The sequence below is a fragment of the Nyctereutes procyonoides genome, unplaced genomic scaffold (genome assembly GCF_905146905.1).
Source record: "Nyctereutes procyonoides isolate TBG_1078 unplaced genomic scaffold, NYPRO_anot_genome, whole genome shotgun sequence".
In the NCBI taxonomy this organism is placed as follows: Eukaryota; Metazoa; Chordata; class Mammalia; order Carnivora; family Canidae; genus Nyctereutes; species Nyctereutes procyonoides.
Window position 1 is genome coordinate 38,208,774 of NW_026575043.1, and position 72,089 is coordinate 38,280,862.

The 72,089-nt window shown below is 46.1% G+C and overlaps 3 pseudogenes and 1 gene segment (V, D, J or C); all 4 read right to left on the reverse strand.

Annotated features, from left to right (window-relative positions):
• Positions 1–18,095: 18,095 nt before the first annotated feature.
• LOC129508282 (probable non-functional immunoglobulin lambda variable 5-48) lies at positions 18,096–19,136 on the reverse strand (annotated as a pseudogene).
• A 5,991-nt stretch (positions 19,137–25,127) lies between these two features.
• Positions 25,128–35,499, reverse strand: LOC129508283 (immunoglobulin lambda variable 1-40-like). The segment is given in 4 exon segments: positions 25,128–25,327; positions 29,490–29,560; positions 34,959–35,322; positions 35,409–35,499. Coding segments are annotated over 4 exon segments (693 nt in total).
• Positions 35,500–39,900: 4,401 nt separating this feature from the next.
• On the reverse strand, positions 39,901–40,411 carry LOC129507686 (60S ribosomal protein L12-like; annotated as a pseudogene).
• A 14,022-nt stretch (positions 40,412–54,433) lies between these two features.
• Positions 54,434–55,950, reverse strand: LOC129508284 (immunoglobulin lambda variable 1-40-like; annotated as a pseudogene).
• Between the last annotated feature and the right edge of the window lie 16,139 nt (positions 55,951–72,089).

Here is a 72,089-nt window from a genome sequence, read left to right on the forward strand (position 1 = left end):
TGGCAGTAAAAGTGAGGCCCACACTATACCAGGGGACATGCAGGTGGGCAGAGAGCCACACAGATCTCCTGGGTCACACATCCTGTACTACTGGTTTCTGTTCATTTCAATCCAGCAAATGAGGAGACCACCCTACTTCCCCAAACAAAGAGATTTTCTGCACTGGGAGACCAATATCTCCAAAGGGAGATATTTTCATTCACAAGAAACTTGCATGAGTCCAGATATTAAAACCTTAAACCTGGATTTAATAGGATGTGCAGGGGGGACCCCGGGTTGCACAGTGGTTTAGTGCTTGCCTTTGGAACAGAGCATGATCCCGGGGTCCTGGATCAAGACCCACATCTGACTCCCTGCATGGAGCCTGCTTCTCCCTCTGCCCTGGTCTCGCCTCTGTGTGTGTGTGTGTGTGTGTGTGTGTGTCAAATAAATAAATAAATAAATAAATAAATAAATAAATAAATAAAATCTTAAAAAAATAGGATATGCAAAGTTAGAAACTATATAATCTGAGCAATTGTTGGTCCCAAGAAGGGACAGGGGAGTGATGAAGAGAACTGTGGTGGATCTTTTGTTCAGAGTATTCTTCGCAATGAGAATCTGGAACACAAGAAAAATAATGCCATATCTTAAAATGTGCAGGAGAACATTAGTCTATGGATTCCTCCAAGATTCCCCATCAGTGAGGGCATAATGGTGAAGTAGGTAAAAATCAGCAGATCCCATGTGCAAATACATGCAATAGAGGAATACATTCTTTGAAGGAAAATATAACTTTATTTTCATATTAAAGAGACTGGGGGTGGGCATCTGTGGGGTGCAGGTTGCTGAGCATGAACTCCTGCTTTGGCTCAGGTCCTATTCCGAGGATAGTAAGTAGGAGGCCTACATAGAATTAGCACTGAGCTCAGAGTCTCCTAGAATCTCTCTCCCTCTCCATCTACCTCCCATCCCGAGTACTCTCTCTCTCTCTCTCTCTAAAATAAAGAAACCTCAAAAAAAAATGAATACTGACTAGAGGTGTTGGGTACCAAAAAATGGAGCCAGGGTCTGAGAGTAGAGAGGAGAATGTGAGAGGTTGCATGCAATTCTATTTTCCAGTCACTCCTCTACCTAGAGATGGACTCTGGAGATAAGAAATACAGGTTTTCTCTGGAAACCTGAGATGAAGACAGCTCAGACCTGAAGAGCCAGAGGTAGAGACTGAAGCCTGAGGGACATGGTAGCAGAGGGGAGAAGCGGAGGGAGGGGATGGGGATGTGGTCAGGGAGAGTCTGCAGGATCTAGTCCAAGTTCATGTGGAGATGGTTCAGAGACAGGAGACTGTGACTATGACCAGGGTTGTGGTCAATATACCTGCTATGGATGTATCACTTGTTATACAAGGTCACACTTTAAGGAACAAGACAATAGGAGGCGGGCTGAAGAGTAGGATCCCCAAGTCACCTGTCTCTACCAACTTACCTAGATAACCTTCAAATTATCCTGAAAACCTACAAATTCGGCCTGAGATTTAAAGAGAAAAGAGCTGGAATACTACAGTGAGAAGAGTTGCCACTTCTATCAGGGTAGGAAGACACGGGTGAGGGGGGAACAAAAGGCATCAGAACCAGAGGAGCCCTGAGGAGCCGGACTGAGACCGGGGCGAGTGCCCCCAGGTCAGGAGAGCCCCGCCCGGAGGAGCAGGAGCTGCACCAACCTTCCCGGATGGACAGGCACTTGCAGGGAGTTGGAGCAGGATCCCAGGAGGGCGGGGATACCTTCAGGCTCCCGGAGGCACTGACAGAGCCCCTGCCCCAGGGGAGAGCCCCACACCCCGCGGCCGAGTTCCCTAGAGGGCTGCAGCGAGCCCCGTGGCCCAGGAGCAGCTCAGAGGGGCTCGGGAAGAGGCTCCTCGGAGGGGGCTGTGCGACCGGGAGCACGATTCTAGCAGCGCAGGCCCGAGAGCCCAGGGCGCTGGGGACACAGCACAGGATCTGGCCTCCCTCCGGGACAGGTAGAGGCTAGGAGGGCCCAGGACAGTGAGGACACCTGCCTCCGGGGGCCCCGAGCTGAGCAGGTCAGCGGCCCTGCCCCCGGAGCATCCAGGCCCCTGCACACTGGGAGCTGTGGTAGTTACTACGGGAGCTGACTCCAGGGCTGGGGAGCTGGCCGCCGCCACTGCAGTTGTTCCTCCTGGGGCCTCACAGGGTAAACAGCCCCACTAAGCCTCACAGTGGCCTCATCGGATAAACAGCTTAAACATCTTTCACTGAGCCCTGCACCAGGCAGGGGGATGAGCAGCTCGCCAAAGGGCACACACCTGAGAATCAGCACAGCAGGCCCCTCCCAAAGAAGACCAGCTAGATCGACAGGGGAAAAGGAAGATATTGACCAAGCAGCACTGGAAAGTTCCAGGGGAAATCGAGGGATTTACAGTATACAGAATCAGAGGATACTCCCCCTTGTTTTTTTTTTTTTTTGTTTTGTTTTCTGTTTGCTTCCCTCCCCTCTTTTTTCTTTTCTTTTCTTTTCTTTTCTTTTCTTTTCTTTTCTTTTCTTTTTCTTTTCTTTTCTTTCTTTTCTTCTTTTCTCTTCTTCTTCTTCTTCTTCTTCTTCCTTTCTTTTTTCTTTTTATTTTCTTCTTTCTCTTCTCTCTTTTTCTCCTTTTCCCAATACAACTTGTTTTTGGCCACTCTGCACTGAGCAAAATAACTAGAAGGAAAACTCACTCAAAAGAAAGAATCGGAAACAGTCCTCTCTCCCACAGAGTTACAAAATTTGGATTATAATTCAATGTCAGAAAGCCAATTTAGAAGCACAACTATAAAGCTACTGGTGGCTCTAGAAAAAAGCATAAAGGACTCAAGAGACTTCATGATGGCAGAATTTTGATCTAATCAAGCTGAAATTAAAAATCAATTAAATGAGATGCAATCCGAACTAGAGGTCTTAACGATGAGGGATAACCAGGTAGAAGAACGAGTGAGTGACATAGAAGACAAGTTGATGGCAAAGAGGGAAATTGAGGAAAAAAAGAGAAAAACAATTAAAAGATCATGAGGACAGGTTAAGGGGAAAAAAAAAATCACAGCATCAGAAGGAAACATCTACGTTTAACTGGGGTTCCCGAGGGTGCCAAAAGGGCCAGAGGGCCAGAATATGTATTTGAAAAAATCATAGCTGAAAAGTTTCCTAATCTGAGAAGGGAAACAGGCATTTAGAACCAGGACATAGATCCCCCTGTAAAATCAATAAAAACCGCTCAACACCTTGACATTTTATAGTAAAGCTTGCAAATTCCAAAGATAAAGAGAAGATCCTTAAAGCAGCAAGAGACAAGAAATCTCTAACTTTTATGGGGGGAAATATTAGATTAACAGCAGACCTCTCCACAGAGACCTGGCAGGTGAGAAAGGGCTGGCAGGATATATTCAGGGTCCTAAATGAGAAGAACATGCAGCCAAGAATTCTTTATCCAGCAAGGCTCTCATTCAGAATCGGAGAGATAAAGACCTTCCGAGATAGGCAGAAACTTAAAGAATATGAGACCACGAAGCCAGCTCTGCAAGAAATTTTAAGGGGGACCCTGTAAAAGGAAGAGGAAGTCCAATGGAACAATCCACAAAAACAGGGACTGAATAGGTATCATGACACTAAACTCATATCTTTCAATAGTAACTCTGAATGTGAATGGGCTTATTGACCCCTTAAAAGGTGCAGGGTGTCAGACTGGATAAAAAATCAGGACCTATTTGCTGTCTACAAGACACCCATTTTAGACCTAAAGACACCTACAGCCTGAAAATAAAAGGTTGGAGAACCATGTACTATTCTAATGGTCCTCAACAAAAAGCAGGGGTAGTCATCCTTATATCAGATAAACTAAAGTTTATCCCAAAGACTGTAGCGAGAGATGGAGAGGGACACTATATCATACTTAAAGGATCTATCCAATAAGAGAACTTAACAAACATCAATATATATGCCCCGAATGTGGGAGCTGCCAAGTGTATCAATCAATTAATAACCAAAGTTAACACATACTTAGATAATAATACACTTATACTTGGTGATTGAATGTAGCGCTTTCTACAATTGACAGGTCTTCTAAGCACAACATCTCCAAAGAAACAAGAGCTTTAATAAGTTCTTTATAGATCTTGGATACTAGCCCTTTATCTGATACGTCATTTGCAAATATCTTTTCCCATTCTGTAGGTTGTCTTTTAGTCTTGTTGACTGTATCCTTTGCTATGAAAAACCTTCTTATCTTGATGAAGTCCCAATAGTTCATTTTTGCTTTTGTTTCTCTTGCCTTCATGAGAACTTATTCAACTCAACAGCAAAGAAACAAACAATCCAATCATGAAATGGGCAAAAGACATGAACAGAAATCTCACAGAGGAAGACTTAGACATGGCCAACATGCACATGAGAAAATGCTCCGCATCACTTGCCATCAGGGAAATACAAATCACAACCACCATGAGATACCACCTCACACCCATGAGAATGGGGAAATTAACAAGGCAGGAAACCACAAATGTTGGAGAGGATGGGGAGAAAGGGGAGCCCTCCTGCACTGTTGGTAGGAATGGGAACTGGTACAGCCACTCTGTAAAACTGTCTGGAGGTTCCTCAATGAGTTAAAAATAGATATGCCCTATGACCCAGCAATTGCACTGCTGAGGATTTACCCGAAAGATACAGATGCAGTGAAATGGCAGGATACCTGTACCCCCATGTTTATAGCAGCAATGTCCACAATAGCCAAACTGTGGAAGGAGCCTCGGTGTCCATCGAAAGATGAATGGATAAAGAAGATGTGGTCTATGTATATGTGGAATATTCCTCACCCATTAGAAATGACATATACACCCCATTTGCTTCGACGTGGATGGAACTGGAGGGTATCATGCTGAGTGAAATAAATCAATCGCAGAAGGACAAACATTATATGGTCTCATTCAATTGGGGAATATAAAAAATGGTGAAAGGGAATCAAAGAGAAAGGTGAGAAAATTGTGGGAATTATCAGAGAGGGAGACAGAACGTGAGAGACTCCTAACTCTGGGAAATGAACAAGGGGTGGTGGAAAGGGATGTGGGCAGGGTTTGAGGTGACTGGGTGATGGGCACTGAGGGAGGTACTTGATTGGATGAACACTGAGTGTTATGCTATATATTGGCAAATTGAACTCTAATAAAAAGAAATTTTAAAAAAGGAGGTGTTTTCATTTACCTTTTTCATTTAAACAAGTCTGGAAAATCAATCATTCTCTTTCTAGTAAGATACAAAGCATATGTAGCCTGATTCTGAGCCTGTGTTGGTCAGAGGCAGGAACAGGGGAGTTCTGGAATAAGACATGGAGTGTAGATGTTATCACATGTCCCCAGGAAATAGAAGTTCTCTGTGTGATATTTGGTTGTATGCTGCTCTACAGCAAGGATGACCAATCTCTTCTCAGGCAGCAGCCCAAGGTGGTTGAGGACGTTTTTGTCAACACACCTGGATCTGGAAAATCAGGCTTGAACCCCTAGCTGGTATCTTCATGCTGTTCTGGGTCACAATGTAGGATCTCTGCCTGAGCGCTGCTGTAACATTGCCATAGTAGCCCCTGTGTTTCTACTGCTCTTGTGCAAGAGAAGTTGACCTTGGATCTGGGGTCATCAAGAGGCTCCCTAGGGGAGGGACACATGTATACATGGGAGAATTCTTACTCTTGATGTCCACAGCCCCTACAGCCCTGGTCTATGGAAAAGCACCAATGGGGACCAAGGGAAGAGGGAGACAGAGTCAGTACCTGTGGTCTCAGGACACCCATTCATAGGGGTCCACATTAACCTGGTGGCAGCTGTAGCAGAGAATCATTCATGCACCCACATCACCTAACTTCACTAATGCATGCTGAGCATTTTCCCAGTAACAGTGCAACATCGCCCAAATCTCATAGCCTATAAAAGGGTTCATAGCCAAAGACCCCAAATTCTCACTTTGACTGAACCCTTCTCCTCAACTGCACAATGGAAGCCTAAGTTGCTGAGGACAGGATCCCATCCAGCTCTGCTAATGGAATTGTCCAGGGCCTGTGTCCTCACACAACATGCCACATTCTAGTGCACAGGCCTAAGACACAGTGAACATTGGCCACTCCTGAGCACTGGAGCCTGGGAGGGAAGCAGAGACTCTGGTTTTATGACATTTGGAAACCCAGGTAACATGACTGTTACCTCAGTGAAGTGTTTTGTTTTGTTTTTGTTTTGTTATTTCTGTGGACATAGAGATACTGAAGAGATAATTGAGAATAAACCCATTATGAACCAGGTGGCACTAGGAAGTACATGGTATGTGTGTGTGTATATATATATATATATATATACATACACACACAACTTTTTTTTACAAATTTTAAATTTTCATGGAAGAAGAATCTGAACAGATGAAGGATTTTGTCCCATGTCTCGATCTGCCTGTGTCGCTGTAAGAAACATTATTGTTTCTGATTAGACAGTGAAGGTCAGTCTAGTCATCAGGCTGCAGCCCAGAGACGAGGGTGCCCTCCAATGACTGGGGCATCCTTGGATCAGGAGAAGTGTCTGGGGACCCCGAAGCCCTAGTGAGTATCTGAGTCTGAGTAGTAGTAGAGGAGATACCAGGGAGGGTTCCATGGCTTCTGCTGGAACCAGTGTATGTAGTAGCTGCCAACACTGGAGCCACTGCTTTGGGTGCAGGTGAGTCTGACTGTTGTTCCAGGAGATGCAGAGAGGGAGGGTGCTGGTTCAGCACAGGCTGGGACAGGGACCTGCAACATGGTCACTCTTCCCCCAGCACTGGGCACACCTGCGTCCTCTTCCATTGGTCTCCTCCAGTGTCTCCCTGAGAGATTACAATCTCTGATCACAATCTCTGATTACAATCTCTGATCAAGCAACATTGCTCTAAGGAACCTGACCTGATTAGAATACAGTAGAGATCTGAAAGTGGAACTGAAGGAAGAGATGGGACATGGTCAAATCTACCAGTTCAAGGAAAACCAGGTGCTTGTCTGAGATCAGGCAACAGGAGTCACCCCCTGAGATAGACTCCATTCAGCTCCAGGAGGGGTGAATGCACCAGGCCTGAGAGGACAGGGAGATTTCTGTCTCACTTCCTTATGGGCCTGCAGCACTGTGTGAGCACTAGGGCTGCCATACCAAATATTACAGTAGTAGTCAGCCTCATCCTCAGGCTGCAGCCCAGAGATGAGCAGGAGCCCTGCATTGGCCGAGGTGTCTTTGGATCCAGAGAAGCGGCTGGGGACCCCGGAGCCCTGGTGCTTATCTGAGTCTGAGTAGTAGTACAGGAGATACCGGGGAGGGCTCCCTGGCTTCTGCTGGTACCAGCATATGTTATAGCCACCAACACTGAAGCCACTGCTCAGGGTGCAGGTGAGTCTGGCTGTTGTTCCCAGGGATGCAGAGAGGGAGGGCGGCTGGGTCAGCACAGGCTGGGACAGGGAACCTGCAACAAAGTAGCACATTTGGGCTGGGGTATTTGGCAGCTGCTTATGTAATGAGATCAGTGTGGCTGAAACAGCCCTGGCAGCTTTTTTGCTCCTCCAAATCCTGTCCCTACCTGTGCATTGAGAGAGGATCACAAGGAGCAAAGGTGTCCAGTCCATGGTCTCCACAGTCCCACAGTCCCAGAAGTCCAAGGGCTGAGGCTGGGCTGGGCCAGACCTTCCTTATCTCCACTCCTGCCCCAGGGGGAGGAGACTGTCATGTAAATTTGCCCATAACTTTATCTGGCTTTGTTCTCTCTGAGCTGTGACAAAGAACCTGAACAAGGTCTGTGGAAAGAATGAAAGTAAAGGGGCAAAGATACTCTGAGTTTGCTCCGTGGGGAAGGTTGGGGAGGAACCAGATGCTGGGATAAACCACAGGTGTGTGCACAGGGGACTCTGTTGTACCACTGGGGACACAGGGGCTGAGACCTGTGTCCTGAGTCAGGGACCAGCTTCCTCTGGCCTGACAGGTGTCAGCAGGGACTGCCTGGCTGTGAGACTCCCCAGGAGACTCCCCCAAGGGACTCCAGGAGAGCAATGTTGCCCCTGCTGGTCACACATCCATCTACAGGCACCTGGGACTCTGTCTCTCCTTGTCACTGTCCTTCCAAAAAGAGGGAGGAAAAAGCCTGTATGGCAAGCAGTGTGGTCAGGTTCAATTTCCTGATATTTGTTGACTCTAAATGATAAATGAAGGCTTTGGATTTCACAGGAAACTTGAATACAAAATAAATAATACTATATGTTTGCTTTTTGCATGTAGCATTATAATGGGTTGTGCTTACCCTTGTCCAGTTTCTTATCAGCTATGATGTGAGGAGCTCTGGCAAGTCGGCCTCCATCAAGGCCACTGGGCAGCTTGTACTGTGCTTTTCAGAGTTATTTCCCTGGATTGTGTGTCTCCCATCTGGATTCAGCCCCAGAATTTGACATAGTTTCAGCACAATCTTGGAGAACAAACCCAGGTTCCTAATTGAGACTCTAACCCCATAAATGGAATCAGCCACATCTCTGCTGCTTCTCTGTCCTCACAGTGGCTGTTTGCTGGTGCTCGTGTGATTCAGGACATTCCCACAGACAGTAAGCACCTGACAATTAGCATCATAACCCCAACTTCTCCCTCTAGAGAATCATCTCAACTGTCACATCATCCCAGAAACGTCCTGACATGATAAAAGACATGGCTGTGTCCTTTCTCTGTCATTTGCAAGTTGTAATTCCTGATGTGCTGCCTTCATTAAGATTATCAGCAGGGAAGGTATTGAACCACCCAGAAGGCTATTTCTGGAGCATGTTTTTGGAAGAACTACTTCAAATATAGCGGAAAATCTGACCAAATTCTCTGGCTCCTTAAATCTGAAACAGGAAGTATAGACACCCCGAAGGACTGTCCCATTCTTCTTGATGCCCATAACTGAGGAGCAAGGTCAAGGGTATCTTCAGTAGACACAACCCCTGTGTCATCCTCACCTGTGTCCCTCTGTCCTGAGTAAATGACCATGTTGGGGAGAAATCCTCTCCTTCTGAGGAAGCTGGCAGGGCCAGGCTGCACAGGACAGGATGTCAACATTGTGACAATCTGCTTGGTGAGCTGAAGCTTGCATTTGGTTCTCAGAGTAACCCCATCAGTGATGGCTCCGGAGAACCCCAGTACCATGACGATCCCCTGGAATGCGCACCATGTGATGGCAGGTGGCTTCAGCCATGATTATCTTGGCCCCCAAGACACATGGCATGTCCACAATCAATAGGACAATCAAAGAGAGCTTTCACCCAAGTCCCACAGCATTGCTGTGGTATGTGATCTCAGTGGTGGTTCTAACCACACAAAATGCCCACCAAATGAGGGACGGTGATTCCTCAGCCCGGCATGGTCAATATGTCTGTTTTGCCTAAAATAATCCATTCTTAGGAGAATCCATGTTCTCCACTGCAAACCAGTATATAAGTGTATATATATATATATATATATATATATATATATATATATATATTTATAATATATATATTTAAATGGTGGTTTGTTTTTTCTCTACTAAATGTCATTTATTTCTGAATATTGTCTTTATAACCTGAAGCCCAGATTGAAGCACTTACATGAGAAGCATCTGTTACCAATTCCTAGAGCTTGGTCCTCTGACATCTCCACTGAGTAATTTTTATCTCTGAGCATCTACCTTTGAAAACATGAACATGGTGAGAATAGTTTATCAATTCAAAAATTTAGCAAAAGGAAAAGATACAACACTGTCAAATCATCTGTTTCCAGGAAAATTAAGGGTCTTTTGAGATCTTACAATAGAAGTCAGCCCTGAGTAACATCAAAAGTGATGTCCCTAGGCCGAAAGAGTGGAAAAAGAGATTTTGTCTCAACTCTCCATGGGTCCAGAACACTCCAAAAGCTTTAGCACTATCTTGGCATATCTAACAGCAATAGTCACCTTGTATGTGTCCTCCTGTTGGAGGTCAGTGATACCTCAACACTTGAATTAACCAAAGCATCTTTTGATCCAGAAAATGACAGGTGATTGAGGATCCCTGGTGTGTATATGACTCTAGTTTGAATTTCAGAAGAAACCAGGGAGGGCTACCTGGCTTCTGCTGGTGACAGTATCTATCTATCATCTATCTATCTATCTATCTATCTATCTATCTATCTATCTATCTATCTACCTATCTTTTATTTATTTATATGTTTGTTTATATTTATTTATTTATTTATTTATTTAGCAGAGAGAGAGAGAACGAGACAGAGACACAGGCAGAGGGAGAAGCAGGCTCCATGCAGGGAACCCGACATGAGACTCAATCCGGGGTCTCCCGGATCAGGCACTGGGCCCAAGTCTGCACAAAACCTCTGAGCCACACAGGCTGCCCTCTATCTTTCTATCTATCTCTCCTAACAATGATGCCACTTCTCTTTTTAAATTTTCTTATTGGATTTAAACTTGTCAACGTATAGTATAACACCCAGTGCTCATCTCTTCAATGGCCCCCTCAGTGTCCCTCACCCAGTCACCCCAACAACCCGTCCACCTCCCCTTCCACTACTCCTTGTTTGTTTCACAGAGTCTCTCCTGTTCTGTCATCCTCCCTGATATTTCCCACTCATTTTCTCTCCTTTTCCCTATAATTCCTTTCACTATCTCTTATATTCCTGAATAAATGAATCCATATAATGTTGGTCATTCTTCGACTGACTTACTTTACTCAGCCTAATACCTTCCAGTTCCACCCACGTCAAAGCAAATGGCGGGTAATTGTCGTTTCTAATGGCTGAGGAATATTCCATTGTATACATAGACCACATCTTCTTTATCCATTCATCTTTCGATGGACACCGAGGCTCCTTCCACAGTTTGGCTATTGTGGACATTTGTGGTAGAAACATCAGGGTGCTGGTGTTCTGCCATTTCACTGCATCTGTATCTTTGGGGTAAATCCTCAGTAGTGTAATTGCTGGGTCGTAGGGTAGTTATATTTTTAACTTTTTGAGAAACCTCCACACAGTTTTCCAGAGAAATCATTGCATTTTCAACTTGTATTTCTGCACTTATTATGGATATTTTCCATATTTACCTATATTGTTGTTTAGGGCTATTACTGCCCTAGTGCTACCATAACAAAGCAGCACCAACTAGATGTCCTAACAGCAGAAATGTATCATCTTCCCGTCCTAGAAGCTGGAAGTTCAAAACTTACAGGGCAGGGCCATGTTCCTTCTGAAACCAGTAGGGGAGTTCTTTCTTCTCTTTTCCATGTCTACTAGAGGTTTGAAGGTTTTCCCTAGCTTACCCCTAAAATTTAACCTCTGCCTTCTTTTTCCCATGGAGACCTCCTTGTCTCCATAGGGCTGACCTGTTAGAATGACACCAGTCATATTGAGTTAGGAGGCCAGCCCACCCCAGTATGACCTCAGCATATCTAATTCCATCTGTAACCATCCTATTTTCACATAAAGTCATATTCTTGGTTCCTGTGGGTTAGAACCTCAACAGACCTTCTTTCGGTGTGACATGATTTCACCTAGAATGTTAGAGAAGGAGAATCTTTTCCAAAATGTTTATATTTGTTAATGATCCAAAAAACTATGTGATATCCTCCAAAGATGTGATTGATAGTTCATTACACAAATATGGGTACCTAACTCCATTTGATTCTGGATCCTCAGCCCAGGTAGTAGTTTCCCTCCCAGGAGGACATCTGGGGTTGGTAAGGCCTCTGACTTTGCCTCCCGGGAGGAAGCAGCTGCTGTCGCCTCTCACTCAGGCACTGAGCAGGGGTGCAGAATCCAGTCAGGTGGAACCATTTCAGTTGGTTTCAGGCCTTGCCAGCTCTGAGCAGGTGCACAGCTCCCCCTGGTGACAGCCTCAGGAGACTATTCATGGTGGTAGGAATTCTGCAGAAGGGATGTAGCCCATTTGTGCTTTCAATAAACAAACAATAAGCGTGACCTATTCTTGAGTTTGTGCAGAGACTTTTCTGTATCCATTTCATATATTGTATTTTTTAGTTCTATACTTTTCATTCAGATTGGTTTTGATGACTTCTCTTTCAATTCTGCATTTCTATCTTTTCCATTCGTCCCAGGAGTGTTTGTAGCCGCCCATCAGATGGATTTTATGATTGCTGCCTAGAAATATCTATCCTATGATTTCAACAACTGAGTAGCCCTTGTGTAGAGGCAGTGGATCTTCTTCCTCATTCAGGATTAGATTTTCCTCGTTCTCAACTTGATATCAGATCATTTCTATTGGATCCTGGAGATTGGGAGTATTATATCATGAGATCCTGGGTCCCCAGTTTTCTTTTTTTTAATAATAAATTTACTTTTTATTGGTGTTCAATTTGCCAACATACAGAATAACACCCAAGTGCTCATCCCGTCAAGTGCCCCCCCTCAGTGCCCATCACCCATTTTTCTTCCTTTGTTTTTTTTAAAGATTTATTTATTTGTTTATTTATTTATTTATTTATTTATTTATTTATTTATTTATTTATTTATGATAGACATAGAGAGAGAGAGAGAGGCAGAGACACAGGAGGAGGGAGAAGCAGGCTCCATGCCGGAGCCCGATTCGGGACTCGATCCCGGGACTCCAGGATCGCGCCCTGGGCCAAAGGCAGGCGCTAAACCGCTGAGCCACCCAGGGATCCCCCATTTTTCTTCCTTTGAATCCTATCTTTGAATCTTCCCATTGGGGGGCAGTAGGAGGCTAGGCAGTGTGTATATCAGCTTCCCAGTGGCCACAGAGAATGTGGAGCATTCACTTCCACTTCTCTGTGCTGCTGATTCCCTCTTTAGGGAAATGGGGCAATGAGCATCACCTTCTACATCCCATTAGGTGAGGGAGTGGGACAAGGTCCCTGCTGACCCCAAAGAGGGATGCAAAGGCCTGAATGGAGAAGCCCTGCTACATAGAATGGATGTTCAGTTTCCCACTGGGCTTCCTGGCCTTGTTGACACTAGGGGTCAATGACTTGAATAGCTCCCTCCCCCTCAGTCCCTTATTCCGTGTGTTAATGCCAGGCCGGTGTCCAGGCTCAGCTGCTCTCTGGCACCACTGACACCAGCACTGAGTATGGGAACGCAGACCAGTTTTCTCTGGTATAACACCATTCAGTCTCCTGGCTGAAGGATGATGTTGAAGTGAACTCTCCCAGGGACTGCCATAATTATAGGTGGGAAGAACTGGAGTGCTAACTAGTCCAACTGGCCTCACTTTGACCAGACTTCTTGATGCTCCCATGAGATTGAGGCTCAGCTCCCCACTGAACCACTAACACAACCCTCAGTGAATAGTGGGGCACTGTTTGCTTCTGCAAGAAGGAGATAAACACCAAGTCTTTGCTCAACACTGCTGAGAGCCCTGCAAAAATTCACAGTTGGGGAATTCATTAGTGTGTGAGGGTAGGTGATGGGCAAGTTTGTCAAAATATTTCCTCTGCTCATGCCAACTTATCTCCAGATTCTCTGACCTCGATCATTGACATTTTTGAATTTGGGGGGAGTTTTTTTCCCCATTCTGGAAGTTGGAGGTTTCTATAGCATCCTGTTTTACATTAAGGGACATAATGGTAAAAAGAATCCAGAAAACTGACTGCTGTGTTTTCTTCAATGGTTGTGGTTTGTAGGAAGTCATCCTTCTTTTTATACCTTCTGGAGTCTGCTTCTACTTGTTTTTTGTCTGGTGTGCGGGACATTTCAGTTGTCAGAGAGAGGACCAGGATGAATGGAAGCACGTCCTGTTGGACAGAACTGGGGATAATCATGGTGCCTACTCTGAATGGTTTTCTCTAATAATAATAAGATGTTGGAGATCCTACTTAGCTGCTGCTGTGGAGGTCATTTATCCAGACCCATAAGCTATTTACATGAAAGACAGGTCATGTGATTACTGTTTTTATACTTTTCTTTACAAAATAATAAAAAATACTGAATGACAAAGGAGTGGTTTTGAAAAATTGTGGAGTCAGGGCTGGGACTCATCAGAGCACAAATGTTAAATTTGGGGTTTGCAAACACAAAGAAGGGAACAGGATATGTTTTTATCCTTTTATTTTCACGTGTTTGTGTGTTGAAACTTCTATTCTGTAATAATTTTACGTTTACAGGAAAAAACATAAATCCAGTACAGTGAATGCTCACATCCCTTTCACTCAGATCATTCATACCTTGCATAACCACAGTAGTACTATTTTAAAAAGAACTGGACTGCAGTCCATTGATATTAATGAGATTGCAGAGTTTAGGCAGGTTTCACGGGGTTTTGCCATTGTCATTCTTTTATTCTGGGATGCAGGTCAAGTAGCCACGTTGCATGACATACATCCTGCGGTGTGTGAGTTTTCCAGTCTTCCTTTGTTCTTCTTTGCTTTGGGTATGTTGAATATTCGTGGTATTATGTCTCAGAATTTAAGTTATCAGATGTTTCTCATGATCATACTAAGGTTGTGGATTTTGTAGATACATAACACAGAGTTGAACTGGTCTATTACAATGCTTTGTAGGAGAATATGTATAATACTAACACGATTTATGACTGGTGTAAATCTGGAACATATGGAGGAGAGGGTATATATTTTGGGGCTATTATGAATGGTTCATTTTCTTTTCATACTTCAGCTAGTGTCAGTGTACTGGATTTTTTAAATATTTTATTTATTTATTCATGAGAAAGAGAGAGAGAGAGGCAGAGACACAGGCAGAGGAAGAAGCAGACTTCATGCAGGGAGCCCAACTGAGGACTTGATTCCAGGACTCTAGGATCACGCCCTGCACCGAAGACAGGTGCTATACTGCTGAGCCACCCAAGCGTCCCAGTGTACTGGACTTTGGCCATTCTGATAGGGGTGTGGTGGTAGCTTGTTGATGTTTGTATTTGCTTTTCCCAAATGATATATTGTATGGAACAGAAGATCATGTTTACTTACCATCTGCACATCTCCTGTGAAATGTCTGGGAACGACTTTGATCCAATTTTTGTTCAGGTGGTTTGCTTCCTTTTACTTAGTTTGATGAATTTATTTTCTAGTCCTCCCTCCTTTCCTTCCTTCCTTTCTCACTCCCTCCCCCTTTCTCACTTCTGGAGCTGCTCCCATCCATGTAAGCTCTCCTCCAGAGTCAAATGCCCCTGCTTCTAGTCCCGTTCCTTCCTCACATCAAAGGGAGTCTCAAATAGATTAGGAATACTTCTATCTGGGGATCGCTGGGTGGCTTAGTGGTTTAGCACCTGCCTCCAGCCTGGGGCATGATCCTGAGTCCCGGCATCAAGTCCCACATCGGGCTCCCTGCACAGAACCTGCTTCTCCCTCTGCCTGTGTCTCTGCCTCTCTCCCTCTCTGTGTCTCTCATGAATAAATAAATAAAATCTTTAAAAAAGAATACTTCTTTCTAATATGCTCAAGAATTTTCATCTCATTCATTTGGGTAATATAAAAAATACTGAAAGGGAATAAAGGGGAAAGAGAACAATTGAATGGGAAATATCAGAAAGGGAGACAGAATATGAGAGACTCCTAACTCTGGGAAACGAACTAGGGGTGGTAGAAAAGGAGGTGGGCAGGGGATGTGGGTGACAGGGTGACGGGCACTGAGGGGGGCACTTGATGGGATGAGCACTAGGTGTTATTCCATATGTTGGCAAATTGAACTCCAATAAAAAAAAGTAGGAGCCTAAACAAAACAACAACAACAACAACAAAACAATGTGATTCTAAATTTTTCCATGCCATACTGTTCATGTTGTGTTGTGTGACAAGGACAAGAAATGAAATTTGGCCACACACTATATAACATTTCAGAAATTTTTTCTAGCATATTTGTTAGAACCTCTCATGATTCCTTTTGGCTTGGATCTTGTGTTAATGAAGAAGTGTGATTCCTGATTTTATATATATATATGTATATATATTCATATATACTATGCATGATAATATATAGACACAGATGCATTTACTCTATCTCTCAAATATATATAATGTATATTATATATTTATATATATATATACACACATACATACACAGATATAAATGTTTGGTCGAACATGATTCTCAGAGTTTCTGTGAATATATATTTCAAATTAGATTAAGAATTAAATCAGTAGATTTGATTAAAGCAATGTGGGTGAGCTCATCCAATACGTGGAAGGCCTTGAAGGCAAAAGACTGACCTTCCCCAGAAAGAAGGACTTCTGGGATCACATGCCTTCAGAACCAAACTACAAATTCTACCCTTTCCCCCTCAGTGTCTGTAGCCTGCCAGTCCACACTGAAGATCTTAGACTTCTTTGTTCATGGCTAATAATTCCTTAAAATAAGTCTCCCAGATGGGTTGATCAGTAGGTTACATATATATCTACGTACACATACACATGCACATTTACATACACATATTATATACACATGTGTGGTACATACATACATATATCCTATTGATTCTGTTTCTTAGGAGATCCCTACCTCATCCACAGCACTACATCCAAATCTCAGTCTTATTCTTTGCTATTTCTGTACCTTTGCAAGGCTCCTTTCAATAGAAAGATCATGATCAGTGGTGGGGAAAGGGAAATCTGTGCTGTGGGTCCTACAAAGACCTGGTGAAGTCACCTCCATGTGGAAGCAATGTCTAAGAACAAAAGAGTTTGCAGCAGTCTCAAGTGCCTGCGACACATAACCCCACAAGTCCAAGCTACCAGCACCCTATGTGCTGCGGGGCTTATTCCCACTCTTTCTAGGACAGACCAAGGCAACTATGGAAGTTATCCTTGATTTTGTGAAAAAGGTCTTGGCATTTTCCATTCAGGATGTTCAGATGCAGGGTCTGAATCTGAGCCTTCTCAATGCAGTCAGGAACCAGGAATCCCACAGTGTCCGATTCTCTTTAGACCTTCTGAGGACTAGTTCTCACTAAGCAGGTTGCCCATCAAGTAGCTGTTCCTTGGGGCCCAGGGCTCATCAGAAGCCCATCCCCCAGGTGCAAGCCCCAGAGAGCAGCAAAGGCTCATTGCCCTGTGACACTGGCCCAGGCCTGCTGCAGCCACATTGTACCCATTCGCCAACGGAGCTGTTTGTCCTGCCCCTGTTCTGAGCCGCGGCCCTGACTGACGGTGCCCTCCCTGCCTGGCCTTGGTCCCCCAAACAAAATATGTGTTCCCAGAGTTTGTAGGTACTTCACTCACCTCCTCTTCCTCAGATAGGTCAGCCCATGTGCCACTAGAGAAGGGTCATCCGCGGTCCATGGTTACCTCTGTGTCCCTTCCCATGTTTTCTGTTCCTTTGCTTACACTTCCTAACTCATGACTCACTGCAGGTGGATTTTCCCTTGTGGGGAATCTTTCAGTCACTTTGGGAGGAGTCATTATCTTAGTGACATTCTGCGTTTTTTTTAATAATAAATTTATTTTTTATTGGTGTACAATTTGCCAACATACAGAATAACACCCAGTGTTCATCCCATCAAGTGCCCCCCTCAGTGCCCGTCAGTCATTCATCCCCACCCCCCACCATCCTCCCCTTCCACCACCCCTAGTTCGTTTCCCAGAGTTAGGAGTCTTTATGTTCTGTCTCCCTTTCTGACATTTCCCACACATTTCTTCTGCCTTCCCTTATATTCCCTTTCACCATTATTCATATTCCCCAAATGAATGAGAACATACACTGTTTGTCCTTCTCCGATTGACTTACTTCACTCAGCATAATACCCTCCAGTTCCATCCATGTTGAAGCAAATGGTGGGTATCTGTCGTTTCTAATGCCTGAGGAATATTCCATCGTATACGTAAACCACATCTTCTTTATCCATTCATCTTTCGATGGACACTGAGGCTGTGTGTTTTGAAGAACAAACTAGGAATGACTATTCACTTCATAATTAAAGAAAACTTTTCTTGCAGTATTATGTAATTTCAGTATGAATAACATTCATTTTTCTCAGATTTTCTATATGCTTCATATTGATGATATAAATGTTATTGTTTTATTTTTTAATGGAATGTTCATTCCTAGTCTGTAGAATACAATTCATTTATTCATGGTGGCTTCTGTTTCACTAAATCCAAGATGAAGCCCTCAGCCCAGGAGCTCGTTGAGGTCACTCCTCTCCCCTGTGCCAGGGACACAGTGCAGCCCCCTCGAATAGCTTCCTCCAGTGTCCCCCTGAGAGATTTCTTTTTTTTTTTGAGATTTTATTTTTTTATTCATGGGGGACAGAGAGAGAGGCAGAGACATAGGCAAAGGGAAAAGCAGGCTCCCTGCAGGGAAACGGACATGGGACTCCATCCCAGGATCCCAGGACATGCCCCAAACCTAGGGCAGATGCTCAACCACTGAGCCACCAAGGCATCCCTCTCTGAGAGATTTCAATCTCTTTTAAAGCAATGTTGATCTTAGGAAACTGACCTGATTAGAATACAGTAGCGATCTGAAAGTGGAACTGAAGAAAGAGATGGCACATTGTCAAATCTACTCGTTCAAGCAAAACCAGGTGCTTGACTATTGGAAAACAGGAGTCACCCCCTGAGATAGAATCCATCCAGGCTGAGCAGGGGGACTGCACCAGCCCTGAGAGCATAGGGAGGTTTCTGTCTCACTTCCTTATGGGTCTGCAGCGCTGTGTGAGCACTAGAGCTGCTATGCCAAATATTACAGTAGTAGTCAGCCTCGTCCTCAGGCTGCAGCCCAGAGATGAGCAGTAGCCTGCATTGGCCGAGGTGTCTTTGGATCCAGAGAAGCGGCTGAGGACCCCGGGGCCCAACTGTGTACTTGAGTTTGAGTAGTAGTGCCGGAGGTACCGTGGAGGGCTCCCTGGCTTCTGCTGGTATCAGTATATTCTATAGCCACCAACATTGAAGCCACTGCTCAGGGTGCAGGTGAGTCTGGCTGTTGATCCCAGGGATGCAGAGAGGGAGGGCGGCTGGGTCAGCACAGGCTGGGACAGGGAACCTGCAGACACACACACGTCACAATGAAGACAAGAGACAGGGTGCATGTGGTTGAGGAGCTGAGCCACAGGGATCCGATTCAGGCTGGGGTCCCCCACCCCTTGCACTGTGGCCTATCCCTACCTGTGCAGTGACAGAGGAGCAGAAGGAGGACAGGGGTCCAGGCCATGGTGACGTACTTCCTGCTTAGGCCACAGAGCTGGGGCTGGGCTGCCCCTGGCCTGTCTTATCCCCTGTCCCAGGGCCTCACAGAGGAGGGGCCGCTCATGCAAATGTGACTACCACTGCCTCTCCCTCCTGTGCACTTACTGTGCTGTGGCCCTGTGACAGGGAGGATTCTTTTTTTTTTCCTCTCCAACCATATACTTTATTTTTAATGTAAAAAGCATGTTAGATAAAGTAGATTAGTTTTTCAATTGCACATTATATTCACATAATGTTAGCCTCTAGTCAACATATTAAGTAATCTAATTTATATCTTAGAAACTTGGTGTGTTCTTTTTTTTAAATTATTTTTTATTGGTGTTCAATTTGCCAACATATAGAATATCACCCAGTGCTCATCCCATCAATTGCCCCCCTCAGTGCCCATCACCCAGTCACCCCCACCCCCCACCCACCTCCCCTTCCACCACCCCTAGTTCGTTTCCCAGAGTTAGGAGTCTCTCATGTTCTGTCTCCATGATAGAAGGACATGATAGAAGGACAAGCATTATATGGTCCCATTAATTTGAGGAATATAAAAAATAGTGAAAGATAATAAAGGGGAAAGGAGAAAAAATGAGTGGGAAATGACAGGGAGTATTCCCTATGCCCTAGCTTCCACCTGGTGGGCCTGGTGGAAGCAGCTCTTGGAACCCACACACAGACCAAGGTCCAGGGACTCCTCCAGGTCCAGAGAGGACACAGCTGCCAAGTTCCAGCTGAAAGCCAGCACCCAGGCCCAGAATCTTCTGTCAGAGGAGAGCTGCACAGCTGGGAGCCCCTGTTCTCCAGAAACCCCCAGACAGCATCACACTTCACCCCTTGCTGGTCTCTGGCCAAATCTCTCCTCCTTTCTCCCCTCACAAGCCTTTCCTCCCCCTGCTTCTCTGACTCCTGTGCTGCTACCATGTAAGAGTGACCCTCCAGGGAAGGACAAATGTCCTAAGGTGTCGTCTAATCAGGCTTCCTCCATGTACTGGGGTCTAGTAGGAGGGATCTGTGCACTTCTGACCCAGGAGAGCCTGGGAACTGCTGTGGAGCTGAAGGCAGGACACAGGGAACAGAGAGAAGATGGGCTCTGTCCTCACAGGCTGGGCTGACTCTAGGTGCTGAGTGTGAGCAGGAGTTTTTGGGAGTGACACATATATTCACGGAGGAGGTTACAGAGGTTGGGAATGCTGGGCCCTTCATGAGCAGATCTGACAGGACACAGCAAAGTCTGGTGAGGCTTCTGGAGGTTTGGGAACAGAGCAGAGCCTGGGCTTCCAGCAGGGACCAGTGCAGGGACATCCTGTGACCTCCCCTCCATTTGCTGTGAGAGTTTTCATCCCAGCTGTGCCTGTCCTCACTGCTGTTCATTAGAGAATTAGCTTCAGGGGATGTCCTAGGACATATTTTGGGATGGAGAGATATAGAAGGGGACATTGTGGGGTGACTGGAGGAAGATGACAGCAGAGGAAACAGGGAAGGATGAAGTGGATCGTGTCCTCAGATGGGTCAGTGGGAGGTTACTGACTGGATCACAGGATGTGGAGAGATACGGATGGTCTAGAGTGTCAGGTGAATGATGGTGGAGGATCACAGAGACAGGGATGCCTGCAGTGACACAGGTGAGGTCAGATGGGAGAGCAGGTTGATGGCTGATGGTAAGTCTTGCAGATCTGCCTAAGATTTAAAAAGAAATACAAAACAAACAAAGGACACAAAACTCAATCAGTAGCTGAGGATTTTAACAGGACAAAGAGAATGGGGACCTGACCGTCTCTACCAGGCCAGGAGAGATCCTGACCACATCTGAGAACACAAATCAGTGGTGAACCCCCCAGTGCTGATTCAAAGGAAGCCAGGCCCTGCACTCGTTACCCCAAATGAGGAGCCCAAATCCTTTCTGATTTACACTGGCTCTGAGAGCAGGACTTCAGCACCTACCCCCTGTGGGACAGTGACCTCTGCTTCATTCCTGAACAAATGGGTGACGGGCACTGAGGGGGGCACTTGACAGGATGAGCACTGGGTGTTGGCAAATTGAACACCAATAAAAAATAAATTTATTATTTAAAAAAAGAACTGAGGGGATCCCTGGGTGGCGCAGCGGTTTAGCGCCTGCCTTTGGCCCAGGGTGCGATCCTGAAGACCCGGGATCGAATCCCACGTCGGGCTCTCGGTGCATGGAGCCTGCTTCTCCCTCTGCCTATGTCTCTGCCTCTCTCTCTCTCTCTCACTGTGTGCCTATCATAAATAAATAAAATTTAAAAAAAAGAACTGAAAAAAAGGGGAAAAAAGAAAAAGGAAAAAAAAAAGAAACTATTTGGGCAGCCCTAGGTGGCTCAGTGGTTTAGCGCCACCTGCAGCCCAGGGTGTGATCCTGGAGACCAGAGATCAAGGCCCATGTTGGGCTCCCTAAATGGAGCCTGCTTCTGCCTGTGTTTCTGCCCACCCCCCCTCTGTCTCTCTCTCATAAATAAATAAATAAAATATTTTTTTAAAAAAGAAAAGACACTATTTAACTTTTCTCCATACCTGAGCCCTGCAAAACTCAGAATCTGTCATTGAGCACTCTTATAGTTTTATGACAATGTACTTATTAGCACGAAGTTTAATATTCTGTTTTTTTTATTTTTATTTTTTATTTTTTATTTTTTTTAATTTTTTTATTTATTTATGATAGTCACACACAGAGAGAGAGAGAGAGAGAGAGGCAGAGACATAGGCAGAGGGAGAAGCAGGCTCCATGCACCGGGAGCCCGACGTGGGATTCGATCCCGGGTCTCCAGGATCGCGCCCTGGGCCAAAGGCAGGTGCCAAAGGCCGCTGCGCCACCCAGGGATCCCCAAGATTCTGTTTTCTTATAAGAATATATACCTGGAAGCATTGGTTATGTTACCAAGATGTTGACTAGAATGTCATATTGGTTTTTATATATAAATATATATATACATATATATGATATATGTATATATACATATGATATATACATATGATATATATATATCATCCTACTACCTTCTTACAGTTTCCAACAGCTTTACCAGGCTAGTCAGGAGGTCATGTCCTGGCAGGTGCAGGAATCCTGGGATATTTGGGTACCTCAGGAACAGACAATGCACCCAAGTGTATACATGTTGCAGGCTAAGTCTGATGACAAGGATTTGTCACAAGTTTTGGCTTGGCTTCTGTACTGGAGGAGCTGTTAAACATTTCATTCAGAGGTTTCTCACAAAAGTTACAGCAAATCACATTTTAACAAGAGCCTATATGTTCAAGTGCCATGCTTCCTGCAAATATGTGAACAATCTGATAAGTTATTTGTGAAAATATTCATATTCAGTGAACCAATTAATGTTAATTCAGCTACATTTAGTAGAAGATTGGGTGGTTGCTGAGGAAACATATATTTCAATGACACATCTGAGTAAATACTTGAGTCGATTCCTGTTCATTATAACCTGAACTTGATCCCGATTTTCTCTAGCTTCCTAGAATCTCTGGGTACAAATCTGAAAACTAGCATGTTGATTTTTCTCCCTCCTTTGGAAGTGCATTAAAACTGCCCTATATCCTGAAGTCCTGAAAGGTAAATGTGAATCCAACGATAGAACCTTCAGAGAAGTCACCACAGCAGCTCATGTAGAGGTGGTCTTCATGCCACTTTTGCTCTCTGGAACAGTCAGAGATCACCAGACACATTTGAACTACAAACCAGGAAAGTCTGTCAGATTGTCACAACCTTCTGTCACTCTACCTGAAGACACATGAGCTTGACATCAAGAAATCTTCTCCACTGTTGCTCTCAGAACTCAGCAACTGCCCACAATTTCATTCAATCATTTACCATCCTTTTTTCCCCATACAAATGCCTCTTGTTTAATACCTGATTTCTTGAACCACAAGCCTGACTTTGAGAATGCACCTCCATCAACCCCTCCTGAAATGGGTTTAAATAAACTGGCCTATCGTCAGGAGAGGGTCAACAAAATGAACAATCTGCTAGCACAACTTTTAACACATGTTCTTTGGGAAATTTCAGAGAATGGAGGGAACTGGCTAAATATAGGCTGCCCAGATTGGACCCCATTGGCATGAACATTAGTTTCACTTTAAACAAATGAAAGAGCAGATTTAGGAAACGCTCTTTAATCCCCCAAAACTGCCAGCTTGTAGGCTCCCTACAAAGGCTCCCTCTTTACCTAAGACATGTATCTACACAGCAGGACATCCTCTCTTTTCCAAACAACTCCTCTCCCCTTCCCTCTAATGCACTTTCTCCTCTTTGGTCATCGGACCCCTGCCCCTCTCCTTCATGCACGTATGTGTCATGGTGCCTGACTGTCTTTAGAATTCTCCACGTCTGTGTGGATACCCAGTATGTAGGCTATGAACTTTGATTTTCTCTTGTTAATCTGCCAAATGTCAATTAGATTCTTATTAAAACAGAGGGACCTGAAGAGCACAGGAAATACCTCCACAGCAACAGGCACTGGTGAAGTTTCATCAAGGTCCGTCAAGAGTAAGCAGAGATGTGCATCGCTAGGACTCCTGATCAACAGTCCCCTGGATCAGGGGCTGATCCTATATCCTGGAAACAAGACGTAGATGTCATCCTGCATCAGAAATGGATCCTCACACTGTCTTAGCTGGTGGAGGCCCCTCCCCACACTGTTCCAAGAACCCCACCTTCTTCATCTCCTTCCAACTCTCATCCCAGTCCTGGCTTCCTCTATGTCATGAGGACTCTGACTTTCCTCCTCATCATCATCCCCTTGTTCAGAACTCCTAGTCTGACTGGGACAGAGTCCACACCCCTGCCACGTCCCCCCCTACATGCTCATGGCCTGCTCCAACACTATGTGTGCGGGACTGGGGTGTCATTGTGGGACATCACATTGTGGGGTCCACCCCACCAAGCTCAACCCTCCTCAGTATCCAGGGACAAGCTTTCCTTATTATACATTTATTCTGTGTCCTCTCTCTTTCCCCAGACACTGTCAGCTCCTTGATCATGGGGACTCTTCCATGTCCACTTGTGTCCCACATCTCTAGGCTCACATGGGGCACATACTAGGTGTTCAGTAGGTGGTGTGAATGCACACTGTAAGGACAGTGCTCCATCCTCAGTCAGACGCAGGTGGACTCTGTCTCCTGTTCTGTCTTGACTTGTCACAGTGATACAGGATTGCCGATCCCAATGGTCAAGAATGAATTCTCGAGATATATAATGTTGGTAACAAATGATTTTGTTATAGCGGGAACAGGACCTGTGGGCAGAAAGCTGCACTGGGATTTTGAGGAGGGACTGATGATATTCTTTTTAATAAGTGGAGGTCGGGGATAGTGCAAAACCCTAAGGAATTTGGAAGCAAGGCTTTCAGGACCTTCATGATCTAGCTGCTGGTAAGGTAAGGTTATTCCCAATCTTTAATAAAGATAAACATTAACGCACTAAGGCAGCCATGAGTTCCTTGAGCAACTCACTCTCTGCATATGTCAGGTCTCTAACAGTGGGCTGCAGGCTGTAAGGACATTTAATTTAATCTATGTTTTTCTTGTCATTCTTTCTTCATCGATAGACTGTGAACAGAGCATCATGCTCCTGACAACAAGGAATCTCCCCTCAATACGAGAAAACCATAGAATGTGTTCGAGCCAAGGTCAGGGTGCAGGGGCTGAATTGAAGAGAATCAGGATCATTTTGAGCCAAAGTTCTGTCAGGTTGACCACAGACTGCAGTTTACACCAAACAAAGGGGTAAGCTGACTTGGCCAAACAGTGGGTGCTACAAAGCAAAACTCATTTCTGGGGAGAAAACAGGTTTGTATCTCACTTCCTCCCTGGCCCAGAACACTGAGTGACCATCGAGGTTGTCATCAGAGGAATGGCAGTGATAATCAGCCTCGTCCTCAGCCTGGAGCCCAGTGATGGTCAGGGTGGCTGTGCTGCCTGACTTGGAGCCAGAGAATCAATCTGGGACACCCGAGGGTCGATTGTTATCACCGTAGATGATAGTTTTAGGGGACTTTCCTGGGAGCTGCTGGTACCATTGTACATCATAACCACTGCTGATGTTGGTGCTGCTTCCAGTGCAGGAGATGGTGATCCTCTGTCCCAGGGCCGCAGACACTGAGGGTGGCTGAGTCAGCACAGCCTGGGCCCAGGACACTGCAACAGGGAGAGACATAGAGAGGGTGATGCAGGAGTCTGGAAACAAGAGGAGGAAGCAGTACCTCACATGTCCTCCCAGGGCCCTTCCCCCATCCCCACATCCAGTCAACTGTGCAGTGGGCAAGGAGGGTGAGGAGGAGAGGGGACCAGGGCATGGTGGAGGTCATCCCTGATCCTGCCTTCAGTGGTCCCACAGCTGAGCAGAGCCTCCTCTCATCTCTCTCTTCTCCTCTTCATCTTCTCTGGGAGGGAGGGCCCATCCATGCAAATGAGACCCCGGCTTTTGACACCCACCTGGCTTTGTGTCAGGTCACGCTGCCTGAGATGACAGGGGCATGGGCAAGGGAGGGAGTGGGGAGGTCCCAGCTGTGATCTCTGAGCAGAGGGCACAAGCAGTGCCAGGTGGCAGGTCCCAACTCTGATCACTCTTGACTCTTCAGAAATGGAATCAGAATGCCCCCTGGTATCCAGACCCAGAGGCACCACTGTGTGACAAGGTGACCAGGGCCCACATCTCCTGCTTCCCCAACTCTTTGCCCACTGTTCCTTGCATTAGGGCCAGTCCAGAACCCGTATGCCAGCTCACATTACTTCAGGGGTCACTATTTGCTCCACTGGGAATCTTCAGAGAGAGTTTGTCCACAGCTCCCTTGACTTCTCCTGGTCAGGGCAAAGGTGGTATCTCTTATACAAATTCCTCTTAGAGTTCAGGATCCAGTCCAGAACAGTGCCACATCCCCATGGACACATGGCCCCTGCTATGCAGGATGCTGGGATTTTCCTCTCATGAGGCTTCTCTGATTTCCAGAGTTATCTTCCCCTGAGTTCCACACAACACTGAGGACATGGGGACAAAATTACCAAACAGATACAGCTTCTTGGATAAAGTGACTTGGAGACAGACCACTCTCTGGGTTGAGTACAGCTTGATTTTCTGCAACTTGTGTCCAGCATGTACAGGATAGAACATTAATCGTGAACTTCCCATGACTACAGGCATGGATTTCTCCTGCCCAAGGCCCCATGGACTCAGAAGATTCTGTCAAACAACCCACATGTGATTGGAGGAGAGCTAGTGCTGAGGGGAATGATGCCCCTGAGCTCACAGGCCCTTTGGCGCTGGGATGGGTCACAAGACTTTCCATCAGACTGCGGCCTAGTTGGAGGTGGCAGTTGGGTGACTGAGGTAGTGACAGCCCAGGCAGACAGTACAGGGAGGGGTGGCTCATGTTCCCAGGGGCCTGGAGCTCCGTGGGAGCAGCCCTGAGGCTGAGGTCTCAGAATCAATGGAATGATCAGGATCAGACACTGACTGGTGCCAAGAGATGCTCAGAGACTGAGCTGCTCATGGGGACGGAGACTTCCCCTGGGTATCCTGAGCATCAGTCTCAACCTAGAGGAACAGGCTCTGTGCACACCCAGGCTGCCCTGGTGACAGGACCCCAGTCACACTAGATGTCACCAGTGTTTCCTGTTGAAGAAGCTTCTGTCTCCCAGACATTGAGGCTCTGAGAATGGCTGACTGAGGACAGGTTGGCTCTGAAGGGATTGAGAAGCCTGGAAACTGCAGCATCCAGGATACTATTCATTCAGGCAGAGGAAAGAACTCTGCGTGTGTGTGTGTGTGTGTGTGTGTGTGTGTGTGTGTGAGAGAGAGAGAGAGAGAGAGAGAGAGAGAGAGAGAAAGAGAGAGAGAGGGAACGCAAAATGATGAATGAGGCTATGTGACCCTTCTCCTTCCAATGACTTCGAAACATGCTGAGGGATGGTTCTCCATGGAAATGCTCTTCTAAATATCCAAGGTCTTGAACTTACATTTAGAGGTAAGCATCTCAAAGATTTTTTATTTGAAAAGATTATTTCTAAAAAGATTTTATTTATTTATTCATGAGAGACAGAGAAAGAGAGAAAGAGAGAGAGAGACAGACAGACAGGAAGGCAGAGGGAGAAGCAGGCTCCATGCAGGGAGCCCGACCTGGGGCTTGATCCCAGGACCTCAGCGTCCCACCCTGGGCTGAAGGTGGTGATAAACCACTGAGCCACAGGTGCTGCCCTGAAAAGATTGTTAACCAAGAGGACTTGTGTGAGATCAAACATGTTAACAATCCACGGAATCAGGAGTCTAGAACCTGTTGAGTGACAAGAAATCTGTCCATTCCTTATCTCCGCAGACACTACACCTACATCTCTAGGGTTTCCAGGTGTTGTGGAGCGCAGGGCAGGGGTGAGACCCAGCCTCCTCCTTCTAACCCCACAACCCAGCCTCACCTAAAGTCCCCTGAGTTCCCCTGGTGTCTACGAGGAGTGCGAAAACATACTGCTGAGAGTTTTGTGTCTGTGTGTGTGAAAAAACGCTACAGCTTGGAAATGTTTGTATGGTAGAAAATGTTTCTGTGGTGGATCTACGGTCCACAGCATTCTTCAGAATGAAAATCTGGAGCATAAGAAAAATAATGACTTATCTTAAAATATGCAGGCATACCTTTGTCTATGGATTCCTCCAGGATTCCCCATAACTGAGGGCATCGGATAATTCTGAAGTAGGTAAAAATCATTACATCCCATGTGCAAATCCCTAAAAGTAGATAAACACATGCTTCTCAGGAAATGTAATAATCTTGTTTATATTAAATAGAGTGGAGTAGGGGGTGCATCTAGGAGGTGCAGGTTGCTGAGCATCAACTCTTGCTTTTGCTGATGTCCTAATCCCAGGATAGTGAGCCTGAGCCCCGCACAGAGCTCTGCACTGAGCCCAGAGTCTGCTTGAGCCTCCTTCCTCCTCAAGCCCAGAGTCTGCTTGAGCCTCCCTCCTCCTGCCCACCCGCAGCTCCCCACTGCATGCTCTCTCTATATATAAAAATAAATAAACCTCTAAAAATATTAAGACTGACCAGGAGTGCTGGGTAACAGAAAAATGGAGCCTAGATCTTAGAGCAGGAAGGAGAATGTGAGGGGTTCCATGCAAATCCATTTTCCTTTCTCCTCCAAGAGTTGGACCCTTGAGAATAGAAACTACAGGGAGATCATTTCTGGTTTTCTCTGAAATCCTGATGTGGAGACATAGCTCAGACCTGAAGAGCCAGAGGGAGAGACCAAAGCCAAAGACAGAGGAACAGAGGGGGGAAGAGAAGAGAGGGGGGGTTGTCGGGGAGAGCCTGCAGGATCTGGTCCTAGTTCCCGTGGAGATGGTTCAGAGAGAGGAGACTGTGTCTGTGACCAGCGTTATGGTCAGTGTATCCCCTGTGGACATAACAGTAGTGACACAAGGTCACACTCCATGGAATGAGATGATAGAACTGAGTGTGGAAGAATGTTTGGAGTCTGCACGTTCAGCTGGATCACAGCGTTTCTTCCTGTTCATCTTCACATTGAGTGGCGAGGTGCCTTAGGCTCTTTTATGTTGTATTTCTGTGTCTCCTGGAATGTTCCATTTTCTCTCAGTCTATGCGCATTACTGGAAGGTTTCTGTTTCCTGTAAAAGGATAAATCATCATGCAGCAGAGACCACCCTGCTCAGTCTCTCCAGATAAGTTTCTTCCTGAATGGGGGTTCAGAGAAAATCGTAGGGTCCAGAGATTTGTCTCACTCCCTCCTTATCTGAGACCCTGTGACTATCTTGTCAAGGAGGACAAGCTGACAAAGTCTGTGGAGGAAAGTCAGGCTGTAGCCTGAAAGCTCAGTCAAGGCTGTGCTAGCTCACAACTCAGTGCGTGTCCCAGAGAGCTCCTCCTATATAAACTCCCATTTTGCTGCTCTTCCCTCCACAAAAGGTGAATTCTACATTTGAGGCTTCACAACAGCTTCATAGGCAAAGGGATTTGCAGCAAATACTCAGATTCCTCCCCCCTAGACATCCAAGCCATCCCCCTCCACCCAAGACTGTTGCAAGGCTCCGCTGTGTACAGGAGGAGAGGAGGCCACAAGCAGGTACTGGGGGATCAGGAACAGGCCCTCCAGGATGCCCATGGTCCTGAGTGGTGTCAGCTGTAGGAAGTCACATCCACAGGACTACTTCACCCAGTGTCCCTGGAGCAGGTTCAGGATTTTTACACAATTCCAGGACCCAAAATCCCCCATTCCTAACCACAACCCTGATGTCACAACTGAGGGTGAAGTCCACAGCTATGGGCCAGGAATTCCTCTTGAGTCTGGTTCTCACCCAGCATCCCCACAGCTTTGTGCCTCATACCTAGGACGCAGTGAGCCTTGGCCTGTCCTGAGAGCAGAGGCCTGGGAGAGAAGAGGAGGTTTCTGCTCTGACAGCTGGAACTACAGAGTCCACCCTGAGTAATACTTTCAAACTGCTGGGATGGTCTCTTTGTTCTGAACATTAAATTTATAAAAGCAGATGTTCTATGGGAAGAGAAGAGGACCACCATGACAACAGGTTTTAGTTTTTTTTTATTTGTATATTTTTTAATTGGAGTTAGATTTGCTAACATATACCATAACACCCAGTGCTCATCCCATCAAGTGCCCCCCTCAGTGCCTGTCACCCAGTCATCTCCACCTCTCGCCCAGGTCCCTTTCCACCACCCCTTTTTCATTTCCTGAATGGGGGTTGGGAGTCTCTCATGTTCTGTCTCCCTCTCTGATATTTCCCACTCATTTTCTCTCCTTTCCCCTTTATTCCCTTTCACTATTTTTTATATTCACCAAATGAATGAGAACATATAACATTTGTCCTTTCCTTATTGACTTAGTTCACTCAGCATAATACCCTCCAGTTCCATCCATGTCGAAGCAAATGGTGGGTATTTGTCGTTTCTAATGGCTGAGTAATATTCCATTGTATACATAAACCACATCTTTATCCATTCTTCTTTCATTGGACACCAAAGCTAATTTTTCAATTTGGATCACTAACAATATTTCTGTATCTATTTCTTCTCAGTTTGTATTTCTTCTGTGTCTTCAGAAAGGTGTAAATAGAAAACTAGGAGGAAAGATATTGTGATAAATCTACTTCCAGTAAAATTAGTGTGTATTCAAGTTCTCTTATATTGGGAGACAGACAGAGTCCAAGGCCATAGGCAGGCTGAGGTGTTGCCCCACGTCCTCCTCAGTGTGTGTCCCTGTGACCAGGACCACTGTGCCAGATTGTACAGTAAGAGTCAGCCTTGTCCTCACGCTGCAGCCCAGAGATGAGCAGAGGCCCTGCTTCGGTGGAGGTGTCTTCAGATCCAGAGCAGGGCTGGGGACGTTGAGCCCTGGTGCTTATCTGAGTCTGAGTAGAACCTCAGGAGATACTGGGGGGGGGGGTGCTCCCTGGCTTCTGTTGGAACCAATATATGTAGCAGTCGCCAACAATGAAGCCACTGCTCATGGTTCATGTGAGTCTGGCTGTTGTTCCTGGAGATGCAGAGAGGGAGGGCACCTGGGCCAGCCCTGGCTGGGACAGGGAAACTATAGATACAGAAACTCCCAGGAGGTGGGGCATTTTTGGTGGGAGTTTCAAGGGGATGATAATATGGGGGAAACTCTCCCAGAAGACAGATGATGTCCCTGCCTGGGCAGAAAGACAAGAACTGGAGGAGGAGAGGAGTCCAGGCAATGTTGACAAATCCCCTGTCCCAAGAATGGAGCTGCGCTCTGTTAGGCTTGTCTAATTCTCCCTACAGTCTCCAGGCAAATGACAGTGCTCTTTTTGCAAATTGTCACCCCTTCCAGACTTTCTCAGACTCCATCTGGTCAGTGATTCAGAAAAACTGGGGACAGAGGATGCTGAAGGCAGGGACTGCTCAGAGTGGACATACGAAGGGTGGAGGGAACATCTGTGGGAGCCCCTCAGGACGCTGCTCAGGATCCTCTGCCAGGCCCTGAGGGAACCAGGCTTCTGGGTCTCACCAGGGGCACAGGGGGCAGCTCAGCCTCTGCCCAGCTCTGAGGCCGGGTGGGGGGCTTCTCCAGGTCGGAGGGTCCCCTGCAGGGCCCAGGGGATGCACAGTGCTCCCTGCTGATTACATGTCCCTTTCAGGGTCCTCAGTGTCCTGAAGGTAACATCCAGAGCTGTGACCCCAGCACTCACCAGTGACCTGAAGGACTGGGTGGAGCACCCTGCATGGTCTGCTGTAAAGAACATGGATACAGGGTCTGTGATTTGAGAGCTTCCCACATGGAGGGAAGAGTCTTCACAAAATAAGCACTCCTGTGAGAGGGGGAATGTCTATAAAACCTAAATCATGCAAAAGACTGAGCCTATCCTAACCCCTGGAACATTTAGGGAGCTCCTCAGAGGAGGGCCTTTCATATTCATCTCAGGAGAGGAGTGGCGGTGTTCTGCACAAAGAACATCGAAGAAAATATTAAAATATTAAAACAATGCATAAAGATCTTCAACCCAAGATGGGAGGCAGTGATTTAACAGAAGCATCACCACCTGGTGAACCTGTGGCCCCGGGGGATAGGAGGGGGGACAGAACAGGGCAGGTCTGAAGATACCCACTTGTCAGGGCAGAGCACCTGAAGCAGGAGCACAGCAGGAGGGGATGCTGGTGGCTGTGGTCCCAGGAGAAGGTGGGGAGAGAAGGGGGAAGAGGACTGTGTGAACTGGGGTCTCTGCCATGAGGAGCCCCTGAGAGGATGCTGCTGTCGCTGCAGGGGAGCCTCAGGTAGGGAGAGGCTTCTCTGAGCATGAAGGAGTAGAAGATCTGGGGAAGGAGCAAAAACACTGAATTCCAGCTCAGAAATTGTAGACCCTGACCTTGAGCATCAGGATCAGTGCTCACAGCCTGAGGCAGATGTGCAGCTCTGGTGAGCAGGCCCTGGGGTGTTGTGTCCGTCAGTGGGACAGGAGACTGGGTTGGTACCCTGGACCTCTTCCCTGGGTGCAGGACAGGGGACAGGAGTCCAGGAGGCAGTGTCCCTCAGTCTAGGCTGGCTCCGGAGGCCTTCCCTGCAGTGTCCCTGAAGTGTGTGGGGATGTTAGTCCTCCCCTCTGCTCCAGGCCCCCAGGGCTAAGCTGGGTGTCAATGACATGACACGTGACCCTCCTCATCTCCCCCATAAAAATGTTTCAGGAGGGCTGAGGCCAGTGACCATGTGTTGGGGGCTTTGCAGACGTTTACAACCCAGCGGGACGAAGAGTCATGGAGGAACATGAGGTGAATGTCCAAGGTCAGGCTGCAGTGACTGGGATATGGGCATCTTGGACAAGTGGGGTGGAGAACCACAACCTCTGCCTTGACCTGCACATCCCCAGGATCCCAGCCACATGGAGGCAGAGCTTGGGGCTATTTCTCAACCTTTCAGCCCCCAGAGGGAGGAGAATATCATCTTGGTCACTGCTCCACACTCCCAGTTCCACTCCTGGTGCCTGTAATGGGAAGGGCCTGGGAGGACCCATTTGAGCTCAGGGGGTCTGGGGCTGACAGCAGGTGGGACCTGGGCCCAGACTCAGGCAGGGGCTACCTTCCCAGCTCTAAGCACCCCATGGACCCCAGGGACAGGCTCCCAGGTTACTGCTGTCTCAGTCCTGGTCCACACTGGCTGAGATGAGGGAAGAGGATTCCAGAGCAGAGCCCTCTGCCTCCAGTGCTGTGGGTTCCCACCCCTTGTGCATGGAGGACAGGCCACACCCGGGTCACACCCAGCCTTCCTGAGGCTGCACCTCATGACCCCCAATGGCTCAGAATCACCTGCTGTGGCTCCTCCCTGGGGACTGTCTCCAACTGTCCCCCCTGCTCCACTGCTTCTCCAGGATCAGAGTGAGGCTCAGGGTCAGGACCATCCCCAGGACAGGGAGCACATGGACAAAGACTTCAGGGATGCAGCCCCCATGGACTCCAAGGTGGGTCCTTGAGGCCTCGTCTCTCTCTGTCTCTCTCTGTCTCTGACTCCCACCCCAGATCCTTCTCTATCAGCTGAGCTTCTGTCCACACTCCTGGTGGGGAGGCCACAGGCTCACCCTGTCTCTACGATGTCCGCTGCCAGTGGCCCCAGGTGTGTGCTATAATTTACAGGATTATAAATAATCAACCTTTAGTTTTCAAACTATCCTGTGTTGTAGCTGAAGGACCTAGGGCAATCGTCTCCAGAACCATAAGGGCAGATCTGATCTCCACCCTGGCTATGGAGAGGTTGAGACCCTCACAACTGAGGACCTTCTGTTCCTGAAGTGACAACAATGTCTCCCATCATCTGTGACTGTGGATGTCACGGTTCAATTCCAGGCCCGGCCCCAACACATGACAAGGACTGAGCCCTCAGCCCAGGGGACACACTCTGTCATCCTAAGGAGCTCACATGCAGTTTCTTTGCTCCCTTTTCAAATTTCCTGTTCACACTCCCTCAGGTCCCCACCTTCCTGTCCTCCCCCTTTGGGGACAAGGGGTCACACCTCCTTGGAGAAGTGGATGGGATGATATTCCCCTGTGAGCTCCGTCATGGACCCCAGACTCCTAGAAGACATTCTCTGCCTGCATGAGGGTGCTGTCGCTCTGGGGTACAGTTTACTGAGCTGTGACAACACAGCACTGTGGTACAGCCACCATCCCAGTGCTTTGTAGGAGAGTGACATCACCACGAATACAGTTGCCTCACACACTCACCCTCCTCCTTCCTCCACCTGCTGTCAATCCCTGCCTCCTTACCACCTCTAGATTCCCGCCTCTTCCAAAATACAGTGAAATTCCCATGGTGTGGAATTTAGCCTTTTATATGTTATTCATCCTGAAGAAATGTGCAGTTATTATTCATGCATGTTTTTGAACTTAAGAACTTAATTCTTTAAATGTTGACTAATATCACCCTCTATGACTATACATCAGGTTGGAGTAAATCTTCGTTAATTGAAGTCTGGTCATTTTATTTTTATTTTTTTAAAGATTTATTTATTTAGTTATGATAGACACACACACACAGAGAGAGAAAGAGAGAGAGAGAGAGAGAGAGAGAGAGAGAGAGAGAGAGAGAGAGAAGCATAGACACAGACAGAGGCAGAAGCAGGCTCCATGCCAGGAGCCTGATGTGGGACTCGATCCCGGGACTCCAGGATCGTGCCCTGGGCCAAAGGCAGGCGTCAAACCACTGAACCACCCAGGAATCCCCCAAGTCTGGTCATTTTATAAAAAGCTGGTATAAAAAAAAGTGTGCACATTTTTTATTCCTTTGAATTGTATTGATTATGAATAAATTTTCCATAAACATTCATGTGGGGATTTTCTAGAAAGCTTTTTTCCCTTTTATATTTCTGAGTGTGCCATTGATTTATGTGTTCCATGCAATCATCAAATAATTGTAAGAACTCGTCCCCTAGTTGAAGCTAAGGCAACAATGTTCCCAGCCGCACAAAGAGCTGACATGTGCATCAGCAGAGCAGGGATGGGACTGAAGGACCATGATAGCTTCATGACCTAAGAGTATTTCTTTTACTGAGAAATCAGAAGCTGAAAAGTGAATGTTCGCAAGCCTAAAAGAACCTGTCCCTGATCCCGAGGACAAAACTTTCTCTTTCCTTTGACACCCTCTGTGCACAATGGGCTACTCTGAGTGACTCTGAGGTCAGAGATGATGAAGCAAGTGCCATTCCCAGGAGGTCCCCAAGATGCATCTGGGCTCAAGCCTCAACTGATGAATGAGAAGAAACCCAGGGGGAGCCTAAGCAGGCAGCTGCTGGGTGCTCACTCACTTTGCCGTCGGGTAAGTAGGTTTTTGTCTCACTTCCTCACAGGCCTGGAGCACTGTGCCAGCATTGAGACTGTTGTCATATGTTGAGCAGTAATAATCAGCCTCATCCTCAGCCTGGAGCCCAGAGATGGTCAGGGTGGCTGTGCTGCCTGACTTGGAGCCAGAGAATCGATCGGGGACCCCTGAGGGTCGGTTACTACTACTATAGATGACGGTTCTGGGGCCTGTTCCCGGGAGCTGCTGGAGCCAGCTCACAGAATATCTACCGATGTTGGAGCTGCTTCCAGTGCAGGAGATGGTGACCCTCTGGCCCAGGGACCCAGACACTGAGGCCGGCTGAGTCAGCACAGACTGGGCCCAGGAACCTGCAAGAAAGAGAAATGGGGTGATGCTGGAGTCTGGATCCCACATGTCCTCCCAGGGCCCCTCCCCCTGTCCCACATGCAGTCACCTGTGCAGTGAGCTAGGAGGGTCAAGAGGAGTGGGGACCAGCCCATGGTGGAGGTCATCACGGATCCCGTCTTCAGTGGCCCCACAGCTGAGCAGAGCCTCCCCTCATCTCTCCCTTCCCCTCTTCATCCTCTGAGAGAGGGAGGAGCCTCCAATGCAAATGAGACCCCAGCTCTCTGACCCCTCCCTGGCCCTGGGTCAGGTCCCTCTGCCTGAGAGTGTCAGGGGGGTGGACAGAGGAGGGGCTGCTTGGGGCTGGGGTGTGATTGGGGAGGTCCCAGCTGTGAGCCCTGAGCAGAGGCCACAGTCAGTGCCAGGTGGTGTTCCTAGCTCTGATCCAGCCTGAGCCCTAAGAAATAAGCCTCAACTGCTTTCTGGTATCCTGACATCACCTCACCCCACATGACATGGGGATCAGTTGCCCATAGGACACAGGTCCTTTCTCTAGAGCTCTATGCACTCTCCTCCTATGATCTGCACAATCACCCCACATGTGGTCTCCCATGACTGTGGCATAGATTTTAGGCTACACTCTCATTTCTTGGTGTGAGGGACTCCTGGGTTAAGCATCTGTCTTTGGTTCAGGGCATGATCCTGGAGTCCTGGGATCAAGCCCCCCAGCAGGCTCTGTGCAGGGACCCTGCTTCTCCCTAGCCTATGTCTCTGCCTCTCTCTTTCTGTGTCTCTACCACGGATCTCTTGGCTTTTCATGGGCCACTCAGGCCTGAGGTAGTGTCGCTACACCAATTCGTCTGACATCACTGTCACATCCAGAGGAGTGAGGGTCCCCGTGTACAAGTGGCCTCTTCTGCGCAGGATGCTAGACCTTCCTCCTATATGATGACCATGGTTGCAGCCCTCTCCTTCTCTGAGTTTCCAGAAATACTGAAGACCCAGGGAGCGAGATTTTCCAGGTTGTGGGTGGAAGCCCTCGTGTGCTTTCCTGGAAAGGTTACACACTGAACATCATTGTCATCTTTCACTATTTTCACCTGTTTTAAACTTTAGTTCTCCCCACCCTGTGGGCAGGGATTCCCTCCTAGGGTGTCCTCCCCCACATGGACACAGGTCCGCAGGAACCCTGCCACGTGAGGTCTTGTGTGTGCCACTGACCTCAGAACACAAGGGGCAGACCTGCAGGGTGTTTTAGCAGGAAGATGTGACAGCTGGAGAATTTCTGGTGAGAATCCAGAGGAAGAAATTGCGTATTGGTCACCCCCTAGACCCTCTGTGCACATAAATTGGATGAATGTTCTTTTTAAGAAAATCTTCTCAATGTACATTGACTAAGACTCAATGATGATGTCACTGTGAAGACGCAGGTGGAATTACGAGTATATTGTTCACAGATCTGTGCGGACTGCATGGAGAATAACGATGGAAGTGGCATTTAAAACCTCAGTGGGGAGGAGGGCGGGGGATGGGGGTGAATGGGTGATGGGCACTGAGGGAGGCACTTGACAGGATGAGCACTGGCTGTTATTCTGTATGTTGGTAAATTGAACACCAATAAAAATAAATTTATTATTAAAAAATAGTAAAATAATAAAACTACTTCCATAAAAATCAGAAAAAAGACCTGTATCCACCACATATAATACAGTTTGATGTTTCTAGCTAATAGAGTCAGAGATAAAAATTAAATTAACTAATACCATAAAACAAAAATGTACTTTCAGATAGTATGATTGTATACATAGAAAAAAATGTAAAATGCCAGCCAAAATAAAATCTTAAAAAAATCTTAAAAACGAAAAAAAACCTCAGTGCAGTTGCACTTGGTGGCTCAGTGATTGAGCATCTGCCTTTGGCTCAGGTCATGATTCCAGGGTCTTGGGATTGAGACCTGCATTAGGCTCCCTGCAGGGACCCTGCTTCACCCTCTGACTGTGTCTCTGCCTCTCTCTCTATGTGTCTAATGGATAAATAAATAAAACATTTTATAAAAAGGAATGACTTTGGCTTTCATTTAAATAGACATTTATAATCATTTTATAAAATCATTTGTCTCTTTAACCTTATGATTATATCATGGGTCTGATCATGCAGGCAGGAAAACGTGAAGGGGTGCCCATGAGTCCCCATGAGGACCCTGTTGTATGAATTTCACAGCCATCTGAGTGCCCTGCATTGGCCGAGTTGTTCTTGAAGCCAGAGAAGCGGCTTGGGACCCCGGAGGCCTGGTGAGTCTCAGTAGACCATCAGCAGGTACTCAGGAGGCCTCCTGGCGGCTGGAACCTGTGTATGGCTACCGCTGCAGCTGCTGCTCAGGGTGCAGGTGAGTCTGGCTGTTGTTTCCAGGGATGCAGACAGGGAGGTCGGCTGGGTCAGCATAGGCTAGGACGGGGAACCTGCAGACACATTCATGGGTGATGGATCAGCGGCCAGACTGAATTTCTTCAAACCTCTAAGCTGGACCAGCTGACATAGGCTGACAGTGGCTCTGTGTCCCTGAGGTCATAATGACCTGTGCACTGACAGAGTAGAATGAACATTAAAGATCCCAGGCCAGGGTGACACAGTCCCTGGTCCCCTCCATGGGCGGGCTGCCCCAGGCCTCCTCTCCTCCCACCTCTGCCACAGGAGGGGCTGTCCTTGCATATGGGCTCCACCCACTGACTGCCCATCCCCTCCTGGGCCCTGATCCTGGAGCTCTGCTCACACCACATACTGAGGAGGATGGAGGTGGCTTCAGCCCTGGAAAAGGCCTGGGTGGAAGCACCTGCTGGGACCACATACAGGTCCCCAGGGGAGACTGCCAGGCCAGAGGGGACACAGATGCTGAGTCCCCATCAGGGAGCTCAGAACCCAGTTGTCAGGCCCAGGCACCCTGAGTGAAGGGTCCTCACTGAGCAGCCCTGTAGGGACCACAGGGCAGTCCCTCAGCGCCCCCTCCTGGTCACAGGGCACACACTTCGGCAAGGCCCAAACCCCTGAGGTTTCCAGGGCTCACCAGTTTCCTCCCCATTGGCATGTCCAGGTCTGACTCTCAGAATGGGTTCCATCTCTTGGGCATTAGAAGCATGAGTTCCACATGTTCTCACAGAAATGTATTTGCATTTTAACCTCCCGTTTTTCTTTATTTTTGTGTATTTTTATTGGAGTTCGATTTGCAAACATATAGTATGACACCCAGTGCTCATCCGTCAAGTGCCCCCCTCACTGCCTGTCACCCAGTCACCCCATTCCCCCACCTTCCTCCCCTTCCATTACTCCTTGTTCATTTTGTAACAACATATTTGTTGTATCAGTGACAAATCCGAGAAGCACAGTGTGTTCACAGATGAGCACTAGTGTGGCTCACATCAGGCCATATTGTGTTAGCATACAGTCTACACTGTAGGGACATATTCAGACCCTCACTCATTGTCTCCATCATTCATTTCTCCCTGTACAGATTCTTTTCTTTTTGGACAAACTTCATTTTTTTCCTCATATTTTGCTGTGGAATCCCCTTAGTAGAATTGTGTTAAAACATGGAAATTATATATACTACCGAAAATGGCAGAAGAGTAGGGTCCCCAAGTCACCTGTCCCCACCAACTTACCTAGATAACCTTCAAATCATCCTGAAAATCTAAGAATTCGGCCTGAGATTTAAAGAGAGAACAGCTGGAATGCTACAGTGAGAAGAGTTCGCGCTTCTATCAAGGTAGGTAGACCGAAAAAAAGAAATAAAGAAACAAAAAACATCCAAGGGGGAGGGGCCCCAAGGATCTGGGCTGAGGCCGAGGCGAGTGCCCCCAGGTCAGGAGAGCCCCATCTTGGAGGAGTAGGAGCTGCACCAACCTTCCCGGACAGACAGTTGCTCTCAGGGAGTCGGAGGAGGACCCCAGGAGGACGGGGATGCCCTCAGGCTCCCGGGGGCACGAACAGAGCCCCTGCCCCCGGGAAGAGCCCCATACCCTGCGGCCGAGCTCCCTAAAGGGCTGCAGCACAGGGCTGGACCCGGGAGCCGCTGGGAAGGGCTGGGCGGAGGCTCCGTGGAGGGGGCTGCGCGGTTGGGAGCACGATTCCAGCACCGCAGGCCTGGGAGCCTAGAGTGTGGGGACACAACCCAGGATCCGGCCTCCCCCCGGGACAGGCGGGGCCAGGAGGGCCCAGGACAGCGAGGACACCTGCCACTGGGGGCCCTGAGCTGAGCAGGTCAGCAGCTCTGCCCCGGAGCATCCAGGCTCCTGCAGACTGGGAGCTGCGGTAGTTACTGCGGGAGCTGACTCCAGGACTTGGGAGCTGGCCGCCGCCACTGCTGTTGTTCTTGGTTTCACTTTGTGCCACGGACAGAGCAGGGCTGCCAGGGAACAGGGACCTCACTGGATAAACAGGTCCCACTGAGACATGACCTGGCAGGGGGCAGGACAGTTCCCCAAGTGCACACACCTGATAGCACAACAGGCCCCTCCCCTAGAACCAGCTGGAACGACAGGGGAAGAGCAAGTTCTTTTTTTTTTTTTCTGTCAAATGATCCTTTATTAAAATATTTTCCTTTGTAGTCAACTCCCTGAGCACTCCACTGCATAACTATTGATGTCATCCATGATGTAATGAGGGTTATGGCCCTCAACATTGCATCCCACAGACTGGGCAGTCCCCAGGATCTCTTTAATGGTTCCAGAGAGTTCTCTGGCTAGAGATTGGTGTTGTGTCTGTCGGGCAATATTGACAATCTCATCAAAAGTGATATTTCCACTGTGCTTAATGTATTTCTGCTTCTTTCTGTCTCTTGGTGGTTCCTTGAGGGCTTTGATATCAGGGCAGAGGCAGAAGGTACCACTTCAATCTGGGCCTGTCTGTTCTGAATGAACAGTTTCACTGTAATCCTTAGACCCTTCCAATAACCAGTTGCCTTGACAATGACATAACCAAACTTTTTTGGAGACAGACCAAGCAGTCAATCTTCGAGGCCAGGGCAGACATTGCACCGACCTTGCCACCAGTTCACCTCAAGAACATGACTTTGATCTCGTTGGGATTGAACTTAGGCGGCATGGTGGAGGCAGCTGGTGCTGGATGAACCCGGATTCGGGAGGACCAAATACAGTTGCACCTTTACCTCCTCTGAGCCAAAAGCGGAAGAGCAAGTTCTTGACCAAGCAGTGCTGGAAAGCTCCAGGGGAAGTCGAGGGACTTACAGTATAGAGAACAGGGGATACCCCTCCTTGTTTTTTTGTTTGTTTGTTTGTTTGTGTCTGTTTGGTTTTGTTTTTTGTTCTTTGTTATATCATATATTTATTTTTTTCATTCCATTTTCCGTACAACTTGCTTTTAGCCACTCTGCACTGAGCAAAATGAGTAGAAGGAAGAACTCACCACAGAAGAAAGAATCAGAAAGAGTCCTCTCTCCCACAGAGTTACAGAATTTGTATATTTTTAAATCTTTTTATTGGAGTTCAATTTGCCAACATATAGCATAACACCCAGTGCTCATCTCAAGTGCCCCCCTCAGTGCCCATCACCAAGTCACTCCAACTCACCGCCCAAATCCCCTTCCACTACCCCTTGTTCATTTCCCAGAGTTAGGTATCTCTCATGTTTTGTCACCCTCACTGATATTTTCACTCATTTTCTCGCCTTTCCCTTTACTCCCTTTCACTAATTTTTATATTCCCCAAATGAATAAGACCATATAATATTTGTCCTTTTCCAATTGACTTATTGACATCGAATTGTAATCCAAATTACAGAATTTGAATTACAATTCGATGTCAGAAAGCCAATTCAGAAGCACAGTTATAAAGCTACTAGTGGCTCTGGAAATAAAAGCATAAAGTATTCAAGAGACTACATGACTGCAGAATTTAGATCTAATCAGGCTGAAAATAAAAATCAACTAAATGAGATGCAATCCAAACTGGAGGTCCTAATGACAAGGGTTAACGAGGTAGAAGAACAAGTGAATGACATAGAAGACAAGTTGATGGCAAGGAAGGAAGATGAGGAAAAAAGAGAACACCAATGAAAAGATCATGAGGAAAGGTTAAGGGAAATAAATGACAGCCTCAACAGGAAAAATCTATGTTTAATTGGGGTTCCAGAGGGCGACGAAAAGGATAGAGGAGCAGAAGGTGTCTTTGAACAAAACGTAGCTGAGAACTTCCCTAACATTGGGAGGGAAACAGGCATTTAGGTCCAGGAGATAGAAAGATTCCCCCTAAAATAAAAAAAAAATAAAGTCAAAATTCAACACCTCAACATTCAATAGGGAAAGTGGCAAATTCCAAAGGTAAAGGGAAAATCCTTAAAGCAGCAAGAGACAAGAAATCCCTAACCTTAATGGGGAGAAGTATTAGGTTAACAGGAGACCTCTCCACAGAGACCTGGCAGGCCAGAAAGGGCTGGCAGGATATATTCAGGGTCCTAAATGAGAAGAACATGCAACCAAGGATACTTTATCCAGCAAGACTCTCACTCAGAATAGAAGGAGAGATAAAGAGGTTCCAAGATAGGCAGGAACTGAAAGAAAATGTGACCACCAAACCAGCTCTGCAAAAAATATTAAGAGGGACTCTGTAAAAGAAAGAGGAAGTCCAAAGGAGCAATCCACAAAAACAGGGACTGAATAGGTATCATGATGACACTAAATTCATATCTTTCAACAGGAACTCTGTACGTGAAAGGGTTTAATGACCCCATCAAAAGGCGCAGGGTTTCAGACTGGATAAAAAAGCAAGACCCATATATTTTCTGTCTACAAGAGACTCATTGTAGACATAAGGACACCTGAAGCCTGAAAATGAAAGGTTGGAGAACCATTTACCATTCAAATGATCCTCAAATGAAAGCAGGGGTAGTCATCCTTATATTAGATAAACTAAAGTTTATCCCAAAGACTGTAGTAAGAGATGAAAAGGGACACGATACCATACTTAAAGGATCTATCCAACAAGAGGACTTAACAATCATGAATATTTATGCCCCGAATGTGGGAGCAGCCAACGATGTCAGTCAATTCATAACCAAAGGTAAGACATACTTAGAAAATAAATCACTTATACTTGGTGTCGTGAACACAATGCTCTCTAGAATCAACAGATCTTCTAACCACAACATCTCCAAGGAAACAAGAGCTTTAAATGATACACCGGACCAGATGGATTTCACAGATATTTACAGAACTTTACATCCAAACACAGCTGAATACACATTCTTCTCAAGTGCACATGGAACATTCTCCAGAATAGACAACATAATTGGTCATAAATCAGATCTTAATCAATACTAAAGATTGAGAATGTCCCCTGCATATTTTCAGACCATAATGCTTTGAAACTAGAACTAAATCACAAGAAGTTTGAAAGGATTTTAAGCACGTGGAGGTTAAGGACCAACCTGCTACAAGAAGAAAGGGTCAACCAGCAAATTAGGAAAGAATTAAAAAGATTCCTGGAAACTGATGAGAATGAAGACAGAACCATTCAAAATCTTTGGGATACAGCAAAAGGAGTCCATAGGGGAAATACATCGCAATACAAGCATCCATTCAAAAACTGGAAAGAACTCAAATACAAAAGCTAACCTTGCACCTAAAGGAGCTAGAGAAAAAACAGCAGATGGACCTTACCCCCAGCAGAAGAAGAGAGTGAATTAAAATTCGAGCAGAACTCAATGAAATCGAGACCAGAAGAACTGTGGAATGGATTAACAAAACCAGGAGTTGGTTCTTTTTTTTTAATAAATTAATTTTTTATTGGTGTTCAATTTACCAACATACAGAATAACACACAGTGCTCATCGCGTCAAGTGTCCCCTCAGTGCCCGTCACCCATTCACCCCCACCCCCGCCCTCCTCCCCTTCCACCACCCCTACTTCGTTTCCCAGAGTTAGGAGTCTTTATGTTCTGTCTCCCTTTCTATTTCCCACACATTTCTTCTCCCTTCCCTTATATTCCCTTTCACTATTATTTATATTCCCCAAATGAATGAGAACATACACTGTTTGTCTTTCTCCGATTGACGTACTTCACTCAGCATAATACCCTCCAGTTCCATACATGTTGAAGTAAATGGTGGGTATTTGTCGTTTCTAATGGCTGAGGAATATTCCATTGTATACATAAATCACATCTTCTTTATCCATTCATCTCTATATGGACACCGAGGCTCCTTCCACAGTTTGGCTATTGTGGACATTGCTGCTAGAAACATCGGGGTGCAAGTGTCCCAGCGTTTCATTGCATCTGAATCCTTGGGGTAAATCCCCAACACTGCAATTGCTGGGTCGTAGGGCAGGTCTATTTTTAACTCTTTGAGGAACCTCCACACAGTTTTCCAGGGTGGCTGCACCATTTCTCATTCCCACCAACAGTGTAAGAGGGTTCCCTTTTCTCCACATCCTCTCCAACATTTGTGGTTTCCTGCCTTGTTAATTTTCCCCATTCTCACTGGTGTGAGGTGGTATCTCATTGTGGTTTTGATTTGTATTTCCCTGATGGCAAGTGATGCAGAGCATTTTCTCATGTGCATGTTGGCCATGTCTATGTCTTCCTCTGTGAGATTTCTCTTCATGTCTTTTGCCCATTTCATGATTGGATTCTTTGTTTCTTTGGTGTTGAGTTTAAGAAGTTCTTTATAGATCTTAGAAACTAGCTCATTATCTGATACATCATTTGTAAATATCTTCTCCCATTCTGTAGGTTCTCTTTTAGTTTTGTTGACTGTATCCTTTGCTGTGCAAAAGATTCTTATCTTGATGAAGTCCCAATAGTTCATTTTTTGCTTTTGTTTCTTTTGCCTTCGTGGATTTATCTTGCAAGAAGTTACTGTGGCCAAGTTCAAAAAGGGTGCTGCCTGTGTTCTCCTCTAGGATTTTGATGGAATCTTGTCTCACATTTAGATCTTTCATCCATTTTGAGTTTATCTTTGTGTATGGTGCAAGAGAGTGGTCTAGTTTCATTCTTCTGCATGTGGATGTCCAATTTTCCCAGCACCATTTATTGAAGAGACTGTCTTTCTTCCAGTGGATAGTCTTTCCTCCTTTATCGAATATTAGTTGACCATAAAGTGCAGGGTCCACTTCTGGGTTCTCTACTCTGCTCCATTGATCTATGTGTCTGTTTTTGTGCCAGTACCACACTGTCTTGATGACCACAGCTTTGTAGTACAATAAGAAATCTGGCATTGTGATGCCCCCAGATATGGTTTTCTTTTTTAAAATTCCCCTGGCTATTCGGGGTCTTTTCTGATTCCACAAAAATCTTAAAATAATCTTAAAATAATTTGTTCTAACTCTCTGAAGAAAAGTCCATGGTATTTTGATAGGGATTGCATTAAACGTGTAAATTGCCCTGGGTAACATTGACATTTTCACAATATTAATTCTGCCAATCCATGACCATGGAATATTTTCCCATCTCTTTGTGTCTTCCTTAATTTCTTTCTGACATGGGACTTGATCTCGGGTTCCCAGGACCACACCCTGGGCCAAAGGCGGCGCTAAACCACTGAGCCACCCGGGCTGCCCTATCCCCCTATTTTTAATGAGAATTTCCTTCTCTAATTTCATGTCTAGATCTCTATCCATAGTGTGTGGTAACTTCCTGATGATCCTTTCTTTCCTTGAGTCCAAGCCTTAATGTCCCTTCCATAAGGCATTATGACATGGGAGCCTTTGCACCAACTTGCAGTTTGTCATCTTTGGTTCTTGTCTCTCATATGAGCGTGAGCAGTTCTCCTTGCAGATAGAAGGACTAATCCTGTCATTATTCTGTCCTTTCATTTAATCTCAAATGTGCACAGAATATATAAGGAACTCTAGAAATTCAACAATGAGAACATAAAAGTCCACTTTTCATTAAACCAAGTAAAGATCAGCAAGGGAGATATACTGATAGCAAGTGTGCATGAGAAGATTTTACATTAGGTGAAAACCATTCCTACATATGTATTAAGACAGAAAGAAGAACAGACCAAACATATAGAGCCGGCCTGCTAAACTCCCACGGGAATAAAGACATAGAATATAATGCAGAATCCATTTGTCCCAAGGAAATCCATGAAGATGAATTGTTTTAAACAAAATAAGAAATAAATGCTGAAATAACAAAGGTTGAATTGGAACACACAGGAAGCTAGTTTCTTTTGGACAATCCTCCAAACCCTGGCTATGGTTCCAAGTGTCCTGAATTGTCTCTATTATTATTTAAAAAGGTTTACCTAGATGAGAATTTTGGCATTACAGCAAATATATCTCCCTGATTTAATCACAATGGCATCTGCTTGCATTAGTGAATGAACTGGGAACTATCTCCCAGAGATATTTAATATTGCTCCTAAATTTAAATGAAACGTTTCTCTTTCTCCCTTGCAAAGGCTCTACATTATTTTATTTTTTAAAGACTTTATTTTTTAAAGACTTTAAAGACTTTATTTATTTATTTATTTATTTATCTATTTATTTATTTATTTATTCATGAGAGACACAGAGAGAGAGAGAGACAGAGACACAGGCAGAAGGAGAAGCAGGCTCCATGCAGGGAGCCTGATGCTGGACTCGATCCCAGGTCACCAGGATCAGGCCCTGGGCTGAAGGCAGGTGCTAAACCACTGAGCTACCTGGGCTGACCTCTACATTATTTTAATTCAAAATTAAGAGAGTAGTTAAACAAGATCTAACAAGAGACAGGAAACTTAATTTGTGATGCAAAGTGGGGCAAAGTATTGGAAAATATATATATAAACTCTACTTTTATTTCACAGGATGTATGTATCGCTCATTGAAGAATCCCTGGGAATTGTGTACTCAAATGGATGGTGTGTTGGACTCTAAAATGAGAAGGAAAAAACAAACACAAAGAAACAACAACCACTAAACGAAATGTGTGGTCCTTGAGCTGAGCTCCCAGGGCAGCTTACATATTTGACCCAGAGACAGGATTTTATGTTAAATACAGCACCTCCAGACAGTTTGGTTTCTCAACTCTGGACTCACTGCCAGTTTCCAGTGGGGAACGTACACTGGTTATTGGAGAAATCTCTGTTATGGAGAGAGGCTCGTCATGAAATTCATCTATTTAATTACCTTTCTCCTTTGGAGGCAAGAAGCAGGCCCTGGGCCTGGATCAGCTGCATGATCCAGAGTCCCAGGACTGAATCCCACATTGGGCTCCCTGCTCAGAGCCTGCTTCTCCCTCTGCCTATGTCTCTGCCTCTGTGTGTGTGTCTGTGTATGTGTGTCTTTCAAGAATAAATACATAAAATCTTTAAAACTTAAATAAAGGAAAAAAAAAACCCTCATCATGTTTTGGAAAAGCTCTTTACTCCCCCCATTACTGCCAGCTTGCACCAGGAAGAAAGCTATTACCAGGCTTCCTCTTTACCTAGGACAAGTTTCTACATAGCAGGACAACCTCTGTTCTCCGAACAGCTCCTCTCACCTTCCTGCTAATGCTCATTCCCCGTTTTGATATTCAGACCCTTGTCCTCTCCTCTCATATAAGAGTCATATTGCCTGACTGCCTTGGGAATTCTCAATGTCTGTGTGGATTCTTATTATGTAAGCCACGAAATTTGATTTTTTTTCTGTTAATCTGCCAAATGTCAACTTCATTCTGATTCAGCGAGAAGGATCTTCAAGTGCGCAGGAAATTCTTCCACTCCAGCAAAAGGCCCAGGTGCAGTTTCACCAAGAATGACACATGAGTAAGCAGAGATGTGCATCCCTTGGACTCCTGAGGAGCATCCCCTGGGTCAGCGGCTGATCCCATTTCCTGGGAACATGAGGTACAAATAATCCTGCGTCAGAAATGGGTCCTCAAACTGTCCCAGGTCTCAGAGCTCCCTCGCCACATGGTTCCCACAACTTCCACCTCCTTCTTCTCCTTCCAACTCCCATCCTCTCTCCAGCTTCCTCCAAGTCATGAGGACTCTCTGACTTTCCTCTCCATCTTCCTCTCATCCAGAACTCTTAGTCTGACTGGGAGAGTCCACAGTCCCTGCAGGGTCTTACCTACCCACTCCTCTCCTGCTCCAACACTGTCTGTGCAGAACTGGGAGGTCATTATGGGACATCAGAATTTGAGGTTCCCTATTAACCCCCCATTGTCAGCCCTGCTTTACCAACTTCACCCCTCTTCATGATCCTGGGAAACAGCCTTCCTTTATGACATGTTTAGCTTCTTTATCCTCTCTCTTCCCCCAGATACAGTCAACTGCCTGAGCATTGGGACACTACCTGTCATGTTCATATGTGTCCCACATCCCTAGGCTCACATGGGGCACATAGTAGGTATTCAGTAAGTGTTGTGAATGCACACTGTCTGAACAGTGCTCTTTCCTCAGTCAGAGGCAGATAGAGTCTTTGTCTCTTCTATTGTCCTGACTTAACGGAGTGATACAGGATTGTCGATCCCAATGGTCAAGAAAGGATTTTTTAAGATATTTAAGGTTGTAAAAGGTGATTTTATTATAGCAGAGGGACAGGACCTGCGGGCAGAAAGCTGCACTGGGATTGTGAGGAGTGACTGATTCTATGCTTTTTAACGAGTGGAGGTCAGGGACAGTATAAGACTCTAAGGAACTTGGAAGCAAGGCTGTCGGGACATTCGGGCCTACCTGCTGTTCAGGTTACTCTCAGTCTTTAATAAAACATAAACAAAAAGGCACTAAAGCAGCCATTAATTCCTGAGCAACTCACTCTGCATGTGTCAGGTCTCTATCAGTGGGCTGCAGGGTGTAAAGACATTTACTTTAAGCTACATTGCTCTTGCCTTTGTTTCTAATCCACAGACACTGTGATCCAGGCAGCCTGCCACTGGCACCCAGGAACTTCACTCAATATGAGAAAACTATACAATGTGTTCATGCCGAGGACAGGAGTGAGAAAAAATATTGCTGATAGTATTGTATCTGTGTGTATGAAGGAAAAAAAAACAATGCTACAGACTGGGACTTTGTGTACTGCAGAAAAAGTTTCTGTGAGCTGACAAAAGTTCTCCTGCATATTTTAAGATATGCCATTATTTTTCTTATCCTCAAATTCTCATTTTGATGAATACTCTGGACAGCAGATCCACCACAGAAACTTTTTTTAAAAAGATTTTATTCATTTATTCATGAGACACACACACACACACAGACAGAGAGAGAGAGGCAGAGACACAGGCAGAGGGAGAAGCAGGCTCCATGCAGGGAGCCCAACGTGGGATTTGATCCCGGGTCTCCAGGATCGCGCCCCGGGCCAAAGGAAGGCACCAAACCACTGCGCCACCCAGGGATCCCCAGAATAAATTTTCTCTAGGTTCTGAACCACAGGGGTGATACAGGCTGATCCTTGAGGCCTGTTCCGACCTGCACAGTGAGAGAGGAACACGAAGAGGCCGTGAGTCCACAGATGGTGACCTGGCTCCTGATCTGCAGAGTGGGCTGGGCTGACCCAGGCACCCTTTCTCCTCCACCCTCTGCCACAGGAGAGACTGTCCATGCACATGGGCTCTACCCACTGCCTGCCCAACCCTCCTTGAGCCCTGGGGCTGGAGCTCAGCACATGCTACACACTGGGGAGGATGGGCAAGGCTTCTGCCCTAGAGAGAGCTCTGGGAGAAATCACCTGCTGAGACCACACACGAGTCTCCTGGGGAGTCTCTGCCAGGACAGAGGGGACACAGCTGCTGAGTCCCATCAGGGAGCACTGGGCCAGGCCTTAAGGCCCAGGCTGTTTGAATGCTTCTCACTAATGAGCTGCTTAGGGACCACAAGGCGGTCCCGCATCATCCCCTGCTGGTCCAGGGCACACACCTCACCATGACCCAAAACTCTGACAGTGAGCTGGTGTCTCCACCTCACTAGGTCTCATTTCTCGGTACTAGGATCCTTTAGGCCTGCCCATGATACTGCTGAGTCTCACTCTCAGATGGGGTCCAGATCTATGCCAATATCTGTGAAATTAATTAAAAGGAAAATCTCTTTGGAAGGGAGTTCAGAGACCAATGGGGGAAGGGGGCTCTCATGCCCACCACTCCTCAATTGCAGACCCAACTTCCAAAGAAGACATTTATTCACAACCCAAGGAAGTGAGGACAGAACCAAGGTACTTAGGTCCCAAGTCCCCACATCTACTTGTCACCTCTGCAGATATCTCAGCACAACCTGGCACTGAGCTGGCCTCTGCCAACTGCCCTGGGTGATTATCCATGCAGGATTATCTAAACCAACATTAAGTACATAATTGCCCTGAGGGCTCTAAGGTCCCAAGTCATTACAGACATTCTCTTACATGTTCCTGTGTTCTTTTTGCTGCTCTAGTTGTGTGAGGGTCTCCTTATAGGTTCCCTCACCCACAGGGGACAGGCCCTGGGCTCTCTTGTGTGTCTTTGTCTTGAGAATATAACGCCAGTGGGGAAAGGGTATATTTTGCATCCCACTCTGGGTTTTTATTTTCTTATTGTTGTATTCTTGGAAACTAATTATTTTCTTCTGAATCATGGCACATTTATGACTTTTTAGTCAACTTAATATTTGTCTTGCATATGAAGACAAATATGAAAAGAATATTAGTGTATATGGACACAACCTCCCTTTGTTATAGATTGTTCCTCCACTAGTGGAGAAGGGCTCCTATGGCCTATTATCGACAGCATCCTGGGCCCTGACTCATTGCATTGGAAAGAGCTTCATGCACTGGCCTTGAAAGAAAGTGGGACTTTCTGGAAATTGTCCAAGAATATTGAGACGATTTATGATAGTGGAACTGGAGACCAAGATTTAGGTCAAAAGTAAGTCTTATCCAATATCATGCCAAATAATGGACATGACAGGGAATATCAGTTGTGAAGAAAGGTATCAACCCATCTCAGCTAAGGTTCCAGAGCTCAGGGAATGACCAGGAAATCCAGGGACACAGGAGTGGATATCAAGGGAGTGCTGTGCCCAAAATTGAGAACTGAGAAAATCACCAAGGAGCCGACACCGATGTAAGTACATGAGGGTTTATTAACAAGTTAGAGCTTGGGTCCAAGTATACCTGACACAGTGGAGCAGGGTCTTGGACCCCGAGGGGGGTTACAGCTGGGTTTTTATGGGCTGGTCTAGGAGATTTTCAGAAGGGGTAGAGGAATTTCTTAAGCTCTGTTTTTTTTTTTTTTTTTTTTTTTTTCCAATACGGGACTTTCTGTTTCTGTCAAGGGTGTTCTGAGCTCTGTTCTCATTATGACACGGGACTCTCTGTCAAGGGTGTTCTGCGGTTTTTCCTGTAATGTTCAGCTCTTATTCACAGGGGCCTGAGATGGCGATACTTGTGCTAATGCTAAACTTGAGGTGGAATGACGTGAATTTTCTCAGCCTCCACAGGGAGGGTGGCAGGAAACTAACTGGATTGCTGGTGGCAGAGGCTGGACTTCTGCTCTTCTTGCTCTTCTTGGCATCCCCTCCTCACTGACACCACCTTGAGTGAGCAGCTATTTGCTCCTGCACTCAGACTGACCAGGCCTCTATCAAGAGACAAGTAAGACAGGGAGAGATTGTCATACAACCTCTACATGGCCTTTAGCAGCAGTGTTGGAGGAAGGTAGAACTTGAGATGGTGGGGGACTTAGGTGGGGACAAGCGAGGAGGGAGTCAGACAGGAGTGGAGGGGAGACATGTATCTTACTTCCCCAAGTAGGAGTAATTCTCGGGGACAAGGTGGTTCAAGCCAAGTGAGCACCACTGATAATAATTCCTCCTCAACCTGGAACCCAGTGGTAAGGTGGCCATGCTGACAATGCCAGTGGCAGAAAAGCAGGCTGTAGCCTGGAAGCTCAGTCAACGCTGTGCTAGCTCACAACTCAGGGCTTCTCCCGGAGAGCTCTTACTATAGTAAAACCGATTTCACTGCTTTTCCCTCCGCAAAAGGGGAATTCTACATTTGAGTCTTCACAACAGATTCGTGGACACAGGGATTTCCAGCAAATACTCAGATTCCTCCTCCCCAGACATCCAAGCCATCCCCCTCCACCCAGGACTGTTGCAAAACTCCACTGTGTACAGGAGGAGAGGAGGCCACAACAGGCACTGGGGGATCAGGAACAGGCCCTCCCAGGATGCCCATGGTCCTGAGTGGCATCAGCTGTAGCAAGTCACATCCACAGGACTACTTTACCCAGTGTCCCTGGAGCAGGTTCAGCTTTTGCAAATTTTCAGAACCCCAAATACCCTGTGCCTAACCACATCACTGATGTCACAAATGAAGCCTCAAGTATACAGCTCTGTGCCTGGAATTCCTCCTGGGCCTTGTTTTCACACAGCATCTCACATTCTAGTACCTCATCCTTGGGACTCAGTGAGCCATGGCGAATCCTGAGAATAGGGGCCTGGGAGGGACGAAGAGGTCTCTCCTCTGATGGTTGGAAAGGCAGAGACTAGCTGAGCAGAACTTTCAACCTGCTGGGATGGGCCCAGTGCTCTGACCATTAAGTAGACATGCTTTGGGAAGAGAAAAACACCACCAGGTCAATAGGCTCTAATTTTCAACTTGGCTCACTAGGAACATTTTTGTATCTTTTCCTTGTCATTTTTTATTTCTTCTGAGTGTTCAAAAAGGTGGAATTAGAAATTAGAAGGAAGGACACAGTGATCCAGAATCTACTTCCAGTAAAATCAGTCTGTATTCTCATTCTGTTAAATTGGGGGACAGACACATTCCAAGGCCACAGGCAGGCTGAGGTGTTGCCCCACGTCCTCCTATGTGTGTCCCTATGACCAGAACCACTGTGCCAGATTGTACAGTAAGAGTCAGCCTTGTCCTCAGGCTGCAGCTCAGAGATGAGGAGGAGCCTGCATCTGCCTAGGTGTCATTGGATCCAGAGTAGGGCTGGAGACCTCAAAGCCTGGGACATTTAGGGAGCTGCTCAGAGGAGGGCCTTTCACATTCATCTCAAGAGAGGAGTAACAGTGTTCTGCACAAAGAGTCATACAAGAAAAAAATCAAAAAAGGTTATGAAGATCTTCAAATTAAGATGAGAGTCAGTGACTTCACAGGAGCAAGACCACCTGGTGATGATGGGTCAGGGTAAAGGGAGGGTGGATAGAACAGGGCAGGACTGAAGAAACTCTGTGCTCAGGGCAGAGCAACTGGGAAAGGAACATAGCAGGTGGCGATGCAGGGGGCTGTGCTCCCAGGATCCCCTCAGGCCTGTGCAGGAGGAGGAAGGGGGAGAGAAGGGAGAAGAGGATGGTGAGAACAGGGGTCTCTGCTTTGATGAACCCTACAGAGGGTGCTGCTGTCACTGCAGGGGAGTCTCAGGTAGGGAGACGCTTCTCTGTGCCTGAAGGAGTGGAAGATCTGGGAAAGGAGCACAAACACTGATTTCCCAGCTCTGCATTGGTGGACCCTGACCTTGAGTGGCAGCAGCAGTGCCCCAGGCTCTAGGCTGGTGTGCAGGCCTGGTGAGCAGACCCTGGGGTGGATGTGGCTGTGTAGCGGGTCAGGAGCCTGAGACTAAACTTTGGGCCCCCTCTCCAGGTGCAGGATGGGGGACAGGAGTCCTGGAGGCAGCATCCCTCCATCCAGGCTGTCACCCAAGGCTTTCCCTGCCGCGTCCTTGCAGTGTGTTGGGTAGTGGGTCCTGTCATCTGCTGTGGGTCCCCAGGGGTGAGCCATGTGTCTGATGAGGTGAGACATCCCCCTCTTTGTCTCCCCCATGAGAATGTTCCAAGGAGAGCTGAGGACAGTGAGCATGTGTTGGGGGGGTGTTTGCAAACCTTCAAACCCGATGAGGAGGAGGAGTCATGGAGAAGCATGAAGTGAATATCCCAGGTCAGGCTGCAGTGCCTGGGACATCAGGTGTCATGAAGAAGTAGGGGATGGAGACAAACACCAACCTTTGCACCTTCTTGCACCCCCCCCAGGACCCCAGCCACAGGGAGGCAGAGCTGGGGGGTCTCTCTCATCCCTTCATCCCCCTGGGGGAGGAGCACTGCATTCTGGTAACTGCTCAAAACCCCCACTAGCTCTTCTTGATATCTGTCATGGGAAGGAACCCCCTAAGGCCTGGGAGTCACGGGCTGACAGCAGGTGGGCCCTGGACCTAGACACATGCAGGGGCTGCCTTCCCAGCTGAAAGGATCCAATGGACCCCAGGGACAGACTCCCAGTCCTCTGATGCCCCAGCCCTGGTCTGCCCTGACTTAGATGAGTTGACAGGAGCCCAGAGCAGAGCGCCCTGCCTCCGGTGCTGTGTGTCCCATACCCATTGTGCATGGAGGACAGGCCACACCCAGGTCACACCCAGCCTTCCTGAGGCTGCAACTTATGGCCCCAAATGGTTCAGAATCCCCTGCTGTGCCTCCTCCCTAGGGAGTGTCTCCAACTGTCCCCACTATCCTGTTTCTTCTCTAGGATTAGTGTGAGGTTTGGGGTCAGCACATCCCCAGGGCATGAAGGAGATGGACCAAGACATTAATGATGCTGCCCCCATGGACTCCAGTGTGGGTCCCCGAAGCCTGGTCTCCCTCTGTCTCTCTCTGTCTCTCTCTGTTTCTGTCTCTGACCCCAGCCCATTCCCCTGTCAGCTGAGCCTCTGTCCACACTCCTGGTGGGGAGGCCACAGGCTCGCTCTGTCTCTATGATGACCTCTGTGTGTGGCTCCAAGTGTGTTCTGTAATTTACAGGTTTATAATTAATCGACCCTTACTTTTCAAAGTTTCCTGTGTTGTAGCTGAAGGACCTCCTGCAGTCATCACCAGAACCTCAAGGGCAGGGCCCAACCTTGACATTGGTTATGGAGAGACTGAGACCCTCACAACACAGGACCTTCTGTTCCTGAAGGGACAACACTGGCTCCCTCCCTCTGTGACCATGGAGGTCGTGGTTCAATTCCAGGAAAGGGTCGGACTCATCACAAAGACTGACACCTCAGTCCAGGGGACACACTCTGTCATCTAGACTATGGGCTCATGTGCAGTTTATTTGCTCCCTTTTCAAACTGTCTGTTCGATCTTCCTCAGGTCCATCCTTCCTAACCTCTCCCTTCAGGGACATGGGATCACACCTCACTGGATCAGTGGATCGGATGATGTCAACCTGTGCACTCGGTCATCACAGCCCCCAGACTCCTAGGTGACATTCTCTGCCTGCACGAAGGTGCTGTTGCTCTGGGGTAGTTTACTGAGCTGTGACAACACAGCAGTGGTGTGGCCGCCGTCACAGGACCATGTAGGAGAGTGACATCAACAGGAATACAGTCACCTCACACACTCACCCTCCTCCTTTCTCCACCTGCTGTCAATCCCTGGCCTCCTTACCACCTCTAGATTCCCGCCTCTTCCAAAATACAATGAGATTCCAGTGATGGGGAATGTAGCCTGTGGTATGTTCTTCTTCCCTATGAAATGTGAAGTTAATACTGTGAGTTAATACTCATGCATATTTTTGAAATTCACAACTTATCTCCTTTAAATATTGACAAAATATCACACTCTATGAATATCCATCATGTTGGAGGAGGTTTTTCTTACCTCTTTCTGGTCATTTTATAAAAAGGTGCTATAAAAAAGTCAATCTGCAGATTTTTTATTGCTTTCAGCTCTGGAGAATATGAAAAAAGTTTCCTTAAACAAGTACATTGGGATTTTTCTCTAGAAAGCTATCTTTTTACCGTTTATAATTTTGAGTGTGGCATTGATTTATGTGTTCCATGCAAACACCAACTAATGAGAACTAGTCATCTGGTTGAAGCTAAGGGAATAGTGATCCCAGCTGCACAGAGCGCTGACATGTGCATCAGCAGAGCAGGGACGTGGCTGAAGGACCATGACAGCTTCATGACTTATGAGTGTTTCATTTACTGAAAAATCAGAAGATGATAAGTGAATGTTCACTAGTCTAGAAGAAACTGTCCCAGCTCACGAGGACAAAACTTTCTGTATCCTTTCAGACTCTGTACAAATTGGGCTACTCTGAGTGACTTTGAGGTCAGAGACGATAAAGGAGTCTCCATTCCCAGGAGGGTTCTGAGGATGGACCTTGGATCAGAGCATCAGGCAAAGCATAAGCAGGAACCCAGGGGGAGCCTAAGCAGGCAGCTTCTGGGGCACTCCCTCACTTTGCAGACAGATAAGTAGGTTTTTGTCTCACTTCCCCACAGGCCTGGAGCACCGTGTGAGCATTGAGACTGCTGTCATATGTTGAGCAGAAATAGTCAGCTTCATCCTCAGCCTGGAGCCCAGAGATGGTCAGGGTGGCTGAGTTGCCTGACTTGGAGCCAGAGAATCGATCAGGAACCCCAGAGGGTCGAGTATTGGTACTATAGATGATGGTTCTGGGGCCTGTTCCTGGGAGCTGCTGGTGCAGGAGATGGTTAACTGCTATAACCAATGTTGGAGCTGCTTCCAGTGCAGGAGATGGTGACCCTCTGGCCCAGAGACCCAGACACGGAGGCTGGTTGAGTCAGCACAGACTGGGCCCAGGACCCTACAAGGGGAGAGACACAGAGAGGGTGATGCCGGGGTCTGGAGACAAGAGAAAGATGCAGGACCCCCCACACGTCCTCACAGGGCCCCTTCCTCTGTTCCCACATCCAGTCACCTGTGCAGTGAACGAGGAGGGTGAGGAGGAGAGGGCAACAGGCCATGGTGGAGGTCATCCTTGATCCTGCCTTCTGTGGTCCCACAGCTGAGCAGAGCCTCCCCCCATCTTTCCCTTCCTCTCTTCATCCTCTGAGAGAGGGAGGGGCTTTCCATGCAAATGAAACCCCAATTCTCTGGTCCCTCAGTGGCCCTGGGTCAAGTCCCTCAGCCTAGGGATGTGAAGGCTGTGGGCAGGGGAGGGGAGGGGCTGTGTAGAAATCTGAGGTAGGGAGGTCCCAGCTGTGAGCCCTGAGCAGAGGGCACAGGCAGTGCCTGGTGGCAGGTCCCAGCTATAATCACCCCTGACTCTTCAGAAATGGACGCCATCACCCCCTGGTGTCCAATCCCAGATACACTATTGTGTGACTCCGTGATCAGAGCCCATCTCAAAAAAGGGTGTCTACCCAGTGCTCTATCCAGTGTTTTAGGGCCAGGTCAATAGTCCCCTTATGTAACCTCCCATTTCCAGAGGACAAACTTTCTGCTTTACCTAGACTCCTCATGGGTAAATGTGTCCATAGCCCCTTGGGAATTCTTGAGTCAGGACTGAGGTGGTGTCTCTATAGAAACTCCTCTTGGACCAGGATCAAGTCCAGAGGAGTGACGGGTCTCTAGGGACATTTGGAACCTTCCGTGCAACATGCTGTGTTTTCTCCTGTTATGTGATTCCTCTCTGAGTTCTAGAGGATTCCTTCCACTGAGATTTGTATATCAATGAGGGACAGGGAGAATTCTTTTCAGGTTGTGGGTAGAAGCACTTGTGTTCATCCTAGTAGATCACACACTGAGATTCTTTGTCACCTCTCCCTACTTGCATGTTGTTGTCACAATAGTTTCCCACACACCATGGGCAGGGAGTCCCTCCTAGGCTTCTCTTCCCAGCACATGGTCACAAGACTGCAGGAGCCCAGCCAGGCGAGGTTGTGTGTGCCGCTGACAGCAGAGCACAGGGGGCAAACCTGCTGGAAGGTCTTGTCAGACAGGAGTGACTGCTGAAGTTGCTCTGACAGACACCAAGGGACAGAGATTATGTGTGAGTCACCCCTCAGTCAACTGCGCATTTAAAAGGGATGTGGGGGGATCCCTGGGTGGCTCAGCAGTTTGGCGCCTGCCTTTGGCCCAGGGCGCGATCCTGGGGTCCCGGGATCAAGTCCTGTCTCGGGCTCCTGGTGTGGAGCCTGCTTCTCTGTTCCTGTGTCTCTGCCTCTCTCTTTCTCTACATATATCATGAATAAATAAATAAATAAATGTTTTTAAAAAAATAAATAAATAAGTAAAAGGATTGTGGGCTCCTCCACACAATATGCCTCTCAGGGAGATTGATTTAAACTCAGTGACAAAGTCACTGTGAGGCTGCATGTGGAATCACTATGCACCTTTCCCAGATCTGTGCTTAGTGCATAGAGAATATGGATGAAAAGTCTGGTTAAGGAATTGGATGTAACAACAACTGTAAAGGAAGGCCTTCTGTTCTTGCTTGAAAAGGAGTCTACAGCCTTTTTTTGAAATCAACTTTCTATTTCTTGGTCATAGCTTTACTATTGTGGGGTTTTTTTTTCTACAAGCAGGAAAGTCCAAAGTGATGGCTAAAGAAACTCAAGGAGAGCCCATGCCTACAAAGTTCAGAGCCGTGTCAGTCATGGAATCACCAAACACACACAGAGCTTCCAGGGCAGAGCAATCTGAGGTCACACTTGACTCTGGCTTAGACACAGCTGTAGTCCCTCTGCCCGGTACCCATTATGTTCAGGACAGATCTATTGCTCCTTCAGCCACCCATGACTACAAGAGGGACTTCTAATACCCAAGGCCAGATGCACTCCAAAGTTTATGTCAAAGGTCCCACATGTGAGTGGTGGAGACATGGAGATAAGGGAGACCATGTGGTCTTGATTTGAGAAAGATGGCTTTTCCACAGAGGTCCAGCCTCTTTGGAGGTGAGGGTGACTCAGGGAGTGACAGTCCAGCCCTGAGAGTACAGGGAGGGTGTGTTCCATGTCACCATGGACTCTGAGAACCCTGAGAATAGTACTGATGCTGGGCTCCCAGAATCAATGTACTGATCAGCCTCAGGTGCTGACTGGAGCCAAGGGATGGTCAGGGGATGATTTGCCCATAGGGACAGAGATGCCTTTGGGATTCCTGAGAATCAGCCTTGTCCCAGAAGAGCAGGTGTTCAGGGCACGTCCTGGCTGCCCTGCTGACAGGACCTGAGTCATACAGGATGTTGGTGTTTCCTGGGGACTGGGATTCTGCATCCCAGAGATTGTGACCCTGAGGATGGTGGGTGAGCACAGGCTCACATACTCTGATTTCTGGAGGTACAGGGAAATCCAGAAACTGCAGAGCCAAGGATATTGTACAGGGAAGAGAGAGAAGAGGCCACTTTGCCCCCTGTTCTACCTGGGACTTCTGATGGATGGTTCTCCATGGAGCTGATTTTAGACATAAAAAGCAGGTGTCTAAAAGACCATTTCCTGGAGGTGGATTTGGTTCCAGCAGTGAGGACTCACATGAGAGCAGACCTTGCAACAATCTGAAGTCCAGGTCTTGTTGGGTGACGTAAATCTATCTGTTTATCTCATCTGTCCTCGATCCAGTGAATGCCATGAGAAGGACTTAGAGCAAAATCCTAGGAATGGAGACTCTGTTATTCGACCCAGTGGATCTCCTCGGGGTATTATTTTGTTGCCCAGTGTATGTGGAAATTACCTATGCAGTGAGGGAGGAGAGTGAGGACCAGTGTAGAGACAGCCCAACTCTGGATCCTGAGCCCCACATCCAAGCCTGGCTTACCAACCCATTTTCTGTGCTCCCCTGATACTCAGGGTTTGGGAGAAGGGTTCTCATGCAAACTTTCCTCTTTCCTAAGGTTTTGCAAGCTCTTCCTTTGACTGTAGCCAGGGCTCCAGCTGAGCAAAAGAGAGTATAGGAGTCGGGGGTAGGGCTTCACCCAGGAGTGACACAGGAGCACCTATAAAAGGCCAAGAGTCAGACACTCTCAGGGGATGTACAAGGGAGCACCGCTGCTCTCTGGTGGTTCCAAGAGACATGTGGACCTTGGGCTGAGCTGGTACTCAGGGCTCCTGTTCCCCAGTCCTCCATGCTCACTGATCTAGTCTCTTCATATTGGCTTCTTTTACTGAGAAATATACATAGAAGTCTCCCCCATGTCTTCCTCTGCCCTGAAAATTTATGCCTTTGAATTGTTGAATCACATTCCATGTATGGACATATTAGAATTTCTTTACCCCATTTACCATTGGCAGGACATATTTGTTGTTTTCTAGTCTTGGCAATCATCAACAAAACAGGAATTAACATTTAGGGACTTGTTTTGGGTAGACATAAATAATTCATTTATAGAATAGACTATAGACTATATAGACTCTGGGACCTCAAACGCATAAATGACTGCAAGGTGACCTTAGACACTGGGTGTCAGGAGGACATCTTTCAGCAAATGACTGCCATACTGTCTCTAGTGACCTCTGTCCCAAGCTTCTTCTCTGGAAAGCCCGAGAGTTGAATGAGGAGATGGACGTGTTCTCACGCCCTGGACTCATATCTACTTCACCTCAAATCTAACCCTTCCCTGGAACATTTTCTTCCCTCCCCAGTGACATTCCCTCCTCTGTCTTGGAGGGTCTTAGCGGTGCCTCTTCCAGCAGTGAGGACACTGGGAATCTCAGATCCCCTGTGACAGAGGTAGGGGCAGTGGTCTCCTCTCAGTTAACCATGGACCTTGTTGCAGTACCCCGGGGAGCTGAACAGGGATGTCTCTTTATCAGAAATGAGGATGACATTGTGTGAACAAGTGATGCTCATGGAGCATTTTGAACTCCATTCCCCTTTGTGTTCTGCTGATGATTGTATTGTATGATTGTCCTGTCCATCTATCATTCCATGAAAATCATGTCTGGACAGGTTACTCCATGATGTAGTAGAGGACGAATTACGAGGCCTGGGTGACTCAGAGCTGAGAGCTCTTGTGGCTCCAAGGCCGTAGGTGCAGGAAAGTCACCCACTGGGAGTACCCTGCTTGCTCTAGGGTGCAGGGGCCAGTGATAGATGTTCCTGGTCTTCCTCACCCAGACCCTGACTCCCAAGAGCCGCCCATTCGCGCCCCCTGCTGGCCTCAGACACCATGTCCCCCAGCCTCTGACCTTTGGAAGTATATACATAGAAGTCTCCCCCATGTCTTCCTCTGCCCTGAAAATTTATGCCTTTGAATTGTTGAATCACATTCCATGTATGGACATATTAGAAGGGCCTCTGACCTTTGCAGTTGGAACTCTGATGTCATCACCCAGGACAGTAGAATGAGCAGGTCAGCTCTGTAGGGTTGAGCCATTCAGTTTCTGGGCATCAATGCCGTCATTTAGACAGCTAACTGGAATATTTATGTCTCAGTATGTTTCATGATTTCCTGACACTGGAGTTTGCACAGACCTTTTCCCTAGCATCATTATTGGGATTTAATGCACTTGAAGTGAGCTCAAGATTTAAAGTCTCTAGAGAAGCCCATTGGTTCACCCTGGGTAATATTTCTACTTGGGTTACCCTTATAAGCTGACTTACTTGGTTTTTGTTGGTATTGGCAGGATCTCCTGTTAGGTTCACCAGCCCTCATGTGCATGTCTTGGCTTTTATCTCAGTCCTTGCAATGAGAGTCATGCATTCAGGGATGACATGTCCTTGGTCCTTGGTTACTTCTGGGGCTTCTCATTTATTCTTGGATATTACCCTTACAACAATTATTTTGTAAGGAATTGTTGATACGTTTAAGATATTTTGGGTCTGAGGAAGACACAAAGAGATGGAAAAATATTCCATGCTCATGGATTGGCAGAATTAATATTGTGAAAATGTCAATGTTACCCAGGGCAATTTACACGTATAATGCAATCCCTATCAAAATACCATGGACTTTCTTCAGAGACTTAGAACAAATTATTTTAAGATTTGTGTGGAATCAGAAAAGACCCCAAACAGCCAGGGGAATTTTAAAAAAGAAAACCATATCTGGGGGCATCACAATGCCAGATTTCAGGTTGGACTACAAAGCTGTGTTCATCAAGACAGTGTGGTACTGGCACAAAAACAGACACATAGATCAATGGAACAGAACAGAGAACCCAGAAGTGGACCCTGAACTTTATGGTCAACTAATATACGATAAAGGAGGAAAGACGATCCACTAGAAGAAAGACAGTCTCTTCAATAAATGGTGCTGGGAAAATTGGACATCCACATGCAGAAGAATGAAACTGGACCACTCTCTTGCACCGTACACAAAGATAAACTCAAAATAGATGAAAGATCTAAATGTGAGACAAGATTCCATCAAAATCCCAGAGGAGAACTCAGGCAACACCCTTTTTGAACTTGGCCACAGTAACCGGAGAAGGACAAACAGTGTATGTTCTCATTCATTTGGGGAATATGAATAATAGTGAAAGGGGATATAAGGGAAGGGAGAAGAAATGTGTGAGAAATATCAGAAAGGGAGACAGAACATAAAGACTTCTAACTCTGGGAAATGAACTAGGGGTGGTGGACGGGGAGGAGGGTGGGGGGTGGGGGTGAATGGGTGACGGGCACTGAGGGGTACACTTGACGGGAAGAGCACTGGGTGTTATTCTGTATGTTGGTAAATTGAACACCAATAAAATTAATTTATAAAATTAAAAAAAAGATATTTTGGGTCTACTTGTGTAATTTCGCGCAGTACAAAGGTTGATACTAAATAACATTGCTCTAAATGGTCTATAAAATTGATATGCAGAGCCTGGTTGGCTCAGTAGGTTAAGTGTCTGCCTGCAGCTCAGATCATGATCACAGAAATCCAGGATAGAGCCCTGCATTGGGCTCCTGGCTTAGTAGGGAGTCTGCTTCTGCCTCTCCCTCTGATCCTCTCCCTGCTCCTCCTCTCTCACTCACTCATTATCTCAAATAAATTAATAACATCTTTTACATGATTTAATATGATACCAATGCACCCTCAGTTTCGCTGCCACTTACGTCCTGAAGACATAACTGATAATACTGTCTTCGATTTCCTCTAGTATTTTATATACACACAATCTCACCCATACACACACATACACAACACATATATATTATGTAACATAATCTTGTTTTTTTCTGTAGTTCCATTGCTCCTCATAAAACATACTCACCGAATTTTTTAAAATATTTTTTAAAGATTTCATTTATTTATTCATGAGAAAGAAACAGAGAGAGAGGAAGACACACAGGCAGAGGGAGACTCAGGCTCCAGCAGGGGGCCTGATGTGGGACTGGATCCCAGGACTCCAGGATCAAGTCCTGGGTGGAAGGCAGGTGCTAACCCGATGTGCCACCTAGGGATCCCCTAATCACTGATTTTTGACAAGCAGTCGGATTCTTGACAAGCATTAGAATGCTCTCATTTGATTCTCATTTTATTCATAGGTTAATTTACCATAATTTCATGACTTTTCCACAGAGAAATATTCAAGTTGGTTTCATTTATTTGTTATTTTCACGTGTCTTAACTAGATGTACCTGTATATTTATCTTGGAGTGTATTAGCTAGTTAATTATCATTAGAGTTGATTTCAAAATTTGTAATGGTGATGCAGGTCATATATATATTTAATATTAAAAAAGTATTTAAAATTTATGTTCCAAAATTGATTTACTAATTCATACTCTCATCATCACAGTATGAGATTTCCATTTTCAGCAGACAATTTCAGTGGATAAAGTCAAACTTAATATCTTCCAATTTTATAATTGAGAAATAACTTCATTGTTTAGTTGTAATCCACTTATTAGTGACATTTCATAGATCTATAAATTGATTTTTAGATTATGTTATATTTCTACGGCTGCCGTAATAAAGCACCACAAAATCAGTGGCTTAAAGCAATAGAAAGGCATTTCTGCTGTTCATACACACCTCCATAGTCTGTAGGGAGGGGCCATGATCTGTTTGGAACCTGCAGAGGAGTCCTTCTTGCCTCTCCATAACTGTAAGAAATTTGAGGACAATTTTTGGGGTTCCCTCTCTGCAGCTGCAGAACCACAAACTCTGTCTCCACCCTCCAACGGATCCCTCCTTGTCTTCATCTGACTGTCATGTTACAAGCACAGGAATCCATTGAATTAGGAGGTCACCCCACCCCCTTCATCACCACATCTGTACTAATTACTTCTGCAGCACCCTTTTCCATATAAGGTCACATTCTTAAGTCCTGAGGTCTACAATTTCAACATATATTGTTTGGTAGGATACAATTTAAATGAGGATGTTAGGAAAGATGAATCCTTTCCAAAACGGCTTATAATAATCACTATGATTTATTTATTTATTTATTTAAAAGTTTATATTTATTCATTCAAGGGAGACACACAGAGAGAGGCAGGGGCACAGGCTCTGGGAAAAACAGGCTCCATGCAGAGAGCCTGACATGGGACTCCATCCCAGGAATCCAGGATCAAGCCCAGGGTCGAACCCAGGAGTTCAACTGCTGAACCAAGCATGCGTCCCTTTTTTCGTAAAGATTATTATTACTATTTTAAAATATGCAATGCAGTTGCATTGCACTGAAATACAACCCAATAAAGTGAACATTGAGAAAATACAAAATGAGGATTTTTCCATTTTTAATTTTTTCTGTAAAGGAAGACTTTTAATGTTCCTTTTTTTTCTAGAGGAAATGTATTTAGCCTCAATCTATAGTCTGATCCTACACACATTTCGTAATACAAAATACCTGAATTTGTCTTTTTGTGAACTAAGGCCTCCTGAGTCACTAATACATTTATTCAATGTTAGGACTCACACAGGGATGGAAATCAGTCCAGACCCTTCCCAATGCCCATCTCCCCATGGCCAGTCTGCATTTATAGTGCTCTGGGCTCAGGTGTTTGGCCATGAGATGTCAGTAATCACATGATATTTGTATCCACTCTGGATGAAAAAAAGTGTATGTTTCCCTTCCTCATCTGGGTCTCTCACTGGACCCAGCACCACTATAGTGTAGCCCCCAGGGGTACTCAGTCTTGGCCTAAGCCTGGGCACTAGGAGATTGTCACGTCAGATTTGCTTCCAAGAAGGGAATCTGAGAAATCAGTATTTGTTGTTTTTATTATAAATAAATGGCCTAGACTTGGCCAATCTTTTCCTGGATCCAGTATGGATAGTGTCCTGTGCTGGTGGCATTGTTGAAAGTGACTGTCCCTCCTGGGGACATGGCCATGAAGGCTTCTGAGTCACCATGACCTGAGAATTGGTCCCTGAAATGAAAATAGACCCTTTTTTGGAATGGAGAAGAAAGGCAGATGGATCCCTCCTAAGGATGCCTCTCAAATCTCCATGAATTGGGGAAGTGGTGAGGAGGGGGAGGAGGAGAGGAGTCAAGATCATGGTATGGAATTTCCACAGATTCCCTGGCCTTAAAACTGGCTCTGGTTTCTGGGATGTCTCTTTTCTATTTAAGTTTTTCTTTATATTCCAAATATCTAACACAATGTGTAATAGGAGTACATCTTAGTAATTCAAGACTTAAATAAATGAGCCCGTGCTCATCACAAGTGCTCTCATTAAGCCCCACCACCTTTGTAACCCATCCCTCCACCCACCTTCCATTTGGTAAGCATTAGTCAGTTCTCTAGGTTTAAAGGTTTGTTTCTTGTTTTCCTCACTTTTCCCCTATGGTATTTTGTTTCATTTCTTAAATTCTACATGAGTGAAATTATATATTTGTCTTTGTCTGATTGACTTATTTCACTTAGCATTATACGTATGCTTTAGCTCCACTACGTCTTTGTAAATGATAATATTTCATTCTTTTTTATGGCTGAGTAATAGTCAATCATGTATATATAATAGAATATTCCATCATATCGATCTATCTATATACATATTCATGTATATATATATTTGGGTATTGTTGGAAATGCTACTATGAACCTCAGGATGCATGTATCCCTTTAAATTAGTATTTTTGTATTCTTTGGATAAATACCTAGGAGGGTAATTGCTGAATCAGAGTATTTCTCTTTTTAACGTTTTGAGTGACTTCCAAATTGTTTTCCAAGGAGGTACACAAGTTTGCATACCCATCAACTGTGCAAGAGGGTTCCCCTTTCTCTGCATCTTTGCCCACACCTGCTGTTTCCTATGTTGTGTCTGTTAGCTGTTATGACTGGTGGGATGTCATATCGCAGTTTAGTTTTTATTTGTATTTGGGACGTTTCTTTTATCTCCTCCTCAGCTCCAGGGATGAAGGGCATGCTTGCTGGTATATTGTGCAAATAGGAGCCCACAGTGCCATCTGATTCTGGATCCTCAGCCCAGCTAGTAGCTTCCATCCAGGGAGGATTTCTGGGTGGGTGAGAGCTATGGGTTTGTCCCCTGGGAGGAGACAGCTGCTGTCATCTCTCCCTCTGGCAGTGAGCACCAGGGCAGGGCCCAGGCAGGTGGAACCATTTCAGTGGGTTTCAGGCCTGGCCAGCTCTGAGCAGGTGCACAGCGCCCCCTGCTGACAGCCTCAGGACATGCGTCTAGGTGGTGGGAACTGCGCAGAGGGAATGGAGCCCATTTTTGGTTTCAAAAAATAAGCCAGAAAACAAACACATAAGAAGTGTTACCTAGTCTTGAGCCCCACTGGAGAGTTTCGTTTTTTTAAAAATGACTTCTGTTATCTTTTTCAGTTCTAAAACTTCCATTTGATTTGTTTTGATGATTTCTCTTTAATTTCTGCATTTCTATTTTTTCCATTTGTTTGAAGAGTGTTTGTAATTTTACACCACATGGATCTTATGAGAGTTGCCTAAAACTACCTGTCCAATAATTACAGCATGTGAGTGATCTCACTGTTGGTGCCAGTCGATTCTCCTTTCTTATTCAGGATTTTATTTTCCTGGTTCTTGATATGTCATATTTTTTTATTGGATCCTGGGTATTATGGCTATTATATAATGAGATGCTTGGTCCTCAGTTATTTTTCTTCAAGCAAGTTATCCTCCCGCGGTGGTGCAGCAGCAAGGGAAAGGGTGTTCCTGTCAGTTTCCAGGTGGCTCAAGTGAAAATGTTTACCACTCTGCTGCTTACTCTCTGCTGGAGAAGGTGGGGCAGTGATTACCACCTCCCAGCTCTTATCAGGTGGGGGTGTGGGAAAAGCTCTTTGCTGAGCCCTGTCAACACCATGGTGGGATGCACAGGATTGAATGGAGATGCTTTCCTTCAGGGAGTGGATCCTCTGCTCCCCACTGCATTCCTTGTCCTCACTGACACCAGGGAGTGGAGGGCCAAATTCATGTCCACCTCCCTTGCCTCCTGCATCATACTTCAGTGATTTCAGGCCCAGGGAGAGCCCAGGCTCAGTTCCCCAGTGTTCAGACCCCCACCAGCAATGGGTATATGGCAACAAACCAGCTTTGCCATGTACCACTGCATTCATTCTCCCTGCTAAGAGAAGAAGTTCATATGATCTCCCCATTATCTGCCAAAATCATGGGTGAGAAAACCTGGAGTGCAAACCAGTCAACTAGGCCTGCCTTGCCCAGAATTGTTGATGTTCCCATGCGATGGATGCTCAGCTATCTCCTGAGTAGCTGACACCATGGCTGGTGGCTATTGGGACACTGCCTGCTTCTGCCAGGAGGATATGGACACACACACAGGCAGAGATACAGGCAGAGGGAGAAGCAGGCTCCTTGCAGGGAGCCCGATGTGGGACTCCATCCTGGTCTCCAGGATCACACCCTGGGCTGAAGGCGCTGCTAAACTGCTGAGCCACCGGGGCTGCCCCATTTGGTGCTATTTTAAATGACTCTTTTTCTTTTCATAATCTATCTGATGCCAGTCTACTGGATTTTGGCCATTCTGATAAGTGTGCAATGGTAGCTCATTCATATTTGCATTTGCTTTTCTAATGATATATAGTATGGAACAGAATATCACATGTTTATATCAAATATCCCTATCTCCTTCTGTAAAATATCTGGTAATGTCTTTAACTTACTTTTTAGCCACGTTTTTTTTTTCTTGTGCTTTGTTTGAGAAATTTATTGTATAGCGTCTTCCTTTCCTTCCTTCCTTTTTCTTTCTTTCTCTCTCTTTATATCCCTTCTTTCTTTCCTTTTTATATATATCTGTATCTGTATATTTATGACTGCTCAACTCTCCAGAAGTTTGGCAATTTATCTGAAATACATTCTGTCTCTGGTTTATTGATTTTCTCTGTTAGGTTTTATTTTTGTCATTATTCAGGGGAAATGGACACATCTTCTCTAAGAGACATTTCACATCATATTTTCCAGTCATCCAGATCACACTAGAAGTGGATCCATACCAGTCATGGCACCAGCTGCTCTCCATCAGCTCCCGTGTTCCTGAAACCCCAAGTGTCTGTGTTCTGCTGCTATAATCTTTGCCTGTGAGGTTGGGCAAATGTGCCAGTGTTTCTAATGACTTGGTGAAGGGGAAATAACTATGCTCTGGGGTGACACCAGGGATGGTAGTAAAAGTCCTTATGACGATCCCATCTCAAGGCCTAGAGAACAGACAGTCTGAGTCCATACATGCTACAAATGAGCTTCCAAACACCAAGCCATTTTGTTCAGGCCCAATGGATTGAGGACAGAACTCAGGAGGTTTGTTTGGTCTCAATTCCCCACATCCGCTTGTCACCTCTACAGTGGAATATGCTAAAATTTCTCTCTCCTCTCCGTCTGCCCTTCCCCACACAGTCGCTCTCTCTCGCTTGAATAATAGTCTTGGAAAATAATATATTATATATTTGTCATATATTTAATGCTTACATATTCTATGCAATATAATTTCAAGTATATAATATGTATATATATATTGATTAGAAATTAGATGCAAATATGAATATTTTTTCTCTAAGAGAAAATCAGTTACCACAGATGACAGCACAGCTGTTCCTGTTTATCCCCCTGACGAAGAGCTTGAACCATAAGGCAACAGGAAGACTGGGGTGGTGACCATCCTGTGCAAATCATGAGAGCAAGGGAATACAAATGACCCCCCTCTGCATCTTTTCCCTCATCACTGAAAGGAACTCCTTGTTGATGAGGGAGGAGGTAAAGGGAAGAATCAGGACAGGACAGAGAAGCCCCAGCACTCTGATCCCTGATCCCTGAGGACTCACTGTTAGCATTCCCATCTGTCCCTCATCAAAGGTCTCTCACTTTAGACACAGGTAGCAATACTGGTGATTTTTTTTAACGTGCAAATTTTACCAGGTATGGGATTGTCACCCCCTGCCTGAACATCTGCTCTGAAAATGACTCCATGGGAATTGAGGATGAAATGTGCCTGGAGAAAGTGAGTCAGAACTGAGAAATCATGAGACTCCAGGGACTCCTGTACAGCACAACACTTCACTGAGGACACTGCCTGCCCAGTTTGCAAAAATTTGTGTATTTTCTTAGACATTTGGCCCAGAATTCTGTTCTCACAGGACCCATGCCACAGCGCCCCCTGCTGCGCTAACATGCTTAGCCCACCATCTCCTCTGACTCCATCCAACACTCCTGGAATGGTGTCCAGACTGTGCAACTCGATCATTTTAATGTCACTGCCCAGGAAAGGAGAATGAGGAGTTGCCCCCATCACCTTTGGCCCTGTCACTTATTTTCAAAAAACTAATGGTCTCCAGAAAGTTAAATACATGATAAATTGCATGGTGCTCATATTACCAAATATTTCAGAATTATCTGTCATTGAGTTTGCTTCTTCCAGGTGCCTCAGGTCCTTACCAGTCTATCATCATCTTGAAACAAGTAAAGGTCATAGGTTCTCAGTGTATCAAGGTGGTTCACAATTGTAATAATTTTATGTGAATTATTCTTTCATTTGAATGTTATTGTTGTTGTTGTTGTTTTCTTGTTGCTATATAGATTTCCTGTCAGGTCTGCATCCCTCACTGCTAGGGATTTTCAGCCTATATTTGCTATGACAATATAATGCCATCAGGGGAAATGTGTCTTCCACTCCTACTGATTTGTCTGAGATCAATTTTTCCCTTGAATTTTAGCCAGAAATTCTAATTTGTTTGTCCCTCTGATATATTTAGTATTTCTAGGCTCATTCTGTTATTTACTCGGCATGATGATTCCTATTAAGAGAAACTTACTATAAATTGACCTCTCCTTTCTTTGGATGGGTTCTTCAACCTCCCCTGCACTGAAACCCTCATGGTCCTGCACTCTAATTACATTGGACCCTAACCTAGAAATATTGTTCAGAGTTCCATGGAATTCACTGGAGTTGTGTGTCTAAGATCTGAGTCCAATAAACAGCTATTGTCTAACATCTTGCCTAACAGGGAACCAGAGGGGATGAACATTAGACAGTGAAGGATTAAACCGGGGCAGTGTCCAAATGGCAGGATGACACCAAGTGTGTAGATGTATTTGGATGATGGTGGTTGAAGCTTCACTATATTAAGTCATCCAATCCATTGGCACCATGTCTTCTCACTTACTCAAATCTGTTTAATTTTTGGCAATCCTTTGCAGTTTTCAGTTTACAATTTTTTCCTACTTGTTATATTCCCTCCTAAATGTTTTATTCTTTTGATGCTATCCTTTTTTTTTTCAAAAATTTTTTTTGTTTTATTTATTTACGATAGGCACACAGTGAGAGAGAGAGAGAGGCAGAGACACAGGCAGAGGGAGAAGCAGGCTCCATACACCGGGAGCCCGACGTGAGATTCGATCCCGGGCCTCTAGGATCGCGCCCTGGGCCAAAGGCAGGCGCTAAACCGCTGCGCCACCCAGGGATCCCTCTTTTGATGCTATCCTAAATAGATTTGTTTATTAGTATCTTTTCTGGGCTTCTTCTTTTTGGATATAGACAACACTACCTGGTTGTGATAGGGCATTACCACTTGAACTCCTGTGGGAGATACTAGATAGATCTCATTGAGGATTGATGATGGAGTTTGTTCCCTATTTTGGAAGAGTAGGAACAAGTAATGAAACAAGAAAGAATATGAGAAGGAAGCTCTGCATCCATGACCTCAAAATAAGCAATCTCACATGATTGACTGTATGCACATGAGAAAGCAGATGACTAAATAAAATGGCTGTTGCCTCAACCCCTTATGGGGAAAATAGAAAACCCTAAAGCTTTTCTTTTTTTCCAGTTTGACATACACCTGATTTATGTTTTCTGGAACCTATGTAATCATTTGTGAAACATGTATTTCACAAGCACCAAGAATTCTCCGGTTGATGCAGTCGAAGTAGTAATAGGTAGGGTGAGGAAGGAGCTTCCCTCTTTGTTCCTGACCCAGTGATTTTGGCAGGAAGGAGAGGAGAGATATGCTTCCAGCTCTTTGCTTCCTCAGAATGTGGCCCCTGGGAGAGGACACTGTCCTCCCTACAAGCAGCCTTTCTCTGCTGGTTCCCCTGCTTCCACTCCCTCCTCCAAGCTCTGACATCTCCCCTGTCTCCTCACTGGACCACGATTCCCCTTCTCTGAGAACAATGATATCTAGGGAATAACCCTCAAGATTTGATGCACACCTAGGACTGCTGGATTATTTGAAGGTTGATTTAAAAAAGGTATATTTCATTCCAATTAGGCATCCTTATTGTCTGTTTACATTGGAATCGTGCAGTGAGTAACTATAAGTTTCTGGTTACAAATTATTTCCCAGATAATGATACCTTGTTTAATTGATTCATATGTTCCACTACTAAGACTTCTTCAGTTAAAAATAAAGAAGTTATAGAAATTATTCCATATTGAATCTCTAAGACCCAGATATTCATAAATACATAATTTTCAAATACGTTGTAACATCTGAAATGTATATAAATGTCTAAAATACATAGATACAGATGGGATATGACATATAAATAACAAAAAGGTCAGAATGTGAGAATAAGGGTAATTCGTGTTGAGGAGGACAGGGACCATCTAAGTGAGTCCTTAGGGGAGGAGGTTGTCCAAACCAGCAGTCCTCCCCTGAGATGTGTGGGTCTGCCCCACCTCTGAACTCTCCATGTGAGGAAGGATCTGAATGAGGATTCTAGGGAAGATTCATGGACCCTCAACAAAATTAAGGTTCCCTTGCAAAGATGCATCTTCTCTATATGAGGTAGTGGCCTATCCCCATACATCTACTCCACATGTTTGCCCGTCTCTGCTTCTGGTCTTAGACAAAGGCAAGTGTAAGAAAGAGAAGTTGGAGACAGAAGTATGAAACTCTGTCATAGAAAATCGTGGTTCAGGGAAAGGCCCTCTCTGGGCCTGTTGAAGAATGAGAGAGGCGTTTTTCATGGAATCCCAGATGAAGGGGAGATTTTTACCCTGTACTCTGAAAATGAAGGTGATTCGTGTTTGGAGAAACAAATCAATAACAGAGGGATAGGAAGTCAAAAGTTACAGCATGTCCAGGAGAGGAGAGAAGGTTAAGCCAAAAGTGCAGGGTGAGGGAGGACCATCTAAGGCAAAGGGAATGGACCTCCTCTGCCTGGATCATTGTGGGTTCTCCAGCATAGAGCCCCTGCCCCTCCAAAGGAAAGCTATCTGAAGAACCCGTGGAATGTGTTGGAGTGAATGGCTGAGGGCATGAGGAAGCTAGATGGATACAAAAACCAGGGAGAAGATTGATCCTTTCAAAGCTCAGGCCACTGTCAGGTCAGAGAAGCCCCTGTGAACTGAAGAACTTGTCATCTGCCACTCACCTTAATCTTCCAGTTTGAGGGAACACCCCAGCACTCCTCTCAGGACACCCCCCAGTTTTTCTTCCCATCACAAGGGTCCCATCCTCAGTTGCCCTCTCTGACATTTGGTCACCTGAACAAGGACCTTAATCATGCTGACTTTGTAGTTCCTGGAGCTCATGTGTGCAGAATAGAAACAGGTGGGTATTCTGGAATCCCACACTGTGGATGGGTGCCATGGTGGGCACCACGTCCTGTAAGTGAGGGCAGAATCTGCTCTCTGAGCTACACTGGGGTAGCAGGTGGTGTTCTCATGTGCATTTTAGGTCGCAATTGGGCATTGAACCATGAAGGAAATATGACAGCGCAGCCTCCTGGGCATCACCATGAGATCTGCAGATATAGTCTTGCTCCTTCTTTCCTTTTGCTCTTGGGAATGGAGTCA